Raw genomic sequence first — 72089 nt, 5'->3', positions numbered from 1 at the left:
GTACTGCTAGCAAGCCTCAAACAGTAAAACAAAAAATAGAAGTTTTTCTAATTTGCATCGATAGTCGTCAACAAGAAATAAATGGCGGCGAGAATTTGTAATAATGTAGTTTGTAGTAGCGCTAAGGTTAACGACTTTGTCTGTGACCATAAAGTTCGGAGTTCAAATCCAGGGGTCGTATTCCGAACGGCGACTTGAACTTAAGGAAAACTTGACTTGAAACAATCTAAGTTAAGTCCGAGTTAAGTCAAGTTTTGAGCTAAAGTTAAAAACTTTCAATCTCAAGTCAAGGTGTTATTCCGAACACAAAAAGATGAAGTTTTTCCCAGGACTTAACTTAAATTTTTTACTTAGTTTTAAAATGCAACTTGACTTGAAATTGGCAACTCAGCCAATGGCAGAGGACGTTGCTCAAAATTCTTCTCGTGGTTGCAGACGAATTTTAAGTGTCTAAGTCATAGCAAAAAGAAGTTGGAACTTGAACGCAAAGTGACTCAAAATTGCTGTGATTGTACTTTTGTTTACATAGTTGTTTTTAAAATGAGACGCGATAAAGCTCAGAAAAGGCAGCGTGATCTTTGGGTTGAAAATGAAACCTACACCCTTTTGGAAAATAATAAGTGACTGAAATAATAAATGATGAATAATAATATATATTCTATATATAATATATGATAGAATAAATGAAGTGATAATAAGTAACAATAAGTGCTGAAAAATAAAAATTTTGTAAAAGGGGAATTAATTTTGCATTAATTTTTGTGTGATAAAACTTGTGATGAATTCTATAGAAGGTCGATCGAACCTAAAAGTCGCCATTAATTTGTCAGCAGAAAAATAACTTAGAATATCTTTCCTTGTACGATAAAATGGAATAAGACGACGCTTTTTGGCTCGGCGATTTTCGGCTCGCAATTCATTATCACTCCCCGTAGATAAATCGTCAAAATTATCAGTTAAATTACCCATATCCTCTAAGAATTCATCAATGACGTCATTACAATAATCGGCCATTGTGTAAACAAACGCAACGCCACTGCCTATTCTCACCGCTACTTATAGAACTTAAGCCCGTAAGTCAGTTTCAAGGCACCTAAAAGGTACCTTGAGATTCGAGAGACTTAACTTAGTTTTAATGCTCGAATTTTGAGTTTTCAAGTCCAAGTTTCTTACTTGAATTGAAATTTTTTTGTTCGGAATTCAACTTCGGTTAATGTCTGAAAATTTTTTCAAGTCAAGTAGGAAAAACGCCTAAGTCAAGTCCAAGTCAAGTCTAAGTCGACGTTCGGAATACGACCCCAGAAGTGACTGTATATTGTTTTCTTGATGATTGGCTCTTGAAAATACATTTTAAACGCATTTGAAAGCTAGCAGACGACGGAAAGATTAGATTTTTGTTTACAATTTGTATCGATACTACCCAACAGCAATTAATCTATTTTATGCTGAATATTTTCTGTAGACTGCTGGCACAGTGGTGTAATACAAGGCTAGTAATACTCAGGCAGTGGGTTCAAACCTGACCGAAGAAATTTTTTCAGTGTTTTTATTGTTGGGAAAAGCTTACTTAAATGATTTTTGATGGGATTTTATAAATCGGTTGCATAAAAGACCTATATTTTTTGAATTCTAATGTTCCTTATTGTACTTTGAATTGGTAATTAATTTAATTAAAAAAGAATTAGTAATTGCGGTGGCAACCCTGATATCAATATTAAACAAATTTGCTATCCAGCCAAATATAGTGTTGCAGACGACGATAATTTTAGATTTCGTCTGCAATTTGTATCGATACTACCCAACAACAACAAATTCATTGTTGTTCTGCATCAATTTTATAGAGTATTGGCACATTGGTATAATACAATGCTACCGATGCAGAGGTACTGGGTTCAAACCTGAAAGAAGAATGTTTTTCAGCGATTTTATTGTTGGGAAAAGCTTGCTTAAATGATTTTTGTCGGGATTTTATAAATCGGTTGCATAACAGACCTATATTTTTTGAATTCTAATGTTTCTTATTGTAATTTGAATTAGTAATTTATTTAATTTAAAAAGAATTAGTCATTGCTGTGGCAACCCTGATATCAATAGTAAACAAATTTACTATCCAGCCTAATATAGTGTTACAGACAACGATAATTTTAGATTTTCGTCTGCATTTTGTATCGATACTAACCAACAACAGTAAATTCTTTTTAACTTACGCAAAAGTTACCAATTTGAATGGCATAGTGGTATAAGACGATGCACATGACAACAAGGATCCGTGTTCAATCCTAATTAACAACATGGCTTTTTTTATTGCACATTAATCTGGGAAAATGGTGATTTGACAGTCGTAATCGTTGATAATTTGAAGGTTTGACTTTTACTATTTTCTATTTTATTTTCTATTTGGAAAATTATATCGATTGTCGTTCATATAGTTTACTTTAACTATAGCATAAACTGAATAATATTGCAGGCAACTATAGCTCTGTGGTATCGTACAGTATTTGGGATTCAAAATATCGAAGTTCAAATCTCACTCCATCCACAGCTTTTATTTCGTATAGGGTATTAACATTTATTTTTCGTGTTCTTTGCGTTTGGACTATTTTGCAATTAGAAATCGTCTTAATTTTTTCGTTTAGCATGAAAAATAAAAAAATTTTATTTAAAATTCAATAAAAATATAGATAAAACTAGCTTTGTAACATACTGTTTAGCCTTAAGAAAAGCAGACGATGATCAGTTCAGATTTGTATTGTGCAATTTATATCGATATTCGGTAACAAAATAATGGTTCTTTGCATGGCACACATGTTTATCTTCTCAATAGCTCTGTGGATGAAGACAGCAATAGCCAGGCAAATGTTCAGAGTTCAAATCCAGCGATAGGTGTGCATCTATTCTTAATTTTTTGTATTTGACAATACGCCATCTATTGAGTATCGGAAAAACTACTTGGAAAGTATCGATACAACGATGTATCTAAAAATATCGACTATCTAACATTTATCTAAAAATATCGATATATCGTTAAAAAATTTAGATAGTCGCCAACACTACTCATCAGAAGTAAAACAAAATTACACGACACAGTTGAAAGAATTTATGTTTTCAAGAATTGAAATGAAAGCAGACGATGTTTACTTTTGCTATTGGCATTCTCATTTTTCACGTGGTTCGACTAGTTAGGTAGAATTTTGTAGAAAAATAAAAAAAATATTAAATTTAGAAAAAAAAAAGAATTTGTCTGTCATTTCGTTTTTTTTTCAACTTTAAAAATCGTTTTTGTTTTCGTTTCGTTGCAGAAAAACGTTTGCTAACGAATGATTTTCTTATTTCGTTTTGTTAACGCGGTAATACTAGTTCCTACTGGTTGGAATTCTTGCCTAACTATGCTGAAATCAAATATCGTTAAGGTTGTCATTAACGACACAGGTTGACATTAACAACTTGTCTAAATAACTTTTTTCTCCTTAACTACTAGACTTCCCATGTAGGGGGAAAGTTTAAAGAGATAAAAATACGTCATAAAAGGAAACATTTCCCTCTACCACAGCAGAAGCCAACCCACTTTCACTTATACGTTAGAATTAGCCGTCAGATGATGATTTAAAAAATTAACATACGCTTTTAATAATTTAATTAAGAAAAACTTGATATAGAAGGTTGTTTAAATTTCTTTTATTAAATCAGAATTAAATCGACTTACTTTTAAAAATTAAACTTAAGAAAAATTTGCATTGATAACAAAGTTAAGAATAAAAAACAAGTTTCCTCAAGAGGGCCTTATGGGACTAAAACCGGCCTGGTTTCAGCTGCTCTGGCAAATGCTTTTGCCGAATCAGCGGTCAGAAATTCTGTAGAAGAATTTGCTTGAGCAATTTCTGGGGTTGCCAAGGCTAATCTGGTTTCACCAAGTTGCCTTTATTTGTTTTGGGTGTGTTATTATTTATGTTTAACTTTCTTTCGTTTTATTTATTTAATACTTAGTTTCAATGTTTTTACTTTATAATTCCTTAACGTTTGTGTTTTTTTTGCTTTAAAAATCGAAAACTGCAGGGATCTAATAGTTTAATATCTTGTGTGCGTGTATCCTTTCTTTCCATTTGATTGGTCGACGAAAATAAATTTTTTTCAAAAGGATTCACTCCACCAACTGTAACAAATTTAGATCGCTTATCTACAAATATCTTCATATCGAAAAAATGGAAAAATAATTTCATTCATTGTTTTTTATCGCAATTAATATTAGATTCTGTATGTAGAGTCTCCCGGGCTGAACTGGTCGGTGAAGTTTAGTCGGACAGTGAGGTTGAGCTGGAAAGTGAGTCTTGCCTTATTGCGAAGCTTTGCTGTTTGACGTAGCTTCACCCCTACGAGGCTGATCCGGTAGGGGAGGCTGATCCGGTGACGGCCGTGGATATTGTGCTGGCCATGAATTTTGTGCTGGCCGTGAATACTGTACCGGCCGTGGATGTTATGTCGGCATCCGAGAAACGGTAGGGGTTTTGTTTTTATTTATTAATTATTTTGATTACTAAATTTTTTTGAACTAAATTTTTCATTCCATTCTTAGGAAAAATACAGGTTGTTCGCCAACTTATGGAGAGAGTTAGACTTCTAAGGTCTCTTTTGGTACATCCCAGAGGGGCTAGGACTAATGTAGAACCTTTCCCAAACGGGATTAAAAAGAAAACCATAAGATCAAAAGTTCTCCCCCACATAGACTTGATGGACAGGAGCACACTTGGACTTTAAGGAAACGTATAAGGAACGAGGGGGAAAAGATGGGACACATAAAGTGTCACAAGGTAAGGAATCTACTAATAATCGATCAACATACAGTACCCACGCCAGGTATTGGATCACCTCGGTCCAAAAAAGGCGTTTTAACCCGCTCGAGATAGGCCTAACGGTGTCTCGCGCGTGAATTTTTTTTACATACTAAGATTGCTCGTACGAGGTTAATTTTTTTTTATCAGAAAGATAAAGAACTAGTCTTTATCTTTCTGATTTTTAATTTGCAAAAAGTATAGTTGTTGTATGGGAAAAAGGATCATTTTGAAATATTGAATCACCCCCGACATGTGCTGCATTCGTTGTCCCTACCCGCGGCTATGCCGTCGGGAAACTTGATTGTAATTTGGGTCCCTTTTTCACCATTTGACCCTCTCCCATATCCGACGGCATAGCCGCGGGTAGGGACGACGAATGCAACACATGTCGGGGGTGATCCAATATTTCAAAATGATCCTTTTTCCCATATAACAACTATACTTTTTACAAATTAAAAATCAGAAAGATAAAGACTAATTCTTTATCTTTCCGATTAAAAAAAATTAACCTCGTACGAGCAATCTTAGTATTTTAAAAAAATTCACGCGCGAGACACCGTTAGGCCTATCTCGCGCGGGTTAAAACGCCGTTTTTGGACCGAGGTGATCCAATACCTGGCGTGGGTACTGTATGATTAAGATTCCAATAAATGCTGGTTGTTGGGGCAAAACTCATGCCGCTTTCCGAATGGTACGATTACGCAGCGCATTTCATAGATGTGTGCTTGACAAGTTCCCAATTAATATTTCGAAAGACCAAATTTAGGAACCTTATTAACCATTAGGAATTATCATTATGATTATTAGGAACCTTCAAAACGAATTTGTATAACTTAAAATATAAGTCTTAAAACTTCTAGCATTATGATTTTCCTGTCTTCTTTAAATACAGAAAAGGCAATTTTCAGAAATTAAAGCGATTTGGGTTTTTTAAAAATAGAAACTCACTGATGGATGAAAATACCCCAATGAATTACTTCCCAGTAGTAATTGCTAATGGTATTTATTATCAAGCATGTCAATTTATTGATATTTCGGTATTAGTTTGCTGTACCTCTAGCATAACTTTCGTTGTAGAACCATTGTGATGGGAGAAATGCTGGGTTGTGATAACGTGAACCTTTTGTTGTATTATGATATTATGCGTTAACATAATGTTTTGTGGATAAGGCAGCTTCGTCGAATTATTTTTGCTGGGAGAACTTTTAATCGTTGGATGATTGGCAGTTCAAGTTGTACAATACATGACGTGGGTATTATAGAATGTTCTAGTCATTTGCATGGAATGAACGCAGACTACAGTGGCACATACATTTACATGCCTACCCTACTCCTTTTTCCCTCTAGACGACTCTCTGATTTTTATGGGAAATAAATCCAGTTAACTGTCAAAGATTTCCTTGTCCTACGGCATGATTTAGCACACCCTATCTTGATACTGCCCGTTTTCATTTCCAACAAATATTTCACACGCCTAAATGATGTTTTTTTACCGTGATACCCGTATGCATAGCGCACAAGTAGTGTAAATGGAATCTTTTCGTGTTAGTCGTTTTGCGAGTTGACTGCTTTCGTGCGAAAGAAAGTGATGGGATAGTAAAAGTGGATCTTCAAAACTCAGAACACATTGTTCCAACCATTTTTTTTCTAAGTTGAATTCTTAACCGTTATGACAATATTTTTACATATTCCTTATCTTCTTTTTTCACGGATATAAAAATGGTGAATGTTCATCCTGGGAAATGTTCGGGAAGTTTTTTCCAGAATTTTCGTAGGGCCGCCTGGTCAGAGAGGAAGTTGTTCAATTTTCGTGTCAGTTTATGTGATTCTTCTAATTTGTACTTTGCGGACGTACTTCATGCAATTGCTTCTTGACTAACAATAAATGTAAAACCATCCATAAAAATTAAACCAACCAAAGTGTACTTCTTAAATCAAAACTGTCTATTCGACTGCCACACCAGTATCTCTATTAATTAAGCTCATTCAAGAAACAAAGTTATTTAATGGGGAGAAAGATCTTAAAGCACGACAACGCAAACACGCAAGCAAACAGGCACAATTATACCCGATTAAACCCAAAGGAGATACTTAGTTCTGCGTCTATCCATTCAGCTTTTATATTTTAATAGGCTTCAACGATTGGTATGGTTCATTGGGCACATCAAGCATATGTGTTGGCTGTAGGCCAGAACCCATCACTATCATAGTTATCATAGATCGTTTACTTTTCATTTTGCACCTTAACCATTAAAACTTAAAATACTTAAAATGTAGTCTGTAGGATGACGGATTTGAATATGTATGAGTTGATTCCTTTTCAGAAAAATTTCTTGTTAAAAAGTGAATTTTCCCGTGAAACCAGCAGCACCACTATGTAAAATTACATTAGGTTTATAAAAATTAGGAAATTTGTATTTCTTTTTTGTGTAGGGACCTCAATTTTGGGGATGTCTTCATTATTCGAATATAATATGATAGGCAATTATGATTTCTATACACCCTTCATTTCTCACCAATTTTCATTGAAAATTGCAATAGTAACACAGCCTTAAATGATAACTTGTAAAAAAAAGATGGTTTTGGGCAATAAAAATCACTTCCGTGGAAAAACGCGTCGACGGATGTTATTTAAAATTCAGCAATACATTATCTATAGCTCCATGCATCTCTTAACCCGAAAGAGTTTATTAGAATAAGAAAAAATAAATTTTGATCCTTCCTATTGCTTCAAAAGTTTGTAAAAGTTGCAACTTACAGAAAGAATGGATCTTTTGAAAGCTAGATAGCGTCTTCTACGAAGTTCACCCTTCTTACTACTATGACGTTCCCGTATAGCTATCTAGAAGCATAGGCTGAATCATCGGAATATTCCATGAACAGACTTTGGTGCAAATGTTTTTTTTTTCATTTCTATAATGAGATAAAACATGAGAAGAAACAAGGAATAATACTGATTACCACCAATCATGCATACCAGAGTGACCGCAATCAATTAAATATATTGATACGGAATATTGATCGATTGTTTTCGCGATCGAGATCGAGATCATCAGTCCTGACCAAAAGTTTTGATAGAGAACGCGATCGAAGGGTGTTTGATCGATAATCTTAGCAACTGACGCACCATCTATGAGTCGTTAAGAAAACTACACAAAATCTTTCTAAATGTGTATCGGCTGCTCAGACTTCACGTGTTTCGCATGACGTGCAGTTCTATCATATTTATTTTGACGAGACTGTGTAAGCTAATGAAAAAAGTAATAGTTTAAGTTTGTTAAACGTTTTAATTATATACCCTTTTCAACTTTTGGGTATTCAACTTCAATGTTTAAATAATTCAATTTTTTTAAATCTTTGTATGAAACGTGTCGGGATTTAGTTGAGAACTTGAGAACGCATTTAAATAAACACTGATTCTTCCTACGTTGTGTATTTTAGATTCAGAGTGATTTTAAAGACAAGAGCCGTGGTTACGACCACACTCAAGAACATGGAGATGTGCAACTGGCCCAGCAACTGATCCCACGCTCCAAAAAGGCCAAAAGGGGCAAAAACGTTGATGAAAAGGCCCAGGGCTCTTTTCTCTCGTACCAAATTAGGGGGTGGAAACAAAGGGGAGAAATTAACAACGTTGACTGATTGATAATTTTCGACATTATCCGACGGCCAGGAAACTATTTTCTTCTTCTCTTTCAAAAATCCTTTTTACCGCTACTTTAGCTTGGGCCGCACACTTTCTGGTTGGCCTAGGTGGTGGAACTGGATCGATGGAAGAGATAGGATCTCTTAGTTCCGTAGGCTCGGAGACCTGGATTGGGTGCAGTTTCGAAATTGGACGATTGGTTTTCCCTATGGCCGTTCGGATGTTGGCGGCACGAATCTATCCATCGCAACTCCGGATAAGATTCTCGACCACCGCAAGCTTCCATTCTTTTCTCGGTTTCTCGTCGTGTATTAGGACTACATCTCTCTCTTTGATAACGGTAGCTTGATCCTTCTTGGTGGCCTGATGATATTCCCTGAGAGCTGGAAGATAAGAATTTATGAATCGTTTCTCAAATTGTTTTAAGAGTGTTTGATGTCTGACGAGAGCCTTTTTCAATTCATTCGGTCTTTCAGCGTAAGACGAATCTAAAGTTTCCTCCGCCAGCTCTTCATTGTACGGTAAAGTGTTGAGACGTCTACCATACATCAAATGTGCTGGACAGAGGGACTCCTCATCTCCGACTTGGCTTGAGGACTCTTCGAGTGGGCGATCGTTTAGTATGAACTCGGCATCTGCAACTAGTGCTCGGAAAGCATTGAAAGTAGGTTTGCTGCGTTCAAGGATTTTAGCTAGAGATTCCTTTGTTATTCCCACAAGTCTCTCCCAGAAACCTCCGTACCAAGGAGCGCGTTTCGGGATGAAACGCCATTCGACCTGCTGATCGGATAGCTGTCGCAGAATTAGCGGATCGCGGAAGATCTTCTGGAAGGTTTTAGCTGCTTTCTCGAAGGTTTTCGCATTGTCGGACATAATAACCGCGGGGCGCGAGTGGTGGGACACAAAACAGCGGAATGCTTCGAGAAACGAAATTGTAGTTAAGTCCTCTACCACTTCGAGATGAATGGCACGGGAACTAGCACATGTGAAGAGTAAGATGTAAGCTATTACCCGTTGAATTTGTGCGCAGCTGTGAGAATAAAGAACTGTGGGACATACAATAATTTCCTTCAATCAAACGTTTATTCACTCAATTTTATTACCATTTCTGTAAATACAAATCTTTTTTGCGTTCGCATTAACAATAACTATGCTTTGCGTGTAAGTCTGATAATAGATTTCGATGATTGAAAGATCATGGAGCTAATTTTTTCTTTGGTTATTTCTCTACTCTTTTCCTATCTCCTAGTTGATAATTTTAATTCTTGTAATATGTTTCAAAAATATTTAGACCTGAAATTTTATTTAAACCCTGCACGGAAAAATTAGGCAGGATTGTTAGTGTGACTTGACTAGTAGCAGCCAGTAATCCATCGTAGTGTGCATGCAAGTAAGTACCAGATGATTCCCTTCATACTCTGGGTTTCCCACCCAAAAGCGTCCAAGATGATCTGACCCGTGGCGAATCTGAATCTAGCGGACGTATTCCCATGTAGAATACCCTCCCACGATTGCGTGATATACTAAACATACCCATGTTTACCGCGGCCCGCGGGGTATTCCATGAATATCACTGTATGTGGATTGGAAATCCTCACGTATCATGGTCCTTGGATATTCTTGCACTTGTCTCCTGACCTAGACCGCCTGGAAGTCTCAGCTCTCTGTTCCTTCTTACATGCCCATGCAACACATGGGACTTAACTGGTAGTCAAGCGGGTCAATGAATGAAAGCGTGAAATTAAGGTACTTTGCGCGTCAGATCGCATCACCAGCCTTACCTATAATTCCAAACCTTATTCGCCTTTAGCACCAAGGAATAATGGAAACCATTACCTTAGCCACTGACATGTCCCACCATACATGATGGGTCTCGCCATCCTTTATATACCTTAAGTTTCACTATCAAACCATCGTTGACAATGTCATCTTTTTCCAGCCTTTAATTTAATGGTTATGACTTTAAAATTACGTGAATGGAAAAATGAACTTTATTTTTCAACCTCGTTTTAATTACCCTGTCACATAAAAAAGCAATTTCCCGATAGGGATTCTATTAAAACTCTTTGCTATATAGTATGTACCCAACATTCATCCTTACCCTTCTAAAACGTCACGCCTACCCTTCTACAACGACCAACCGACACTTTTTCTGAGACTTTACCCCAGAGATGGCGCTGATGGCACGGCGATTTCAGGGTGTCGGCACTAATCTCTTGTTCGTTTTTTTGATTTTAGATGCTGTGCCGCTGAGATTTACGGAACGCCGTTTGACCCACTTTTTAATAGACAACTCTTTTTCGACAGTTGTCCGTTTATTTTGTAAATAAATAGATAACTTGCATAGCCATGTAGCGGTCAAAATCGTCACTTGAAGGAGGGATTTGAATAGATGGCGTCTTAGGAGAGCTATGTTGATCGATTGTTAGGTCGATTTCGATCACCATTGTACAGTTAATTTCGTCGCGCATTGGAAGTGTATGCGTGTGTGAATTTCGATGAGCGTTGCACACCTTGGACGCCTCGTTGGTAATCGTATTGATAATAAAGGTATGTAAGGCAATTAGTTATGGAATAATTTATCACTTTGTTCTTAGACTCGCCAGTTGAAGATACGTGTGCACAGTATTAGTGCTACTGCTGCACAGTATTAGTGCAGAACATAGCATTACAGGTAAAAGTCAGAAGTTTTCTTGTTTTTGTTTAACATGTTTCATTGTAATTTGATTTTGTATTGTTCATGCAGTATGGTGTCCTTCGGCTTTTCTATCAACCTTTGGTGCTTCTTTGTGACCGCGTAGATTGAACGATCCCGTGAAGTCCACGCCTGTTACGGTAAATGGAAATGAATAGATGGATCTGAACACTGGAAGTGGCGCGTGATTGGGTCTCGCGTAAGCGGCCCCCGTACACGGCAACACGTTACACAGTCTTGCAAACATGTTTTGACACTTTGTCTGATTTGCGGGATCCAAAAACGGTGACGTATAGAAGCAACGGTCAATCTTATTCCGCCGTGCAGTGTTAAAGTGTGATGCGCAGTTATGATAAGTGTTGAAAGGGGAGATCTCTTCGGCAGGAGTATTGGATGCTTTGTTTCTTCTCTTAATTGAGAATTCGTTAAACGGCCATTACAGCGTATTAATCCATCATCTCCGATGAAAAGATCTAGCTGTGAGACTAGAGCTGGGCGCCTTGTGTTTGGGTTTTCGAAATATTCTAATTCGGTGGAAAAGTGTTGCTTTTGGGCAGATAGAATCCACAAATGTTCTGCTTTCTTGAGTTCTTTTGCGGTAATGTGTCCCACTGTCCATCTCGCTCTAGATTTGTCACGTAGTTTTATGTTTTGAGCAAATTGCATAATGATGGCAGTTGTCCTTATTAGAGAAGACAAGAAAACTTATAGCGTGAGACCTCTAGAATTTTTTCGATCCCTCTTGTGATGGTAAGAGGTGGTTTGGAATTTATCACCGCATTGGTGATGACCGCAAGATTGTAGGTGGCAGCGGTTTCAGGGTTACATTGCCACATTGGCCACTCGTTCTTCTTTGGAAGCCATTGTGGCCCGTTGAGCCAAATTTCAGAAGACGAAAATTGTCGGAATTCTAATGTTTTTATTTGACTGTTTCGTGACAGCTTAAAAAAACTTGGTATACATGAAATGAAAATGCGTGAATCATTTAGCAAAAAACTGGTACGAAAAACAGGAAACGAGAAAAGGCAGCAACGTAACATTGATTAAAATCTATTTCAAAACTATTTCGTTGTAGTTTTGAAGGAAAGAACGTACAGGAGAACTCCGTTAAAAATGACGATCCCAACACCACATGCAACCATTAATGAATCAACAATGAACCGTTGAGTGAACCATCGGCAACTTGCGGTAGTCGATATATCCTGGTTACGGCACCAAGCCCTGGGCCTTTGTCAGCGGGGAATTGTCGTCGACTCCTTCGTTTCGGGCTTTCTTAGTCAACTGGATGTCGTTGGAACCCCAAGTTTGAAGTCTGAGGCCGGCATCGTTCAGCAGACTGTTTGCTTCGTTGTAGTAATGCATCGCTTCCGTTGGTTCGTCACACCCGGTGATCAGATTGTCGACATATATGTTTCTATTTATGTCATCCGCTACTGGAGATAAAATTGATAGGAGGTGTTTTTTAATTACGGACAACAGTATAAAAGGGGAACTACTGGCCCCAAACGGGATCACCCGAAAACGGTAACTCTCGAGATCGGATTTCGGGTCACATGGATCCTTTAACCAGAGGAATCGAACATAGTCGCGATCCTCTTCGTGCAGACCGATTTGGTGAAAGGCCTTTTCAATATCGGCAGTAAGGCCAATGGTTTGGATTCTAAAGCGGAGAAGTATCGCCAACATGTCGTTTTGTAACGGTGGTCCGATCTCCAAACAGTCGTTCAGACTTACAGTACCCGCAAAAAGTGTCCGAACGCGGGCCTTGTTTTGGACTTTTTTACATTGGGTCTTACGGCGGTGGGTACCTAGCGCGGACCGGGAAATCGGGCTATAATATGTCAGCAAAGCAATTAAATTTTACAGTTTTGCTGACAAAATAACAAGCTATAGGGTACTAATTTTTTAATTTTTTTCTAATAGGGGAAGGGGAATTTTTTTAAACAGGGAAGGTCATATCTTGTTACCCGACAAAACTAGTTTTATTTTTTTCCACCAGGGGCGCTGGTTTTACAAACGAAAAGGTTTTCACCTCATTAGCATCGTTTTCAAAAACGAAAACTAAAAGCAAACCAAAAGAAAACCAAAAGAAAAAACAGATGTTTTTCCTACTTTCAGGTATGAAATCATTTAGTTAGAGAATTGAAACCGGAAGGAGGTTGAAAAATGGCAGGGCGTCGTAGAGAATTAACTATTGATGAAAGGAAAAAAATAATAGAATTACGTGAAAGTGGGACGTCTTTTAGAGATATTGCGCGTATAATCGGTTGTGGTGTTAGTACAGCTTTTGACACAGTCAGCCGTTTTGCAGAAAGTAATTCATATTGTAATAGACCAGGACGGGGAAGATTTAGTGTAGTAAGCGAACGCGATAAAAGATATATTGCGTCCCTCTCTCGAAGAAATAGAAGAAAAACAGCAACACAACTTTCGCAAGAGTTTAATATCGGAAGAAAGAATCCAGTATCAAAATCAACCATCAGGAAAATACTGCAAAATTACGGTATGAATGGTAGAATTGGCTGCAAAAAGCCTTTACTTCGCAAATAAACGAACACTGCCCCTAATTTCTATAGCGTCTTATGGCACCATGCCCTATTTATAGATATTTATTTCGTATGTAAGGAATCATTATGTACATAATACAATTATTCCGTTACATAAAGAACTCTTTCGTTAATATTCTATGTTAATGGCTATAGTGTAATATCAATATTTAATTAAGGGGAATTTTTTTAAACAGGGAAGGTCATATCTTGTTACCCGACAAAACTAGTTTTATTTTTTTCCACCAGGGGCGCTGGTTTTACAAACGAAAAGGTTTTCACCTCATTAGCATCGTTTTCAAAAACGAAAACTAAAAGCAAACCAAAAGAAAACCAAAAGAAAAAACAGATGTTTTTCCTACTTTCAGGTATGAAATCATTTAGTTAGAGAATTGAAACCGGAAGGAGGTTGAAAAATGGCAGGGCGTCGTAGAGAATTAACTATTGATGAAAGGAAAAAAATAATAGAATTACGTGAAAGTGGGACGTCTTTTAGAGATATTGCGCGTATAATCGGTTGTGGTGTTAGTACAGCTTTTGACACAGTCAGCCGTTTTGCAGAAAGTAATTCATATTGTAATAGACCAGGACGGGGAAGATTTAGTGTAGTAAGCGAACGCGATAAAAGATATATTGCGTCCCTCTCTCGAAGAAATAGAAGAAAAACAGCAACACAACTTTCGCAAGAGTTTAATATCGGAAGAAAGAATCCAGTATCAAAATCAACCATCAGGAAAATACTGCAAAATTACGGTATGAATGGTAGAATTGGCTGCAAAAAGCCTTTACTTCGCAAAGTAAACATCGCAAAGCGTTTAATGTTTGCCCAAAAACACGTAATGTGGACCAAGGCTCAATGGTCTAAGGTAATAATATTGTTACAACAAACGAAAACGATTTCAATTCACATTATTGTTAGGTTTTATTCACGGATGAAAGTAAATTTTGCCTCTTCGGGAGCAACAGCCGAGTTTTCGTGCGACGGATGGCAGGAGAGAGATACGCCAAGAACTGTATTGTTTCCACTGTAAAACACGGCGGTGGATCCATCATGGTTTGGGGAGGAATATCCGTAAACGGCGTTTCTACTTTAAAGCGAATTGACGGAATTATGGATAAAAAGGTTTACCATAACATCCTCGTTCGTCAGGCCGTTCCAGCAGGGCTCTCTTTAATAGGGAAAGGTTTCATTCTGCAAGAAGATAATGATCCCAAACACGCCTCAAAATTATGCAGAGGATATTTAGAAAAAAAGGAAAACAAATGTAGCCATTAGCGCAATATTTTATCGACCAACTGAAACCCATAATTATTTCTTAAGGTATCCTTCATCGTATGATCTGGCCACCTCAAAGCCCAGATCTGAATCCGATAGAACAGATCTGGGAGCTATTGGACTCGATGATTCAATTAATCCCCAGAAGATCAGCAGCTAACTTATTCTCCGTCCTGCAGAATGCCTGGCATTCAATCCAAACTGACACAATATCTAAATATATTTATAGTATGCAGAGGAGATGTCAGGCTGTAATTGATGCCAAAGGAGGCCACACACGCTATTAATGGAGGGCACCATAATAAAGGATACTTAATGTTGCTGTCTAGCCCCTGTAATGTTACTCGCAGAATAAAAACATGAAAATTAACAGTGTGTTGCCACCAACGGTGTGTTTGTCCCTATGTTAAAGCCATATAGACTATAACTAAATTGTTAAGATTAAACTGACACGCCAACATGCATAAACATGTAGGAACCAATAACGAACACCTAGATAAGAATTTTTTTTACCAATGCCATTGTATTATTGCTCGAGTGGATATGCTTTGTCTCCCAACGGGGGGTTTATGTTGGTGGATGTGGGAATTTGCACAGCAACATTTGATAAGATCTGTTTTGAGCTTGATATTTGTTCTTCTCCAAGAGATTTGTGTTTCTTAGGGCATGGTTGCACTAAAGTGGGTTTTGGGGTTTCAGTAAAGTAAAAAACATCTCCTGTGATGTCCATTACAACAGATTTTCCGTCATCCGACAAAATAACTTTCCCCATGCTAGATTTTTTAATTGTAAAAAGAAATTGCATTTATTATTACTGGTTTACTATATACTATTTAAAATGAATACCTGAATCTGTTTGACAAAAGGAGAAACACTTTTCAAAAACTCGACAAGGATTTGTCTACAAAAAATAGCGACTGCTGTCACCACAGATAGTTAGCTGTCAAAAAACTACTGGGCGAATACATCGCCCCTGGTGGAAAAAAATAAAACTAGTTTTGTCGGGGAACGAGATATGACCTTCGCTGTTTAAAAAAATTCCCCTTAATTAAATATTGATATTACACTATAGCCATTAACATAGAATGATAACGAAAGAGTTCTTTATGTAACGGAATAATTGTATTATGTACATAATGATTCCTTACATACGAAATAAATATCTATAAATAGGGCATGATGCCATAAGACACTATAGAAATTAGGGGCAGTGTTCGTTTATTTGTTGACCAGCATGCTGGTCAACAAATCCTATTAGAAAAAAATTAAAAAATTAGTACCCTATAGCTTGTTATTTTGTCAGCAAAACTGTAAAATTTAATTGCTTTGCTGACATATTTGAGCCCGATTTCCCGGTCCGCGCTAGGTACCCGCCGCCGTAAGACTCAATGTAAAAAAGTCCAAAACAAGGCCCGCGTTCGGACACTTTTTGCGGGTACTGTACTTCGGTAGGAGTTTTGCAGGAACAATCATAAACAATCCTGATCGGAGTTGTGGTGGAATCTTTGAAGACTGCGAAGTGCGGGATGTAGTGACTCGGCTTCTTTAGTTCGTTGAACGGAACCTTTTCAATAAAGTTCTTTATGAGTTGGTCCTGTATGATACTATTGTAGAGCTTTAAACTGTTTATATCCTTTGAAGCCATACGGTTGATGGTTCCCCGTGTTCTCTTCTGGCAAGTCGGCAAGTTGGATGATAGCTGCGGGTGGCTATCGCGCCAAGGAAGTCTTGCTACGTATTTACCGTTACAGAATGCTACGGAATTCTTCTGGTAAGATTCAGTTGTTTGAGTTGACTCAGTGTCAGGTTGAATTCCGAGAGTTTCAAGCTGCCAGAAGTGTGTTACATCGAATTTTTCCTGTATAGAAACATGAAAACTTAGAATCGGTTTGCGTGTTACATCGGGCACGCCATCCAGTCTGCCAGAAACAAGAAATCCAATTTTAGAGTTTAGGGCACAGCTGATGGTCCTGGGCCTCGAATAACTTGGTTTCCCACGATGTGCTAGTAGAGATCCGCCCCGATGAGAATATCGACTTCGAAAAGGGGGCTCTCAGAAACGGGGTGGGCCAATCTCAACCCCTTCAGGTGTGGAAGAAATGGCAGCATAGCACGAAGTGGATCCGCCAAAGGATCGACAATGTGTTGAACCATAATGGCTTGAATCAGGATCGATGATCCGGAGCAATCCAGAAGGCAGAATTGAACTACATCGTAGTATTCTGCTGATAAATTGCCTGACGAAAATCCGGCCAAGATTAGATTTTCACGCCAAACGGGTCTAAGATTTAATAGCTTAGCTAGTTTGGATGTGATTAACGAACGTTGGGCTCCTTTATCGATGAGCACATTTCCTGGCTTCTTAATGTTTTTCGATTGGACCATGGTTCTTGCTGTCTCTAGAAATACAAAGGAATTTGAATGACCAGATGGATGGGTCGTAGAAACTGTTAGCGTTGAACTAGCTGGCAAAACAGAAGTAACCGCTGCAGTCATTTCTGTTTTTGGTCTTGAGAATGGTTTTCTTGTATCTGCTGATCCGCTGTTGCTAAAGTGAAGGCTTGTGTGATGGGCACGTTGGCAAGTATGACAACGTTTTTTGGAGGGACAATCATGGCTTGATGAATGCGATGAACTGAGGCAGTTAAAGCACAATTTCTTGACACAAGCTATTTGAAATCTCTCTTCTGTGGTGATTGCCTCTTTACAATGAGTTGGCCAGTGATCTCCCGTACAATACGCGCATCGTTTTTTTTAATGTTTTTTTTGTAAGCAGTTGATCCTGCAAACATCACATTGGTTTTCTTTGGCTTGATGAAAGTATGTTCCGCGCCATCTTCAAGTATCTCGATTTCCTGCCGAAGCGCTTTGCGCAGATCATCCAACTTCCATTCTGCAGCACCATGCTGTCTAGCTAGATTATGGCGTAAGGGAGACGATAGCTGGTCGAGCAAGATGCATACAAGTAAATCGCCATAAGTGTCGACACCTTTGCCAAGTGCATGCAATCCACGTATGTGTGATTCAAGATTGTCCAGAAATTTCCGTAAACTGCAACGGTCAGACTCTGGTTTGGACAAGGAAACTAGAGCTCTCATGTGAGCCATAATAATTTTCTGTGGCTGACCAAAGCGATCCTTTAACAATGCAATGGCCACTGGGTAATTTTAATTGTTTGGGGTGAGTCCCGCGAGCAGTGTTTTGGCCTCCCCGGTTAGACGGGAATTCAAAAAATTAAACTTCGAAGCGTCAGAATACTTGGCCTTTTGGTGTACTTCCACTTCAAAAACATCCCAAAACGCGTTCCATAGTAATACAGAACCGTTGAATTCAGGCAAATCGAATTTAGGGAGATGGCTATGGTCAACTGACGCCGAAACATTAATGGCGGGAACTGGGGGTCCGGGATTAGGAGCAGCGGCAACGATGACGGCAGCCGCTTGATTAGCATCTGACTCTTCCTTTTTCGGTTTGGACAAAATGAATTCGGCTGCATCTCTAGAGTCGTAAACTGACGAATTGTACCTGTCCGCGTTGGTAATTTCATCCTCCAAACCATTTGTGTCGACAATGTCCTCTATCTCGCTGTCTAGTGCTTCGATGGTCTTTATCTTGTTGTGTAGGTCCAAAAGTTTCTTTTCCAGTTCGTAAATTTTGTTGTCTCTCACCAAAGTAGCATCGTCAATGATTTGTTGGATCTTGGGCAATAGTCTGGTAACCGCTCCACGGTTTCCAGCACGTTTGCTCATAAGGGTTTGTTGCGACATAGTGAAGATAGGGCTTTCACGCCAATCTTTCAGGCACGAGGGCTGTTAAGGAATTGCGACAAATGATTATCACAGCCCAATCTGGATGACCCAAACAGTCCGAAGACCTTGGACCAATCCCTAGGACCTGGTTAACCATTCACTTTGTGCAATGTCTTCCTCGTCTTCCTCCTGAATGATCAGAATATCTTCTTCGACGCTGGCTTCTGTTGAAACGTTCTTTTGTACCAATAGAGTTCGGGCAATTCTCTCTGCTTCCTGAATAGCCCTTTTAAGTGTGTCCTGATCTCTTTCCTTATTGATTACCAATCTATCTCCTTGTCTCACCCGTTTTTCTTCACTACGTTGTAGTCTTCTTTGTTCATGCTCGGCTGCCTGTACAGCTCGGCTGATCTTGCTATTGCGACGTCGAGGCAGTTTAGAAATTTCGAGCCGAATGGCGGGTATTGAACAGATGGGGAACTGGGATGGTATCACGTGGTGCTGACCAGTGATACGCGCGACTAACGGAATCCGAGAATATCGGCAAAATTTCTACGCATCGGAAAGTGATTTATTAGCGAAAGCAGCGTGAGATGAACGCTTAAGACAAGCTTAGCTCAGACGGGAAAAGGACGGGGAATTACACGAGATGACTCAGATTCGAAGATTTGACTTTTCGAAGTCAATCCTGGTTACGGCACCAATGTGTCGGGATTTAGTTGAGAACTTGAGAACGCACTTCAATAAACACTGATTCTTCCTACGTTTTGTATTTTAGATTCAGAGTGATTTTAAAGACAAGAGCTGTGGTTACGACCACACTCAAGAACATGGAGATGTGCAACTGGCCCAGCAACTGATCCCACGCTCCAAAAAGGCCAAAAGGGGCAAAAACGTTGATGAAAAGGCCCAGGGCTCTTTTCTCTCGTACCAAATTAGGGGTTGGAAACAAAGGGGAGAAATTAACAACGTTGACTGATTGATAATTTTCGACAAAACATCTAAAAAATGCAATGTTAAAAAAGAAGCGAAATGATCGATTTCGCCGATCGATGGATCTATATAAAAAACACGATTGATTTAGATTCCTCGATAAAAAAAAATTGGTCGGATTGAGGTTGAGATCACAGATCAAAATTTCGTGATCGAACGGCAACTTTGATCCATATATACCAACGGGATGGAGCACTGATGCTTGTTTGTCAAACAGCAAGACGGCGGCTTCATCGTCGAACATTGGACGAGTTACTTTATCGCAAACAGTTATGTGCGCTTCCAGCACTAGGAGGGAACTTAATTGACCACAATGCACACACTTTTCCGTGCAATCACCTTCCTTGCATTCAATTCGGGAACTTTAATCTTCTATCAGAACAAAATATTTTTCTGGAGTTCATTAGTAAATGTTTTTGAAAAAAAATTGCCTTTAATACCTTTCCATCCACCACTGGACCATAGCCGATAAGATAAAATGTTTTCCCATTCTTGTTCGATTTCAACATTTTAAATCCACCAACAAGCTCGGCGAAGGACACAAGTATAAGAAGTTGATTAATTGCAATTCGCTTGTTTTAGTTCGGTTTTAACAAATAACGCTTCAATTTTTGTTTTAACGGTCTGTTTATCGTCTTTGTCCAAAGACTTTTCAGTTCTTGCGCAAAGTACAGAATTGTCTAATGCTTCATTTACATGAGTAAATTAGAAACAGGGATCAGGGGGCATTTTTTCCAAACACCAGAAATTTCTTTCAAATTTGCGTTTTTTTAATGTAAATATAAGTTTCAGATTCGCCAAGACATAAAGCAAAATTTGCTAAATCCAACCGTTTCTGTTTTTATCAAACAACTTTTGTCGTTCTTCTCGTCTTTCTGCTTCAAGTCTCGTTTTGTTTCTTTACGTGGATGCTTTTGAAGCCTTTTAAGCTTGTTTCTTTTTGTAAGTATCGGATATCTTTGTGTGCACTCGGAACAAAGTCCTTTTGCTAATTTTCAGCAATTCAGCTAGTTTTGCAACAGGGACTCTCAGGTCTGAACGTGAAACACAAAATGAAATCCACGTTGGGTTGTTACTTCATGAATGTCATTTACCTAAGTAGTATTCTAGTAAACCAATATCATGCATAATCTAAATTAGGGGAAGCTGGGAAGGGATTCGCCTTCAGAGTTTTCAGACTCTGCATCATCAAAACTAGGTGATGTTGGGCTTTGAGTTGCATTCGCATCAGCATAATCTAAATTTGGTGAAGCTGGCAGGGGATTTTCGTTTAGACCCTGCATTACCTAAACTAGGTGATATTGGGCAGTGAATTGCGTTCTTCCCAGCACCGTCATAACAAGGTGATGCTGAGAAGGCCCTTGTTATTTTATTGTTTCACCTAAACATGTGATCTGGAGAACAAAAAACGCATAAGACAAAAGAAAACTTATCTGCCTATCTATGGTTTGATGTCTTCCACATTGACCGTTGTGTTAAGTTTTGTTAAATTAAATGATTGTGAACAGATCACAGATGAAGAGGATGTGGAGATGTGAAGATCACTCTCAATAAATAATAAGAAACAAATGAAGTGACGAGTGGATAGCGGAAACCTAAGATTGGTCTGTTCCGTATCTACGTGGCTACTATGCCACATTGGATTCTTGATGGAAGGTCGAGAGGAGAACTGGTGGAACTACTATCAAGTTGCTGCTAATAACATTCGGGAGTTATGATTGCATGATGCACACTTTCATCCCAAGTCGAGATGAAGAACCTGTGCTTGATGGGATTGATGAGTTTATTCTTATAATTTTTTGTTCTTTGTTAAATTTTTTAAATTTAATTATCCGAATAATTTTTCTTTTAAATTTTACTCAATCATTCGGAAAAACAAAACAAATTAAATGAGGAATTTCGATAGAAAAACAAATAAAACGAAAAATGCGAATCAGTCAGAATGTGAAAATCCAGTGCAAACAGATGTCATGGAGGACATGGGTGTTCTAGGCGAAGCGGATCTTTTTTACGACGCCCAGCCAAAACTGGAAGCGCACGAACAGACAACAGAAACGGAAATGCTGCTAGAACGACATTTGGCAAACTGACATTCCTATCTAAGTTTCAGAAACACATTTGCATTACGAACTTAGTTTGATTGCAGAAAGCGGAGTAAAATTGGATAACAAAACAACGATGGAATTGCAAAGGAACAACAGGTCCTTGAGTCGGATACATGAGCAAGGCATAGCTGAGTTTTGGAACAAAAGTTGATGTCACAGGCGAACATGGTGATAGAACCAGTTATGAAGTTAGCTATTGAACAGGTGACCGGCAGAACGGAATCGGAGCCATAACAAGCCACATCTATACGGGAAAATATCTGTGCTGCTTAAAAATAAAAAAATTAACAATATTTTACTTTGCTCTAGTAATAAATGGGTGATCAAGTATAAAGTCTTTTCTTACCTTTCCATTTGTTTGTTGATATTTTTATTCATGTTTGCGATATTCCGCCAACTGTTGCGGAATAAGTTCGATTACTCTTTGGTCCACTATCTTCATTGACTTCAGGGTACACCAATAATAGTCCACACCGCGGTTCAATATATGTGACGCCTCATGCGTTTCAAAACTTTTGGTTGTTTGGCGCTTGTCTAAAAAAATATTATAATATTTAGTATTTTTGCTTTTTTCTTAAAAAAATTACCTAGACAATCACACAATAGAATTGTCATTTCTTTTAGTAGGGCGATCCTTGCCGTATTTCTGACGAAATGTTAAGTTGGCTCGAAAGTGAAGGTCGTTGGGGAATTCATTGCTATTACCCGTGGCGGTGAAAACTGGTATTTATTGACTTGGTTTCGAAAATTTTGCGCCATCAACAACAAGTTTAGGTACTTTTTGTTAAGTTTATTCTCGTTTATTAAGTCCCAGCCGTGGTGTCCTGTAGAAACGGTAATACATCTACTTGTGTTCAACGTCTTCCCTTAAAAAAAGCTCACAAACATTAGTTGGTTATGTAGAATTAGTTTTTCATTCAAGTTCTTGCGTTTGACACTTAGTTTTACTATTTCCAATTCGATTGTGATTCGTTGTTTTTCGGTCTTACACTGTCACTGTAAAGTTCGTGTCTTGTTTGCCCAGAAATTTTCTGGTGTAATAGAAAAAAAACACGAGCAAATTATTTTGTAATAAAATATTTATAAGTAAATAGATAAATTCAAATAATAAGTTATCTCACAACTCGAAATTGTGTAACCCATAAGATTATTTCCAGAAATCGGAAACTTATCGAATAACCACTTGGCTAAAATGCCACCGTGCAGTAATGTGGTGCATTTCAGTAGGAGTTTCCGCTCCTCTATAACGCTAATTTCTTTGCAGACAATTAGTATAAAGTTTTGGAATCCTTTGTTAACGTCGGGCTGTAATCATGCTTGAATAGGTTTGCGTTCCTAAACAAATCAATGGAAATAAACACAAAATGGAATCAAACTAAACCAAAACTCAGACAATATTTACGTCCACCATAGTATATAACATAGTATTAAATATGCAGAAATAATGGGTAATGGGAACGAAATGTAATTAATTACTACTTACCATTCTGAATTTGAGCACAAAAATAATCAAAAGAGAAAATGCGCTGCAGATGAACACAAAAAATACAGTCGGTTAGCAGACCAACAATGACTATAATAAATATTGTCGTGGGTGAAAAAGGGGAAATGGGTATCTCATCACAGAGAGGATTCACCAGCTCATGAAACGACGCTGTGACCGTGGGAATGAATCATTGCAAACAATCAGCGCTAGAAGTAGATACGGAGACATGCGCTCCGTAGGGGGCATAATTAGCATAGCAGTATAAATACGAGTCTTAAATTCAGTTAACAATGAGTTCCCTGGTTTCCCTAGAGGTCTTCAGACTCTTTTTCGACTTTGGGTAAATGGTTATCCCCTTTTTGTTTAAGTAAAAACATTGTTTACATTTAAGTCATCACTTTTTGTATTAATTCGTGCTTGATAAAATACAACACCCATGTGACAATTGGTGGAGACACAGCTCGTTACCCGTAAGTAACAAATTTGTGCTTCAGTGTGGCAATTGTTGAAGACGCAGCTCGTTACCTGAGAGTAAATGAACTCGTGCTGTTGTTATTGTTTGCCGATGCAGAAGAGAAAAAATCCATGGCTACCTAGTTGCCCAAGAGATCCCAGCCGACGATTACATCCGCTTCGAGAACTGTCAAGCGTTTCAGTAGAAACTTTGCCTACCCCAAATTCATCATTGGAGAGTGGAACTTTAGTTATTGGTGAAGACCAAAATTTTAAAGGTCCTATTTCATAGACCACTTGGTCGAAGAGGCTGACAGTCAGGGTGAATCAGTCGAGACTGCAAGAGATTCAGACTCGGATCCAGAAACCGAGGTCGTTTTGGGAGCTGAAAGTACAGTTGTTGCAGTCAGCGGACAACAATTTGTAGTGCCATCAGGGAATACTGCGCAGTCACGAAGATAATCTATGGCAGCTGACAGAAAATTTATTAGCCCGCCTATCTTTTGAGGTAGTCCGGATGAAGAGGTGCCCAAATGGATGGAGCGATATGAGACAAATTCTTCCCATAAAGTATGGAGTAACGCCGAAAAACGTAATAATTTCAATATGTACTTGGACGATACTGCAAGAAGTTGGTTCCTGTGTGGAAGAATCCCAAATGACTGGGAAGATACGACGGTACATCTGCTGCAGGAAAAAACTCTGCCAAACCTGCAGTAACCAGTCTTCGTTTGATGTTAAAAAAAATTTTCAACCGAATAACTACGGTCTTTTTCAAGGGACAAGACTAAGGAGAAGTCGAAAATTAATGTCGAAGGAGAAAACGAGCAAGGTTAACTAAAAGAGCCCTTCAAGCCAAAAGTACGTACTACTGATGTTAAACCATACTGCTTCCATCGCAAGAAACCCGGACACATCGCCCGGAACTGTTTCAAAAATCCAGAATTTCCAATTTTTAAAGCTCCGACACGGAATGCAGCGCCAACTAGGACGCCAACGGCGAATGCAGCAATAAATCTGGCGACCCAAGATCCTAATGTACAGGAAGAAAAACACCTGTTAAACTTCGATGGAACCAACTTGATTAAAGAACCTGTGTTTTGAGGTGAAGTGAATGCAATGGCAGTGATTGATACTGGGGCAGCAGTGACAGTGATCTGTCCCGAATTCCTGAAAAAAACACAATTCGTTCAGCAGCCAGGAAATGGTTACAGAATTATTCTCGCCAACGGTTCACGACTAATGCCACAAGGAGCAGCCGAAATCTTGGTGACGCAAAAAACAGATCTGTGAAAAAAAGTTATCGTTATGGCCATGTCAGGAATGGAAATTTTGATGGGAAATGATTTTCTCAAGCAATTTGGATCTATTCGGATTTATTATCAGGCGAAGAAACATCTTATAACTATCGGTGATTTGCCAAGATATCGTTGTAATGTCCAATGAACGTCAGGAAATTCCAGCGTATTCAATTAAACCGGTTCCAGCGAAAGTTTCTAGTGAAATGGAAGGTGCCTTTGTCTTTAAACCGTCGGATTCGCTGATGGCCACGACAACCCACAATGCACACTGACGTCTTTTAAATGATATTTATTCATCCTAACGGCACTACTAGGATTTCTTTTATTCTGTCCTGAAATCCTACAATGACGACTTAAAGACGATTTTAGCACGTGTTGATCACTGGTAAAAACTGCTCTAATACACGAATTTTTATGGTCACCAAAGCTCTCATTTTAGCGTTCACTGGGACGACTTTTTGCTCTACCCAAAAAAAAAACGCTAAAATCGTACGTGTTCATGTCCAACAAAACAGCTGAACTCTATCGTATGGCTATCGATCGCATACTGCAGATTCTTCAAGAGGTCAACCCTTGGGATCACTTTGACGTAGAAGTATTAATTTCCGACTTCGAATTAGCAATCATGGGTACGATGCAACAAGGTTTTCCAAACGCAAGAAGCCGTGGTTGTTGGTTTCACTATGCGCGGGTACCCTTTTAAGAATTTTCTACATAAAAAAAAAGTTTTCTCATCATTAATTCTTTATTAACGCTATTTATCGTAGAGCCTGCAAAGAAGGACTTCAAAGGGCCTATAGATCAGGTGGGGTCATAAGGAGTATCGTGAAGAACCGAATTGCCCTCGCATTGCTACCGTCGAATCGAGCCTACGAAGGATTCCAGGTAAAACATAGTGATATTACTAGGTGTAATCCATGGAAAAATGTAACATTTTTCTCATTGCAGACCATAAGACACCGTAGCGAAAATGCTCTTCTTGCCGAGAATCCGCAATCAAGAGCTGGAGTAGCACGGCTTTTCCAATATATGGGAGGATATTGGTTCACAAACCAACGCCCTGAACATTTTTGCGTCTCTGGCGACGATCATCGAACCATCAATGAAGTTGAATCCTTTAATGGCTGGTTCAACGCACGTTGCGGCCCGCATCATCAAAATTTCTGGTCTTTCATAAGTAAATTTTTTACACATGTTTGCAATTTGTTTTCTAATTTTACTATTAATGCGTTCTTTTCCTCATTCACTAGAACATCTTCAAGAATTTAATGAAAATACACAGAGGGACTTCATTTCCATTCGGGCAGCGCAGCAGATTCGTCGACCACAACGTTTGGTAAACAAGCGAGGTGACCGTAGCATCAAGACCTTAACGGAACAGCTAACATCCGGCGCAATTAAGATATGTGAGTTTCTCGATGTGGCGGGTGAATTCTTCGAACCCGATCAGGTAACTCTTTTCTCTGGCAATGGTTAAATTCAGCTAGACTACTTTGTTCTATTCTGGTATAACGGCCTTGTTCTTTTTTTTTAGCTTGATAGAACGGCTGATGGGCTGGCCCGTCTAGCGCCAGAAAATGACGATCTAGAGGGCCAGGCTGGTATAATTGCTGAAGAGCCAGCTCCAGTTCATCGTCAACCTGTTCGTAGACGCCGGCTGTCAGCTGAAAATGTCGATGAAGTTCCAGATATTCGGCGCCATGGGCGCCCACGTCGAATGCTCATTGAAAATTTAAATGAGGGTAAAGCGCCACTACGTCGACCCCGAGGCCGCCCACGCCAGTTGCAAATTCCGGGAGGAGCCCTTTGAGCTTGCTACTGCAGAGCTTCCGGCTTTAAGACCTCGAGGTCGACCACGTCGCATTCCGGTTGCGGCTGCCGCTGCCCTTGGTGTTGTCGAGCCCGTAATTGCTGCCCCTGCTGTTGTTGAGCCTGTAATTGCGGCCCCTCCTGTTGTTGCTGCTGACCATCACGATCCTCAGCCAGCGCACATTTGTGACATTTGCACCATCAATCCAAAGAAAAAAATTTTTATTCCTTGTGGGCACACGGTCTGCCACCAATTTGCCGAGCAACTTGAGAGATTAGCCCGCAATCCCTGCTTTTATTGCCGTACTCCAGTCGCTAAAATTTTCAATTATTTTCCCTGAATTACTTTTATTTATTCATCAGTATAATTTGTTTTCTTATCTCATCTGACCTATAAAATTAAATTCGAATAACAACAAATTCAACTATCCGTAATCCATTCTCTGTTCAATCACTTTTGCTAAAAATGCCTGGATGTATTAATGATTGTCTTAAGATCCTTTAAAAGGATATTTTAAAGCTGAAGTGTGCGATCTATTCTCGAGTCGGTAATCTCTACAAATGATGCCGCTTTGTTTAAGTATGGCAGAAAAGATGGTTTTGAAAAAGAAAAATTTTTTTGGTAAATTTAAAATTTCGGGGTTTTAAAGCGGGGCTTCAAGTAGATGTTACTATAAAATGATTAAACAAGGGGTCTTTGGTCGGGAAAATATTTCGTTTGCAAAAATTACGGGGACTTGTGTCTGGGGTTTAAAGTTAGGAATTGTTGGCAGATTTGGAAAACAGGGTGTTGAGTCGGGATAATATTTAATGGCGAAAAACACAGGGACATTGTGTCGGGGGACAGGGACTTAAAGTCGGTAATATATGAAGACATTTCAAGGCACAGGGTCTTAATTTGGGGTTACATTAAATAAAAAAAACACAGGGACCTTGCGTCGGGGGCTAGGGGTTTTGCATTGTCCATTAATAAACGAATACAAATTTTTTTTTTATGATGGGGGTCTTTCGTCGCAACGTGGGGGTCTGAAGTCGACCCCCTTGGGGTCTTATGTCGAAGGGGTCTAAAGTTTCGCTCCCATTGGAGTCCCGCATCATAGACAGAGCTTCTTCTTCTTAACCAATCACTACGTATTGAAAATAGAAATCCTAGATTATGATTTGATGTGGTGTACGTAATTGTTACAAAGTTGAACCCCAATACTACACTGTAAATTGTGGCAACGTGGCTTTTAAAGAAATAAATCAAAATAAGACGTCTTTTGAGGGACGGGATTTATTTTTAAAAATTAACGTGGCTTAAGCGCGTCCTCATACCATTCTTTAGCGGTCCAGTACTGCACGTCCTAGTAAGACAGATTGAGGATGAGATACTGCATAAAATTTTTATGTGGGAAGTCTGTCTACGGGTCACGCCCTCGTGTAGAAGGACGAGATGTTACAGGATATTCCTGTAACAAATTGGTCTCCTAAATCAGTATGGCTGAAAAAAGTGTAACATTGGGGACTTTAGGAGAGTTCCAAGAAACGGAGAACACAGAAAAATCTGGTGAGGCTTCAGGAACAAATGGTGTGATTGAGAAAATGGATCAAAAATTCGAAAAATTATTGGATAATTTGAAAAGCAGAATTGGAAAATACCTGCACGGAGATCAAAGATTAAGGTATTGAAGATTCTCAAGAATTCCATCAGTTGTTTCGTATTTAGTGAAGATGATTTGGGTCACTGTACGTTGGTGTCGCATGACATTTACACTGGAGTTAACCCTCCAATTTACCAGCTTCCTTGTAAGAGAGCCTGGAAGGAACAAGCCGTGATCCAAGAGCAGGTGGAAGGAATGTAACGCCAGGGAATAATTGAATGCTTTGACAGCCCTTGGTCTTCGCCTGTGGTTCTAGTTAAGAAGAAAGATGGAACTTGGCGTTTTTGTGTTGACTATCTCAAAGTTAATGCAGGGACCGTAAAGGATTCTTACCCGCTACCTCCTGACCCCGATACATTGAGCCGCCTGGAGAGGGCTAAAATTTTCTCCAGCATGGATCTCCAATCCGAATATAAACGGGTGTCAGTCACCAGCAAGGATAGACCGAAGACAGCTTTCGTAACTGCGGAGGGAGTATATCAGTTCCGTGCTCTTCCATTTGGATTATCTAATGTCCCTGATACGTTTCAGCAGGTAATGTATATTATTTTAGCAGAACATCGATAAACAACGTTCCTGGTGTACCTAGATGACGCCATCGTCTACTCGGCAACGTTCGAACAACATTTAGAACGACTCCAATCAGTGCTGGATTGCCTTGCAAAAGCCAACCTGAACACTTTGACCATTTTAAGTTAAATTCTTCATTTGCTGAGGATACATTAAAAGTGATAGGTCACGTCTTTACCAAGGAAGGTGTTGGCACGGATCCTGAAAAACTAGTTGCGATGAAAAATTTTCCATCTCCAGCAGTAGGCCATTCAAAAGCAAACAAAATCCAACGAGTTCAAAGCTACCTGGGATTGTGCTCCTATTACCGACGTCACATCCAGAATTCCGCAACTATCATACGTCCGCTCAAATCGCTAATAAAGAAAGAAATTCCATTCATTTTGGGGAACGGATCAAGGTAATAGCTTCAACGCTCTAAAAGTAGCACTTACATCAACTCCAGTGCTAGCTCATCCAGACTACGATTTGCAGATGAAAATTCTACCGGACGCCTGCGGTTTCGGCATAGGAGGTGTACTAGCCCAGCGCATCGATGGAGTCGAAAGACCAGTAGCATACGCAAGCCGATTACTATCTAAATCAGAAACAAATTATTCTTTCACGGAGATAGAATGTCTTGCATTACTGTGGTGGCTTACCAAGTTTCGATGTTTTGGGTGGGGTTGCCAAGTGAAATTGATCACCGATCATCAAGCTTTGTGTTGGTTAATGAGGAAGCGGAACCTCGCCGGACGTTTAGCACGTTGGAGTCTCTCGCTTCTGGAGTATATAACGATATATCTATCGTGTATGGTAGTGGTAAAACTCACGGCAACGGCAACTGCCTCTCACGAAACCCACTTCAGCAGATAGAAGAAATGGAAGATGATCGATGTTTCATTGTTGCAGCCATTGGACCAAACGCATCAGACATCTTTTCTCCCAAAAAAGATGTCTCAGTTGTCATTGTCTCATTGTCAGCAAACCGTGAGTGAGAAGAAATAATCTCGATGTTCGAGGATGGAAAAGAAAGAGTGAAAAACTTCGTGCTGTACAACGGAAAACTCTACAAAGAAACTTTTGAAGATGGAAAGAATTACAGGTGATTATGTGTGCCTGTGGATTTTTATGAAAGTATTTTGTCAAGCTTATAACGATTACATTTCCCCGGTCATTTAGGCATCAAGCGTCAAGCTTAGGCAATCTTAGGCAAGCTTAGGCATCAAGCGTCAAGCATCAAGCGTCAAGCATCAAGCTCTTCACAAAATTAACAGTCAATTCTTTTGGCCAAAAATGAATTTTGACATAACTCGCTACGTTCAGACACAGACTACGAAGTAAAGACTGAAATCGGTCCCATAAGCCTGAGAGGAACCGTTGGGGCGATGCTTGAGCTTGCCGCTAGGGCGCAGCTCATATGCGATGGAGAATTTTTTCAGCAATTTTTCCATTTCAGTACTGATTACGGGCTTCACACACACGGGATTTCGGGGTTATCTACTTGGCGTAATTTCTTGAATCTAGCACCGTAATTTTCCTTTGCCCTTCCTGATGACCCATGAATAATTTTATAATTTTCGAAGAACTCTACGGTTAGTTTTAAAAATGTCCCATTTTTACTCGTTTCTTGGATCTTTAAAATCAATCGTGAAACACTGTTTGTTGTCAAAACACAAAACTGAAGGCGCCGCGTTTAAAATGTATAGCACAAAGAGGCTCTAATTGAGATTGAATTGGTGTAGCCGACTAATATTGATATTTAGACATTATAATATTAGTTTGTTGTTATTATGCAATATTCTTATGATGTATAGGCAAGAAGTAAATAAAAATAAAATTAATCTGGTTAAAATATCAGTATTTTAGCATTTTTTTATTTGAATTCAATTGGAATTCTATCACAATATCATCACATCACACACCACAATATCAATCACATGATTGCAGTATGGTAAATATTACATGGTTACAGTTTAAAGAAACTGTAATTCATTTTCTAGCAAATTTTCTTAATTTTTTCATCTTCATCCTTGCGTGTGTTTCACCGCGTTTCTTTTCGACAATATCAACAAACTTTTTCTTGTCAAAGCTTCGAAATCTTAAAGTGAGATATTGGAAAATGACGTCCGACATTAGACTCTTTCGATGCATCACGCATCCAATCAATGGCAGTTTGGCCCCAGATTTTAACAGTAGTATTGCTTCATATGTGTCTTTCATACAAATACGATCATGCTTAGCTAATTAAAAAAATTCTCCTCTACAACGCAAATAAGCTGGGAAATTTTGTATGAGAAGAAAATCAGATTACCGCGCTTTTTGATTTCGGTCAGTTGAGAAACTGTGAAATTCAGTGGTAGTTCTTCTGGACTGATGTTTACGGTTGCGAGACAACTTTGACAAAACGAAGAGTTCGCCCATCTACCCTTCTGCCTGAATGAGTGTACCATATACCCACAAATATAGTAGATGATGTCGCAATCAAGAACATCTATTTTCGAGGAAGCAGGAGTCTGTGTGGTAGTAGAGGCGTCATCATTTTCGGTAGAGAGGTCTTCATTTCCCGCACTGTCTACGAGAGCCATTTCACGCATGATACCCTGTAATAGGATATCACGGAAATAGTCTCGTTTTTCTTTCATCAGCTTCTTATTATTGCTGAATCGTTTCTTAATGCATGAGCTGTATGATGTCAAGACAACATTTCTTTCCTCGCTGTCCCAGTTGGCCCCACGCAACACCTTCTTGGTTGTGTAATATAGTGTCAGCAGCCGAAATAATTCGAGGAATGATGCCGCAGTTGGTTTATCACCACAGCGACCGCTCATTCGGATAATCCAAAAAAAGCGCTACGGAGATAATTTAATATTAGAAAATAAATGATGATACATAGAACTAAAAAATATAGTTACCTCGATGCAGTCTTGGTTCAGTTTTCCTGTTAGAACGTATCTGTGGTTCTCACGAAGAAGAAGCTCGACCACGTCTATAGTACTCATTATTGTCACTCTCAAACCATTTAGAGTAATATTGGAGAGAAATGGCTCATACACCACTTTACATGTTCTGATTCAGTCTGAGACGAAGAATCGGCATCATATACTGTGGCAGCCAAAGAACCCCATTCCAAATCTATGTTAACGACGGGCGGCCTCTTAATCAAGCTGAGTTGTTCCTCTGATTCACTATGAAAATCGTCCTGGGAATCTCCACACAATAGAACTTCGTCTTCCAACTCGTTATTTGGTAAAATACTTACACCCAGGGCGCTAAAGTATCGTTCACATGATTAGGTACACCACTTTCTCCCCATAAATGCCATGTTAATACCAGCGTTTCCAAAAATAAAAATAAAATACTTCAAAACATCCTTCAATTAATTTTTTATGCCAAACGACGCGTTTTTCTTTACTTTATTAGAATATAGTGCATGTTTTTGAATTATTTGAGCTGCGTTTTTCTTCTACACTTGAATGTTTAGTATGGAAACCTTTTTCACCTTTGCAGCAACCTTTTGCGACAGTTGTTGCATGCTCAAATACTTATGGTTCAATTTGGTATGCATTTGAATTGTCTTGTGGCGTTTAAACTGTAGCTTTAATGCTTTGTCAACCAATTTGCAGAATTTACAAAGCTTCAATTCACCACCGGATTGGATTAGGAGACTACATCTGCGAGTCAAAATAAGAAATTGGAAATATAACAAATAGTAATATGACAATTATTACATATGGTAATATAACAACTTAGCATGTGACTTCGTTGGTATTTTCTGGGCCCACAGCTTTAGTAGCACTTCCTTTTTTGGTGTTCGAAAAAATCTAGTTCTCTTTTCAGTGATTTTAGCACCACCACCCACACCTGCAAGCTGCTCCATATTTTTTCTCGATCCATTTGGCCCATTTCTGCATACAATTACAAACAGGCATACTGGCATATCCTTCACAATCAATGTAAAGAATTTGACTATGAACATTGATTAATATATTAAACCCAATTTGTTAATACTTTTCTATTCCACTGTAAAACAAACACAAACACTGCAGACAAGCACGGAAAAACTTAAAGTGAGAAGCCAGACCAGGAAAACACAAAGTAATGTCAGCCAAACCAACAAACAATTCGGTGCGTCTTTCACTTTCGTGTCTTAAAGATCCATGCAGTGTTGCACGATAGCTTCATAAGAGTCATGGAATCGAGGGGAAATGGGGTTAAATATAACATTATTAAAACTAACCGCTGATTTCTTCGAATATTATAAAATAATGCATGGGCAATCGGCAAAGGTCTTACATTATTATGAAATAAAATTTAGAATACGGCACCCGGTAAAAAACCCGCAAATCCCGTGTGTGTGAAGCACGTAATCAGTACTGAAATGGGGAAAAAGCTGAAAAACTCTCCATTGTGTATGACCTGCGCCCTAGCGGCAAGCTCAAGCATCACCTGTCGAAGGGTATAGGGGATTTCCGTCTTTACTTCGTAGTCTGTCGTTCAGAGTAGCATGAGCTGTCAAGGAAGAAAAGGGCTCCCAGATAGACCTCCGGGATTTCTGCAGTGCATTAAATTAGAAAGGCCTTATGAGAAAGGGGGTATGGACCTGCGTTGTCCATTTCCTCTATCTCACAAGGGTACCAAATGATAATTGTTGCAGGGGATTACCTGACTAAATGGGTTGAGCTGAAAGCTATGCCAACTGGCAAAGCAGATGATGACACTGAATTCTTCGTTAACCAAATTTTTCTACGTCATTGAGCTCCAGAACAAATAATCACTGACCGAGGAAAATGTTTCGTTGCTGAGTTCACTCAAGCAGTGGTCAAGAAGTTAGACACCAACCACAAAACGACATCCAGTTATCATCCTCAAGAAAATGGGGCTGTAGAAAGAATGAATCATACGTTAGCAGCAATGCTTTCCATGTATGTTAGTACTAACAAGCGTGATGAGATCCTAAAGTACGTGTGCTTCGCGTACAACACAGCCAGATAAGAAACCACAGGATATTCTCGATCTTTCTCCTCTATTGACGTGAGCCGAAATTACGAATCGACTTGGAGCTTGGCACATATCCAAATCCATTGTTGACAGAAGACGGCGTAATCACAGCAGATTACGCAGAACCCCTATTGACCGAATTAATAACAGCTAGAGAAATGGTGAAAACTAGAATGGAAGAGGTTAATAACAAACAAAAAGAGAGATACGACTCACATCATCAGGGTTTATCCTTCCAATCAGGAAATTTAGCGGTAGTGTACAAACCATTCAGAAACTCTTTCATCGATGGTTGGGTACTTTCAAGGTGTTGAGGAAAACCACGCCCGTGAATTATTAGGTGAAATCGGCAACAGGACGAGGGAAAACGGATATTGTACACGTCATTCGTATGAAGCCATTCTTTGAACCTTCAAATGAATGGCAGCTTCCACAAGGAATAGCTCCAAAAAATTCGGAGGAGGCCGCTGATAAAGAACAAAAGGAAGATCAAGAAATTGAATCACAAGATATACCTATAGTTACCAGCCATCAAGCGGTAGAAGACGACGAAGAGACAGTTACTGAACACCCGAGAGCAGATAACGTCACAGTAGCTCCTGCTCCTGTTTGCAGTCTTAAATCCACCAGTGGTTACGGCACTGATCCGGAGAGAAAACACAATTTTTAAAGAACATGTAGATGTCGCTTGCAGTGAATCAGCATGGATAATCCTGACTGACATCGATTTAGGGCCAGCTGGAGTTGCAATAGCTTACTTGCAACACAAAATTCTCCAGACAAGTAAAAGCAGTAAGGGTCCCGACCTTAAAAATAGCAGCCAAAAGAATTTTCAACAAATCACGAAGTTTCTCGAAGGAACTGGAGAGCGTGACCGAGCAATTCACGACCTTGAAAGAAGCCTTAAACATCAACCCAAGAAACTGACGTAGTCACATCGACGGAGGTGGATCAGTTCTTAAATGGATTTTTTTGTGTTTCAACACAGCAAGACCTAGAAGAATTAAACAGTCAATTCTAACATTTATGCTGAATCAAAAGGAAATGATACACATTATGAACCAGCAAGCTACCGTTCTGAACAAATCATTGTGGGAATCCAGAGCCAATGTTCAGTTGATTAGAGAGCTCCGAGGCAAGTCGCGTCCCTGCAAGGTATTACAGCACAACTATTAGAGTCGAATAGAAAGCTAGAAAAACTTGATTCAGATCATTTCGAGTATTTCTTCCAGCTGGATGACACATTTTAGGCGTTGAATCAAATCCTGCAATGGCTACACCAACTTGCCGATAGCCTCAACACAGGATTCAGTCTATTGCAAGTGGGCATTTAGCCCTTCAAATCGTTTCCCCAGCACGATTGAGCACAGTGATTTAAAGTGTCAGCAGACAATTACCTAGGTGAAGGTAAATTTCTAGCGATGAGCTTTGGGTTGCTTATCACGAATCCACAGTCACGGTGGTGGCACTGGAACTAACAATTTAAGGATCTTCATTCAGGTTCCTATCTTCGATCACGCTTAATAGTATAAACTGTTGATGGCTAGATGATTGTATTGGCTGGATGCTTGGATTGGAACGGCTAGACCAATAGCCTTTAGCCGGGTAGAATAACATGGAATGGAAGCAACAGCGTCCTGTAGACTAGAGCTTGAACAAATGGCAATACATTAAAATATCGTGTAGATCCGCCCGAGAGTGTATAAAGAGAATCCAAGTCAAACCAGTCGGAGCAGTCACTGTAATCCCTTTCTGCAAGTCGTATACAAATACATAGTTTATTCTCATCACCTTGTTAAATGGTGGAGATTCAAACGGTAAGTAATAACAAACTTCTATCTCAAAAACATTCCAGGCTTGTCTAATTGGTCAGGAAGATGCACGTCGCGTTTAGAGACCTTTGCGAGAAACTCAGAAAAGTAGATATTATCCTACACACACGACACCCGCCCCAACCAACAGTTCACAGCCCACCGACGACAAACATGGCTGCCGGACTTCTCAAGTTCAAGGCACCCCTGTCTTCTTGGGCAAAGGAGGAGAAGACGCTGCCGACTGGATGGATCGATACGATGTGCTAGTGGACTACAACCGGTGGACCGACGCAGACAAACGAGTAAACTTTGGCATTTACCTCAAAGTACCAGCAAGACAGTGGTTCCAATGCCTGACACCACCCAACGGGTGGGGAGACACTGCGGCAGTAGCAGCGATCCAACAACAGGCCGGAACACCGGCGATAAGCGGAATGCGTTCCATCTTCATAAAAGAATTCCTACAAGACAGCTATGCCAGGTATCAAGAAAGGAGACTACGGAAACGCAAGCAAGGCATAAACGAACCCGCCGCCAAATATTACTACGAGTTTATAAACTTATGCCGATGGATGGACCCAAACATGTCCGAAGAACTGCACCACCTCTACAAGGACTAAAACCTACATTGGTGGAGAAAATCTGAGTCCTACAACCCAAAACTTGCACCGATTTTCTAGCAGCGGTAAGGAGACACACCGAAGCAGCTGAACTAGCATGCAACAAAGGATGGGCCGTCCACATGCTAGCAGGAGAAAGAGAAAAGAAGAGGAAACAAGAGTCGCAGCAGCAAACAGACAATAACAAACAAGCAGAGACAACGAGAAACCCTCACTCAAACAGCTGCTAGAAGTAGTGCAACAACTACAAGGAGAAATAGTCGCGATGAAGAAACGTGGAGGAAGGAAGAGAAACCGAGCACACAACGGGACAACACAAAGCCAGAACGGACAAGCAACGCCCCCACAAAGGACAGCAAACGGACGGCTGATCGGTTTCTACTGCAAAGGCGAGGGTCACATTACGAGATACTACCTGAAAAAGAAAGAAGACGACGGCAGACGTAACAACACGACCGTCGGAATGATCAGCACGTGATACGAAGAAGATGACAAGGAGATACCCCTGCAAAAAATCGACGCGGGACAACTGCTGACAGAAGAAGTGACAATTGGAACAAACGACACGACAAAAAAGACCGAAGCGGTAATCGATACAGGAGCAGCAGTATCGATCATATCCCCCAAACTAATAGCAGAAATGGCCCAAGAACTCAAGAACTGTGGGGCGGCCCATAAATCGTAATGGTAAACACACAGCGGACATCCCCCCCCCCTAGGAAGAGTGGAGCTGACAATAACCATCGGGACGACCACAATTCAGGCGAAGGTGCTAGTACTGGAGATGCGAGGGATCAACCTACTCCTAGGCAACGACGTGTTGAAACGTTTTATAAAAATGGAGATCGAATACGGTACGGGAAAACCAAAGATGTGATTCGGTGAACAACCAGTATGAATGGCAATCGAAGACCAAACACCAACAACGGCCACAAAGATAGTAGCAAAAGGTACTAAAATCACCGTCGCCGAGAACTTCATCTTAAAACTCATTCAAAAAAGAGCATTTGCAGAAATCTACGAGTCCTTACAAAAGGGAAAACCACATAGTAAACTGCTCCACGGTATTGATACACTAAAACCAATTTGGGATGCAAAGGAGTAACTCATCCGAGTGACTGGAAGAGTAGGCCTGGCGCTAAAAGAACTGCTCATCGATCCGCCCTTCCTTCTTCCATCAAACGAGAGGATTGTCGACAAGATGATTCACTATCATCATGTTAAACGGAAGCATGCTGGTGTACAAAACACTCTGACATTCTTACGAAATCGTTTTTGGATCATTCGTGCACGCCAACGGATTAAAAGTGTCATAAAAAAGTGTGGTAAGTGCCAACGGGTTCAATCGCGTCCCTTTAATGAAGAAACCGCTGCAATGCCATTGGATCGAACCAAGAAAGCGCAGCCATTTGAAGTGATCGGGATCGACTACTTCGGCCCAATGTATGTGCTAGAAAAAGTGATTCTTATTGAAAAAGACAGTAATGGGAACGATACGAGAAGACTCATGTTGGTGAAAAGAAAGTGCATGCGTGTTTGTTTACTTGTGCAGTCACAAGGGCTGTGCACTTGGAGCTGGTAACTGATCTGACAACACAAACTTTTATGTACGAGTTAAGACGAATGATGTCACGAAGAGAAGATTTCAAAATTATCTACATTGACAACGCGTCAACGTTTACTTGTGCCGCAAAATTAGTGACGGAAGATCCTACCCTAGCCAACTGGCTCTCATGCAAGGGTATAGAATGGAAGTTTTCACCTAGCCTAGCTCCATGGTGGGGTGGGTTTTAAGAGAGGATGGTCAGCTCCGTTAAAGAACCGCTAAGAAAGGTGCTGGGGAAAATGAAGGTTAGTTTCGACCAACTTCACACCATACTAGTGGAAATTGAAGCTATCGTGAATTCACGGTCCTCACTTATGTTTCTGGCGACGCACATTCCTACGAAGTTTTATCTCCACAAAAGTTACTGACCGGAAGACAACCTGTAGCTACACCAGAGTCACCCGACTCAACGAAGATGAGCCGTGACGACCTCATCGAGCTGGACATACAGAGGAGCGAACACGCCTAGACATGGTGGAGGCTGTGGCAAGAGTCATACCTGGCTGATCTTAAGTTATTTCACTGTCGCAAGGGAAAGAGCACCAGAATTCAGCGTGTTGGCGAAATCGTCCTGCTGAAAGAACCTAACATCAAACGTGTTTCGTGGCCGACGGCCATTGTTACAGGAGTGATCCCTGGAACCGACGGCAAGGTGCGAGCGGTTGTTTTACGACTACGTTCGGGTAAGGAAACCACCAGGAGCATCCAGACTGTCTACCCATTAGAAGTCCAGGCCGATATCGACAAGCCCGTCGACGATACCGGAATCGGCACAGTGGAGAAGACTACGTCTACGAGAAAGAAGAATCCGCTCCGTAAGAAGAATTTAGAATCGCGTGAGGACGCTGGCGATTCTGGCGGGGAGGATGTTGCGGATTGTCAAAGTCCGTCTGAAGTTGGGTCTCTAAATTTGGAAGGTTCGTTAGACAGCCTATTATTTTTGACTTGTAAATGCTATAATTGTAAACTTTGTGTAGGCTGCAAGGGGCGCTGCCAAGCAGAGCCTTCTTGGTGGCCGATATCGGCAGTAGCCGTTGTTAGAATTTTTCCCCTTGTAGAAGCAGACGCCATTATTTGTGTCAAAAGTCAGTTTTAATAAAATCAGTGATAGAACGTGCCTTTGTGAGTTAAACTCACAAAGGTTTTTAAATCGCAGGTATTAGCGCAATTATTAAGATTAATACTTTTCAAAGAGTTCGAGGACACGCTACGAGACAACACTGACTGTTTCGGGAGAGAAGGCGAGCGACTAGGACGTTGCAACATCGCAGAAAATGAAATCCAGCTAACACCCAACGCCAGACCTATTTACACCCTCTCTCGTTTTTACGTGGTTCCTGTTTATCGAGACAATATTGTTATGACTGAGACATGAACTTTGTTTTCAGCACATCTCTAACTCTTTCAGCAAGTGAATTATTTTCTCTAGTCGTCCAGACATTCGTGCATCCAGCAGAAACAACAAGTAAGCTCTTAAATCATTGACTCATGAAGTTTTGTGAGGGGATGGGAAGTTGATTTACTGACAGCAGAAATTGATTTTTTTGTTTGCATTACGTTGTCCAAGTTGAACAAATTGGCTAGCAATATTTGCCATTTTTGCGGTTTTGCTGATTTTTTTTTTTTGCATTCACTGGATGAAAGGATTTGACATTTTTTGCAGAGAAACATTTCGTGGTACACTATTTGGTATAAACTGATGATTTAGACGAAACTCCTTCCGAAATGCAAAGCTATCTCAGTTGATCTCGGGACGTGACCTTTGATGAGAACCAAAGTGGTTCAATTTCGTTCGTCTCTCGTTCGTTAGCCATTACTGTTTTTATCAATGTTTCTGTTTTCCTCTTTGCATAATTTTCTGACTCAATATGACTGTGATGTAACGAGAAAAGCAGAAATAGTTTTTACCTTGAGCTCGAGAGCATGTGCGAAAATCCCAAGACGTGGCAGGGCTTAACTGTCAGCCTATGCCGAGTCGTGTCGTATGGCGCTGGTGAACAATGTACTTGTTAATCTCTAGCCATTCTGGCTTGTCTTTTAGTTTTGTTTTTCATTTTTTGATAAGCTCCTTAGAGATTTGCCTCTAGACAGATGGATGATGTTCGATGTTCTTCCCCCTCCCCCACCTCAAACTTATCCTCTTCCCTCCTTATGGCGTGACATGCCAGTTAATTACTTCGGCTGAAACGGGATATGAGTTGACTATCGATTTCAGTGCAAGGCCACCATCGTACGATAGAAACCCCGCAATTTTTGAAGAACGGAAGACCAGCACCCATTATCTAGGCAGCAGCAAAAAACAAAAACAAAATGGCCGACGAATTGAACTGGGATGCAATGAAGCGAATTGTGTTATCCGCGTGCAGCTGGTGCTGGTCTTCCTGTTCACCTGGTATTCGCAGGCGAGCGTCGTTGCGTGATTGATAATAGCACATGCGGGTGCAACGGCCAGAAGCATTGGAGCGAGCAATATCGAAGCTAAGTTGCCGAACTGCGCCAATGTTCTTAGAACAGGAAGCGATGCATAAAAGCCGCTAGATGCCACGCGACATCATCAAACAATCTGATTTCGATCGATCCTGTAAATGTCGTCTTCGATTCATTTACTTTGTGAAGATGATTGTGTCATCGCCGGGTGTCGTGTACAACAAGCCAAATGCGAAAAGAAGGTGACCTACTACCACCTATTTAGACCCAACGCCCTGCGTCGTGGAAGGAACAAGCCATCCACAGAGAACTGACACTGGACATGCTGAAGAAAGGCGTGATAGAAGAAGCCACCGGGCCATTGAGCGCGAAGACCCTATTGATACAAAAAAAGGATGGAAGCTGGAAATTTGGCCTTGATTTCCGCCCATTGAACAGTGTTACAATATTTAGTGTATACCCCATGCCCATCATAAATGGAGCGTTGACCAGGCTACATGGAGCCAAGATATTCTCAGTAATGGACTTAGAAATTGGGTACTGGCAAATACCCATGAAGAAAAAAGACCAAGAAAAGACAGCCTTCACCGCCGCAGATGGATCCTACCGTTTCCTCGTCATGCCGTTCGGTCTCTGCCCAGCCCAAAGCTCGTTCCAGCGGACCATGGACACGGTACTAGGAGGGCTGCGTTGGACCTCGTGCCTCGTATACCTTAAACACATCATGGTATACGGAGGAGACACAAAAGAACACATAGACTTGCCCCTCTAAGCATCTGCCGATCGATAGTGACTTTATTCGAACCTCCTTCCTTCATGACATAGTCATAGACTAACCTAAAATTAGAATTGAAGATGATATTTTTAGTACAGAGGAAGTGTACAAAGCGTACTCCCTCAAACAAATCAATCGATTAGTAATTAAACATAAAGAAAAGATAAATGCTAAAAAAGTATACATTCGATTCACAATACTCTCTTCTTCTTTATTTTCTTTTAGCATGTTTTCATTTATTGAAAACCCCATTTCTACGGGAGCATTACTTTGGAAGAAAGTGAGGGCATCTTGAAGTAATCTGTAGAGCTCATCATAACCATAATAAAAATTCGCAGGGCAATAAAATGGAAGAATAAAGGGCATCCAGTCTGAACTTCTTTTTCTCAGTATTGCGAGCTGAATCTGGATGAAAAGCTTCGAAATCCATTTTCAACTTGGAAGCAACTAATATAAAAAGTCTGTCAAATTGAGATTGCACCCAACCATTACGTCAACCTCAACGAACCGTGTTGACATAGTGTATTTAGCTCCTTAAAAGAAAACAAAAATCAGGCCCTCTAGCGGCAACGCAGAGCGTCACCCCTCTCCCTATCGGCCTATCCTCAGACCAGTTTAAATTCTTGGTACAGTATCCTGCACAAAAATCCGAACACTGATTTAATTTTTTAAAGCCACCTATTGGCGAAGTAAAGGGTTTTTGTTTGTTTTTCTTTAAGAGGGAGGGTAGACGGGGTGATGGACACATAGGGCAGGGTTGGGTAAGTCTAGAAATTTTGTTTTAGTGCCTTAAGGTATTACGCTTTAAGGCAAGTAACAGGTCGGGACATTTTTGCAACCCCCAGGGTGATGTGTTTTTTAAAAACGACAATTGGAAATGTTGGATTTTGGCTGTGTTATATTCCTTACCCAAAATAAGTAAGAGAGCTGCCTGTGCACAATTATATCGATACCGATGGCATATGCGTAGAGCATCTGATTGCGACGCCGTAGATCGGTGTTCGATTCCCGATAAGAAATTGCGAAATATTTCGTATTTTTATAATATAATATATTATAATAAAAAGTGAATTATTGTTTTTTAAGTTATTTAATAAACAAAAAAACCACATATTGCTCGATGAAAACTTGTTTTATATATGAACGAGAATTTCTCGTAAGCAAACCACAATAATTCATCACCTCATCTGGAATCGAATATCGATCTCCAGCATCACATTCAGAAACGCTACACCTACGCCATAGACAACGACGTAAATATTCACAGGCAGCTGGAACATAAGCTAAATTGTTTCGGTAAGCAACATTACCAAGCCCAAGCCCTAAATTTCCAACTTTCGTAAAAAAAACACACCACCCTGGGGGTTGCAAAAATGTCCTGACCTGTAACTTGCCTTAAAGCGTAATACCTTAAGGTATTTTTTTAGGTCTAGACTTACCCAACCCTGCCCTGTCGTGTCCATCATCCCGTCTACCCTCCCCCTTTACAAAAAAAACAAATAATAACAGTGTCGTGACTCGTTCAGTGGTTTCTATTTCGCCAGCTCGACATAGCTGTTCGCGTGGTCGATCTCGAGGCCGGTCGCGTGTTCGATCTCGAATCAGATCGTATGATCGATCTCATAGCCGATCACGTGAGCATTCTAGCTCGGTTTCTTCACGAAGTTCCAGATCTCCACGGCGTAATCGACGGTCGCGTTCCAGATCTTCTACACGCAGTTACCGTTCACCTGCCAGTACTGCACGACGAAGTGATCGTTTACGTTCACGGTCCCCGCTTCGTAGGCGATACAGATTCCCCAGTAGTGATCGCATTAGGGCTCCTCGTCGGTCTCTTGCTTCAGATACGGCTACTGTGCTTTCCCGTGAAAAAGTCCGTTCTCTTCGCTCGTGGATGTTAAACGGGCTGTCTCCTTCTGAAGCTAAGGCTCTTCGCGAAATTTGCAATCCGTCGTACGAAGGTTCGTTCACGCTTCAATGCCCTATTTTAGACGAATCTATGGGTCGTACATTGAAGAGGTTGAAAGGTTCCTCTGGTTCTGTGATCGACTTCGTCGAGAAAACATGGCTTTCGACCCACTACAAAATAATGGGCATTGCTCGCCCCTTAATTCAGCTTTGGAGCTCATTGCCGCCGAGCGATCCTCATCTAAAACATATCGAGTCGGCCCTTCGTTTGTGGGGAGTAGCCTTTCGTGACGTCACTATGAACCGGTGGAAAAATATTCTCCGCCAGATGGCTCCTGATTTCCTCAATCTCTTGTCTGATCCGACAATCTTTTCGAACCGTGAAAGGTCACGTTTATTTGGTGTCCATTTTCTCAACGCTATGGCCAAGAAAACTGATGAGGAGAATAAAATAACCAAAATCGGGCGCAATGCCGGCCATTCTCAATCGTCTAAACGTCCCTTCAATAAATTCGCTCGCAGTGGCGGGGCAACTACTCAGAAATCATCTGCTGGGCCTTCATCCGGAAATCATCGCGGAACTGGAAGCAATTCTCAACGCGCATCTGAGTCAGTATATTCCGTTTTTTCCGCTATTATTAGTTACCCTTATCAACCAGTAGGTGGCCGCTTGTCTCAGTTTGCCCACGTGTGGCGCTCTATTTCTTCGGACCCTTTTATCTTGAATATGGTTTCTATGGGAGTCTCACTAGATTTTTTGTCGCTTCCATCTCAATCCAATCGCCCCACAAATTGGAGTATTTCCTCGGAGATGGAGCGTGCCTGTGACGTAGAAATTTCGGAATTAATTGTTAAACGGGCTGTTTTTCCTACTCCCGAGTCGTCCGGCAAATTCTTCAGCAGCATATTTCTGGTTCCAAAAAAACCGGGGGGCTATCGCCCAATCATTAATCTTAAGAACTTAAATTCACACATTCGTTTTGAACATTTTAAAATGGAGGGTATGGATTCGGTACGGTGCCTTATCCGTCCCGGGGATTGGATGGTTCTACTCGACCTAAAAGACGCCTACCTGTCGGTACCGGTTTGCTTGGAACATCAACCCCTTTTGTCTTTCCGTTGGCGGGATATTTGCTATCAGTTTACTGGCCTCGCTCTATCTTTCTCCTGCTCCTCGACTTTTCATTAAATTGCTAAAGCCAGTTATCGGAGCCCTTCGTAGAAAGGGAATTCATTTGGTTATTTACCTTGACGATATTGTCTTTATGAACGAAAGCCGTGAAGGTGTTATGGCAGATGTGTCGACTGCTATCGACTTGGTTTTTAGTTTTGGTTTCCTTATCAATTGGGAAAAGTCTGTGCTTTTAACTTCTCAGTCTTTAGAGTTTTTGGGTTTGTTGATTGATTCCATCGCGCTCTCTCTCGCGTTGCCTCCTGACAAGGTCCTCTCTATGTTGGAAATGTGCCGTCGGTCCCTATTGAAAGGTGTCGTCTCTCTTCACGATTTATCTTCGTTGATTGGTAGTTTTTCATGGGCCATTCCAACTATACCCTTTGCCCAGGCACACTTACACTTACCATTCAAAATTCTTTAATTATGACCTGTCTCGCTACGTGTCGCTTTCGTCTTCTGCGCGCGATGACATTCGTTGGTGGGTTAAAAATCTCTCTTCTTCCAATGGCTTGTGTTTTCTTAAAAAAGATCCGGATCTCGTCATTTATTCGGATGCATCTCTTCACGGTTGGGGTTTCGTGTGTGACGGGGTCTGTTCAAGGGGGTCCCTGGGCAGGATCGGATCGATTACCTCATATAAATGAGCTCGAATTGTTGACGGCTTTTTATGCACTTAAATCACTGACTGCGCAGTCCGCTAATCTTGAGATAAATCTCATCCTCGATAACTCCACAGCCGTTAGTTACATGAATAAGCGCGGAGGCACACGCTCACGCGCCTTATGCGATATTTCCTCCTCAATAGTGAGCTGGTGCGAATCTCACAATTTATCCCTTACCGCTACGCATTTACCTGGCATTCTAAATTCCGTTGCAGACGAACAGTCCAGGACATCACTCGACGCAAGCGATTGGATGCTCTGCCGGTCGACCTTCCGAAAGTTGTCAGCAGTATGGAAGACGGAAGTCGATTCATTTGCGAACAAATGGAATGCCCAATTGCCGACCTTCGTGTTATGGATGGTCCAACCAGATGCATTTGCTCTGAACGCCTTCTCGCTCAATACGCTTTTCCCCCGTTCGCCCTCATAGTGTAAGGAATGCATCAGCTCACTCTTTCTTGGAAAAATATCCTCCCTCTCATTCCTGGAAACAAGTCATTTTCCTTTCCATCCTTTCATTACGCTCACCTTGCGTTGCTGATCGCGTTGACTTTGTTTGTCGTATAAAACCCCATCAATTGTAATTCTTCGTTAGTCAACGCTGGGCTGTTCACCCAGTCTAGTTTTGATTCACCCCTTTGCGAGTCAAGTGTCAGGTCGTTTATTCGACCTGCTACTGGCCTGCTCGTTCCCCGTTTAAACTTGTCTTATTTGTGTCTTTGTTGTGCTTGACGCTGGCTATACGGCTACGGCCTGTATGTATGCCTCCAATCGTTTGAGACATTCATCGACTTGTTTGAATCATGTTAACATTTTACGGGAATATACCATCGAACGAAGTCCGCAGCTTCCCTTAATCGAGTAAAAGCTATTTACTTAAAGATGAAGTAAGTAGGGGTTTTACATATTGGTGGCAGCGATGGGATCATCATCACCATCGATCCCAACCACGAAGTTCTATCGACCGGAATTCATTGCTGGGCCTTCATTTACCTTACGTTCAAGAGATCGAGCCACTGAAAGAACAACCAAGAGCTGACATTCTACTCGCTATCACTTTTTATTTTTATTTACAGTTACGTTCGCTGGAACGCTCTGGAACACTCCGTTTATCGATGTTTCCCATCAGCTTTCATTTCTCACTGTTCCAATTTCAGTCATTGTCTTGTTTTGCTAGATTGCGGGACGCAATCTCCCATTTCCCCAAGGCATGTAAGGAATGCATCAGCTCACTCTTTCTTGGAAAAATATCCTCCCTCTCATTCCTGGAAACAAGTCATTTTACTTTCCATCCTTTCATTACGCTCACCTTGCGTTGGTGATCGCGTTGACTTTGTTTGTCGTATAAAACCCCATCAATTGTAATTCTTCGTTAGTCAACGCTGGGCTGTTCACCCAGTCTAGTGTTGATTCACCCCTTTGCGAGTCAAGTGTCAGGTCGTTTATTCGACCTGCTACTGGCTTGCTCGTTCCCCGTTTAAACTTGTCTTATTTGTGTCTTTGTTGTGCTTGACGCTGGCTATACGGCTACGGCCTGTATGTATGCCTCCAATCGTTTGAGACATTCATCGACTTGTTTGAATCATGTTAACATTTTACGGGAATATACCATCGAACGAAGTCCGCAGCTTCCCTTAATCGAGTAAAAGCTATTTACTTAAAGATGAAGTAAGTAGGGGTTTTACAATAGCCAGGTGTCTGACGAAAATGAGGAAGGAGGAAGCGGAACTGGTGCTGGTATGCCCACTATGGTTCAGCCAACCTTGGTTCCCCCTCCTGTTGAATCTGTCTTGCGACATTCCCCGAATCTTCCGCTTCCGGCCGGATCTCCTCGTCTCTTGCCTGAATGCTCCTCATCCGCTGACAATCAACAATTCATTGATACTATCCGCCTGGAAGTTGTCTGGGGACGGCTCATTGGGGAAGGCCTTTCGGAGGACGTGGTCCACTTATTGCTGGCAAGTAACAGCCCATATAGCATATTTCTGCCGTCGGATGTCCGAATCATGGCCGAACATCCGTTAGATATCTATGTACTCAATGGGTGGTTCCAGGGATGTCCGTCGGCTAGTCACCTTGGAAGTGCAATGGATGTGCGAAAATTATATTCTACGGACCTCCTTCCAACAGCCAAGAAGATTTTCAATTTTTATTTAAGGATCGGCCTCGAGCCAATCGGGTCGCTTTTTTGCAAATCGGGTTTCTCATTTCGGGCCATCGAGGCGTGGCTCAGGGTGGAGAACTCTTCTCCCCGAATTCAATTGGGATTTGCAATCAATTGGTTTGCAATCAATCGATTCATCAATGCAAAAAACATTATCGATTGACTGTTCGACCCGATCTATCCTATAACAACCCCGAAAATACCTCGTTCTACCCGCTTGCCCCGATTTTTACTCTGAAACCGAAAGAACTGCATTTTTTTTATTGCTTAAACGGGTAACCTCAAATTTTTCCCCGCACCGCCCCGGTTAAAAAAGTGGCACCTCAATTCAACCCCGAATGCACCTTATCGGTGCGGGGCGGTTAACTTGATTAGAACTAATTGGGGCCGATCACTAAGTTTCATTATTAATTGTCAAAATTTCTTTGTTTCCAAAAGGAGAAAACTTAACCGTGTTCAAATTTTACCCTTGAACATATTTTTATTTTAAGTCCAGCATTTAATACGAAAAATTGAAAAAATAAAGGAGTAATTATCTATTTGCCGGATGGTTTATTTTTAAATTTATTACAAAAAATGAATAAAATATATGTAAGTCGTGAGTTTGTTTGCACAGGCTTTCCATTTAGCTTACGGGAACCAAGCCATTGGAAATTAACTTACAGAAAATAAATATTATTCGGCATCTAATAATATTCAAAGCAAGTATACTTGTGATTTTAATTTCAAATAATAAAAAACTTTTCTTTAAACTTAATAAATCATGCTGAAGTTTAAAATTCAAAAAGTATTTACCCTTAATTGTTCCATTTCAATTTATACACTTCTGGTTTAACCTAAGTTCGACATCATCTTGACTTGTTAAAAATCCTGTATGTGATTTTTATCGAAAAAGCTCAAGTGTTTTACAACAATTCGATTGTATTGTTCGAAAATTATGAATAACATATATATAGATTGGCACAGTGGAATAATATTCGATTATGGTGCGAGAGACCCGAGTTCGAATACTGATATAGTTTAATGTTTTTTCTAGATTAGAGTTCCAATACATGTCATATTTATAGCCAAATGAAAGCCCGTTCGGATATCCTTCGAATGTCCGACGGCGCTGTTGAGGGAGGTCAAAACCAAAAAACATTACATCCATAGGACATCCAAATCGGATATCGGGCTGTCCGGAGGATATCAAAAATATGTACTCAACATCCGAACCCGACATCTGTCGGACATCCGACGGACTGCCTTGTGTTATGTGGGAGAGACTCCACGTCAGCTGCTTATCAGTCAGCATGGAGGTCCTGGTGTCATTGGAACCATAGAAGGAATTCAAATCCCTTGCCTGGTTCTGTAAATTTGATTCTGCAATATCTGGCTGAACTTCATAGTGAAGGCAAGTCCTATTCCACGATCAATCTCCATCGCTCCATGTTATCTGGTACGTGTGATTCTGTTGAGGGGGTACCAATCGGTCAACATCGATTAGTTACGAGGCTCATGAAAGGTTGTTTTCATTCTCGACCGCCGAATCCCCGCTATTCTAGCATGTGGGACCCTGCTATCGTTTTGGATTTTATGTCCTGATCTGGAAACAATTCAGATTTAAATTTCGTCACCTTGTCAAAACAACTAGTGACATCCATAGCCTTGGCGACCCTGTTCCAGTTTTCGGAGATTGCTTCCATTGCCAGAGACTCGGTTGTTTTCTCTAACGATGGCGTTTCTTTTTCTCTTTCTCGTCTACGTAAGACGCAGAAGTCTGGAGGTTTTCAATCTTTCAGCTTGCGCCACCAATACGCTCATTTGCCCAGTTGATTGTTTGGGCCAATATGTCTTCCGTTCTGATTTTTTAAGAAATGCTAATAATCAATCAAAATTGTTCATTGGTCTTCGTAAACCTCATAGGCAGGTTTCAGGTTCAACGGTTGGCCGTTGGGTCAAGGATTATCTTTCCTTAGCTGGAGTGAATTCTCTTGTTTTTTCCGCTCATTCTACGTGGGGGGCAGCATCTTCCAAGGCGGCATCTACGGGTGTTCCCATAGACTCCATTTTGGCGACGGCGAGTTGGTCCAGCCAGTCCACATTTGCACGATTTTATCATCGTTCTCTGGACACTCCCACCGTGACTGGGGCCGTCTTTAATTCCTTGGAGCGCCCCGTGCTTTAAAGTCACCGTTGAGGTAGACGTAATGGTTGGGTGCAATTGTCGATTGCACACAATAAATGGAGGAGACCTCAACGGTCTCCTAATCCCACCCTCATCCAGCCCTCGCTAAAATGTTCTTTCTGTCTGTTTTACAGTTTCCGTGGTCGCCGTGGTGGTTTTCGTGGCGATCGTTGATTCATCTCTTCGGCGCTTCCTCTAACATTTTGATTTCACCTTATTACGCGGCCCCCAAGTTTGGAGCTAAGCAGACCATCTATTGATTAATTATTTCTATTTTTAATCTCTAGTTCCTCTAGTTCCCGGTTGGTCCAAGACTTAAGGTCTGAGGATAGGCCGATAGGGAGAGGAGTAACGCTCTGCGTTGCCGCTAGAGGGACGGATTTTTGTTTTCTTTTAAGGAGCTAAATACACTGTGTCAACACGGTCCGTTGAGGTCTCCTCCATTTATTGTGTGCAATCAAGATTGCTCTTCGGAAGCGCTTTGCGCTTTCTCGAGCAATCGACAATTCAAATTGATCACTCTCTGAATGAGTGAGACGATTTGCTGCAACAAAGAGTTTGCGCAAAAGCTCATTCCTCTTCAGTGCAATCTTGGGCTTTACCAGAAGAACCTCAGGGTCATAACAAGATATTCCCCTAACGATTGAATAACGAAGCAGGGAAAGTTCAATGAGCTTTGAGCACATTTTATTGAGAAATTTTTCTGCCAGAAAGAAAAAAAAAAGATAAAAGAGAAACAGGTAAATGAAGTGAACACCAAAAGCTTTTGAACTGGAATGTGGTAAGAATCTAACCACATTTCTTTCTGAAGACTTTAATGTCTAAATCAGACACACTAACTTTCTTTTTATTTTGCAACTTGACAAGTTTTGAAAGTTCAGTTATAGCTCCACTTCCTATTTTTATTTTTCCGCAAGGGAGGAAAACATTTTCGTCTTCGAAATCAGCAATGACAAGTTCATGGGTCCGTCCAGCAAACTGATCAAAAAATTTTGGTTTCAAAAAACGTCGCAAATGTTGTGTTAAAAGTTGCAATTGATCTTCAAATAATAATGGAGCCATTGGGGTTTGGCGATTGAAATTTGCGAAGGAATGGTTCCATTTCCTGCTCAACAGAAATAAAAAAATGCAGTTTGGCTTTGTAGAAAGGGTCGTTGAAGAAAGCCACTAGTGTTTTCCAGCTGTGCAGGATTTTCTTCTTAATTTGGTAGGCTTCCTTCAAATACTTTTCCAAATGTGGAGCAATTGCAAGTAGAGTTTTAGCTAGTATACGTTCTCCAGCCAGCGAGTAGGACAAAATTTCCTCATCAAACAAGTTGACTTAGTGATTTCTTTAAACTCTGCTTTCCTCAAAGTGCTTTCTTTAAACCGCCAGAAGCTGCACGTGAGAGGCTGTTGAACTTTCCGATCAACTACATCATGACCACTTCTTCGGGCAGGCCACATGATCCCAGTTCAAAACGACCCGGATTCTCAAGCCTCCTCCCCAAGCTTAAAAAAAAACTCCAATTGGCGTTCGGGCCATCCATTGAAACTTGAATTATTTTGTTAAATGGCATTCCAGAAAAACCATATTTAAAATGTTCTAATAAATCTTGTGCTTTGCTTCGCTCGAAGAAGACTACATTGAAGTAAAACGTGGTTATAAGCCTATTTTTAGAGTCGAAAAAACGGACATGGAGATCCATCTGACCTTGCTTAACAACTCTATTAAGCGATTCATCGAAGTAACCTGTGAAGCAACGACTGCCCTTGATTTGAGCATGCATCTGGTCTTTAGAAATTTGACCTAATCCATAGTTCAAAACATACGTCATTTTTGTGCTGCTCTGGGAGTAGTCGGCTAATTTGCTATCAGGAAACATTAATCTGAATTTTTCTAAATCGCCTTTAGCAGAGTTAAGCGAACGATGCTAATTAACATTCCTGAGACATTGTCGTACCTCGGCTGACGTAACGGCATCAGATACGACAAAGAGTGAGTCGGTATTGGCAGGCCTAACTGTGGAACGAAGGGAAATATCCGGAATGACCTCATCGGAACCCACTCCTGACTGACTACAAGTTGCTGTCGTTCCATCTGCTATTAAAAGTAAAACAAAATAAATTTTAGATAACTCCATTACTCTACTTAAATAACTGTCGTAATACATAAGTGAAATTTTTCAAAAGCTTAATATCAATATAGAGAAAACTATACCTGGCAGAGTCTCTGTGGCTATACTGGTACTAGTCTAAATTGGAAGAGAGTTGAAACTGAATTCTGATTGCGTTTCAGGGCCAAGTTTTTTACATGGTATTTAAATTTTGCATGGCTGGTCAGGGCCCCTTTTCTCCTGCCCTCAAAAATATCTTCTGATTACACCATCGGCACTTACAATATTGGTTTTTGCCTTCCATTTTCTCCATCCACTCACTTACATCTGGATGAAGCTCTGCCCCACATAACACAAGGCAGTTCGTCGGATGTCCGACAGACGTCGGGGTCGGATGTTGACTACATCTTTTTTATATCCTCCGGACAGCCCGATATCCGATTTGGATGTCCTATAGATGTAATTTTTTTTTGGTTTTGACCGCCCTCAACAGCACCGTCGGACATTCTAAGGATATCCGAACGGGCTTTCATTTGGCTATAAATATGACATAAATATGTATTGGACCTCTAATCTTGAAAAAACATTAGGCTATATCAGGATTCGAACTCGGGTCTCCTGCATCACAGTCGAATATTATTCCACTGTTTTAATCTATAGATGTATTATATATCATTCATTTTATCCATTAACATCCAAAAAACCCTTAAAAAATTCTTGTGCTTTAACCAAAACAAATATTGAATTCTAATGTATATATTTCTTTAATTTTAATACTCCATTGAATTTATTTTTTATTCTTTTTATCCTTTATTTTTTTTAAATTTTATTCCACACTTTCTTCTGGGAGCTGCGGTAAAATGAGAGAAATTCGAATAGGTATGAATAGGGTTTGCGACTGTCAGTTTATTTGTTTTAAATAAAAACATAAACCAAAACGACTAGAAGTCTAGAATTCTTCAAAATCACATTTGAATTCAGGTTTGATTGCTGTATATGATCTGTGGAATGCACATAAATCAGCCATTAATACTATTACGCCATCTGTTCCTTTAGCCAACTTATAGTTAACAGTGTTCGGATCGGTTTTGACAGGAATAGGCAGAGAGATCTCCATAGAGCCCTGAGGTTTTCTATCTATGTGTTGTCTTTTGTTCTCTAGTTCCAATTTAAGGGCTATGATCTTGGGGTGTTCGACTGTCATAGTTTTTTTTTAAATGGAAGATGCAAATAAACCTTCAATGTCGAACATAACTTGAGGCCAGGTGTACGTAATGGTAGCAAACGTCGTTGCGTGCCCAGTGCCATCAAGAGTGAAGCGGATATCAGTGACACCACTAGGAAGCGTAACACAGATAGAGACTATCTCGGCTAATGAGTGATCCTTATAAACTGCCATCAGGACCGGCTGGTTCTGGTGAATTATCCTGCTATCCAAATCTTCTATTTCCTCGTTTAAGTCAGACTCTTGATCGTCACGGAGGCGTTTGCGAAAAACGACAAGAGAGCTGGTACTACTAGAGTTGGCCGAGTCCTCCAAACAACTCAGGGCAGACGATGAGCTTTTTTCTGAATTTTTTACTTTAAAAAATATCTGAAAATGTAATAATTGCTAAACAAATAGAGAATAATAAAATGTGGTATACATTCGAGGCCATGCAATTGCTTAAGCTGCCTGAAGTTGTTGTAAAAGACCGGCATGGTAAGCTTGGCAAATTCTGGGTGAAACGAGAATGCAGCTTTTGCAGTGGTTGCTGGATCAGTTTTTCCGTCTGCGAACATTTGACTAAGAATAGTGTGGGCTTTACACGGAGGATTGTGTTTCCACTGCGGCATTTTTTGCTCATTTTAAGCTTGAAATTAGCTATTAAAGAAATAAACACTGAGTGTGTCAAAAGACGTGACTTTCTTAAGCAAAAATTATTGTCTGCTTTGTTTTGACAAGGTTGAACGATTTCTATTATTGGAAAATTTGCAAAATGTTTTAAAACGGTTAAATTAATTAATAATAGTTGTCGAAAAATTGTTTTATGCAACATGTAATTGCCTTGACGAGTTTTGCCTTAAATTAAGCGTTCATATGGAATAACTTTTAATAAAAGTAACTTATGCGGAACATTTCAAAAGTTTAAAAGATTTAAAAAGTCGAGATTTTCGGGATCTTTAAGATGCTAATTTGTCTTCAATATTGTTTAAATAATGGAAATTTCTTTTTTAAGCTGTTGTAGACATGAATCTGCGGCTATGTGCAGTGAAAAAACTAATAAACCTGCCTTGCGGTGAAAAAATTAGTGGATTGAATGTAAAAAAATTTGAGCTTTTCTTCAAATATTTGAAATTCAAGAATTTGATCTCGACTTTTTAAATGCACCGGACCTCCGGCGCATCCTGGTGGACATATATTCGGGAAATCGGATGGATTTTGCCGTTGGGAAAGAATCCATCCACATTTTCCCGACAACTGGTGTTCGCCAGGGTGACGCTCTTAGTTCCTCTATTTTTAACCTGGCTTCCGAGCCCCTCGTCAGGTCCGGAAAGTCCAATATTAACACCGGATTTTTATTATTTGGCTCGCTCGTAAAAACCACGGCATATGATGACGACATTGCCGTGGTTACAAATTCTCCCTCCGAGCTCCAAAATATTTTAAACGTTTTTACCCTAACCGCAAACAACTTGTTGCTGCAATTTAATGCCGGGAAGTGTGCTTGCCTAGTCTTCGACAAAGGCAATCCGTCTGACGCCCAGTGCCGCATTGGTGATCAATTAATTCGGTGCTTGGATCAAGACGACCAAGAAACATATCTTGGTACACTGGTCGGCGGAAAATTGCGGTTCCGACCACCAACTGAACTTATCCCTAACCACGACAAGATTGCCGCCTCCCACCTCGCACCATGGAAAAAACTTGAAATCTTCCGTAGCCACCTTCTTCGCTCCCTTTCCCATCACATCGCTTCGGGTCGGGACCTGAAAGACTACCTTACCCAACTGGACACTGAGTGTAGGAAGTTTCTAAGCCTTATTTGCAACCTTCCAAATCACGCAACGGTCCCGTTTTTCTACGCGGACCGGCGGGTTGGGGGCCTAGGAACATGCCGCCTCACTGATGATGCCGATATCTGGACCATCGCCAGGGCTGCTCAGCTCCTCACTTGTAGAGACCCTACAGTGAGGAACATATGCTGAGAGCAGCTCCATGACACCATCCGGCGAGGGTTCAGAAACGAGCATCCAGGAGTGTTGCCAGTTGGGGAATATCTTTCGGGATCCGTGGATGGGGGGCTCTACAGACTGAGGTACGCGGAGGCAGGGTCCAATCTTTGGACTCTTGCCCGCCAAGCTGCCAAACGACTGGGAGTGCGGATTGATGTATCCGGCGACGAAAATCTAAGAATTGTCGCTGATGACGTCTCCGTAAGCCCAGTCAAGGCAGTCCGCGGACTTCGGAAAGTAGCTCGGCAGCGCTATACCAGGGACCTAATTTCCGACAAGAGCCACCAGGGAGTAGGTGCCACTGGCCTCTCCCTGGTGGACAAGTCAAAAGACATGGCTCGACTGGTATCCTGCCGTACGCCCCTCTCCTTCCGAGACTGGAGATATCTTCATAGGGCCCGGCTCGACATCCTGCCTCTTCGGGGGCACTCGTGGTTTTGCTCACAGGAGCAGGATACGAGTTGCCGCCGATACGGAAAGGAAAACGAGACCGGGTTTCATGTGCTTAACCACTGTGAAGAAGGTTTCCAGCTCGCCACCAAGAGGCACAACACCATCCAAGATCTCTTGGAGTCGCTGCTAGTCAAGCAAGGACACGACGTCACGATCAACAATGCCATCCCCGGGCAAAGGTTAAGACCGGATGTTGAATTTCAACTATCCGGTTCCAGGGTGATGGTTTACGTCGTGGTCTGCTATGACCAACCAGGTAGTACGGAGAAAGCCTACCAGCGGAAATATCATAAATATTCTTCGCATGGGCAGGATTCTCCCCCTGGTTGTCGGGTCTCTTGGATCATGGTACCACAGGAACGACGAAATCCGTTCGATTCTTGGAATCAACGGAAGATCCTGGGGTGCCTTCCGATTCAAGGCCCGATTGGCAGCGATCCAGGGATCAATGGATATGGTGTGTGCCCATTTCCATCATGGTGCACCAAACCCCGAAACTGAGGATAACCCCCCTCTTCCCGTAGTTACTCCATACCCAGTAGATTAGTAGACCCTTCCCCATTTATTTTATTTATGTAATTTTAGTAATATTTTTAAATGCACCCACCCCATACATGTTTATTCCCCTTCCGGAAACCCCTCCATAAACTAACCCCTGTGCCAATCTATAGATTTATTATATGTCATTTTCGAACAATACAATCGAATTGTTGTAAAACACTTGAGCTTTTTCGATAGCAAATCACATACCGGATTTTTAAGAAGTCAAGATGATGTCGAACTTAGTTTAAACCAGAAGTGTATAAATTTAAATTAAACAATTTATGCTAAATATTTTTTTGATTTTAAACTTCAGCATGATTTATTAAGTTTAAAGTAGTTTTTTATTATTTGAAATTAAAATCCTATCATAAGTATACTTGCTTTGAATATTATTAGATGCCGAATAATATTTATTTTCTGTAAGTTAATTTCCAATGGCTTGGTTCCCGTAAGCTAAACGGAAAGCCTGTGCAAACAAACTCACGACTTACATATATTTTATTTATTTTTTGTAATAAATTTAAAAATAATCCATCCGGCAAATAGATAATTACTCCTTTATTTTTTCAATTTGTCGTATTAAATGCTGGACTTAAAATAAAAATACGTTCAAGGGGAAAAATTTGAACACGGTTAAGTTTTCCCCTTTTGGAAACAAAGAAATTTTGACAATTAATAATGAAACTTAGTGATCGGCCACAATTACTTCTAATCGAGTTAACCGCCCCGCACCGATAAAGTGCATTCGAGGTTGAATTGAGGTGCCACTTTTTCAACCGGGATGGTGCGGGGAAAAATTTTAGGTAAACCCGTTGCCCCGAAGCAATAAAAAAAATGCCGTTCTTTCGGTTTCAGAGTAAAAATCGGGGCAAGCGGGTAGAACGAGCTATTATCGGGGTTGTTATCGGATAAATCGGGTAAAACAGTCAATCGATAATGTTTTTTGCATTGATGAATTGATTGATTGCAATCCAATTGATTGCAAACCCCAATTGAATTCGGGGAAAAGAATTTTCCACCCTGAGCCACGCCTCGATGGCCCGAAATGAGAAACCTGATTTGCAAAAAAGCGCCCCGATTGGCTCGAGGCCGATCCTTAAATGAAACAATCGAAAATCTTCTTGGCTGTTGGAAGGAGGTCCGTAGAATATAATTTTCGCACATCCATTGCACTTCCGAGGTGACTAGCCGACGGACATCCTTGGAACTACCCATTGAGTACATAGATATCTAACGGATTTTCAGCCATGATTCGGACATCCGACGGCAGAAATCTGCTATATGGGGCACTTTGCCAATCCACATAGAAAAACGTACACTTGTCACTTTCTGATCTGTTTGTGTTTTTTTGTCGTTTCTGAGGAGACATCTCTTTTGATCAAACTAGCTTACTTTAAATGTAGGGGAGACCGGGGCGAAATGGAACATTTTTTTTAAGTCTGCCGTATTTCTTATGATTTCGGATAAAATAGATACATTTAAATTTGTTTGTTTGTTCTGTATTGTTTAGCTACATCTTGGCTACCCACTGATTTTTTTTAATTGTTAATATTGCAAAATAAACGAGACATGAAAGAAAATATCACTAAGCTTTTTTTCAATCTACCTGCACTCGACCGAAAAAATACGGGGTTAAATGGAACAGACCCCGGGGTAAAATGGAACGCCATTTTTCTTAGCAACAGATCAATAACATCTGTTGAAAAAAGTATAGGAAAATAGGCAATTCATTTCTCTTCAAGAATAATATAATGTTTGTGAAAAACAAGTAAATTATTCTTGAGTAATTATTGTTTGAAAGTGGGACTATTTTTTCTTCATTTTTTTATTGTATTCCGGTTTTCTTTACACAAACCCCACCTATTTCCGTTAGTCATTTGTTTTCACCATTTTCCCGCCACTTCAATTCAAGAAAGAAGGAGGGCAAAGATTTCAATGTGTCAAAATTTATGGCGTCTGCTTCTTGTTGCTGAATTTCTGCATTTGCAGTAACATTCTTTCAGCTGTTCTGAAGCTCTGAAATACTATTTCTGTTTTCACATCATTATATAGGTGAATCTATTGGTGCCAAACATTTACAAGTTCAAGCATTTGCAGTAGCATTATTTCTGCTGTTCTGAAGCTCTGAAATACTATTTGTGTTTTCACATCATAATATAGGTTAATATAATGGTGCCAAATATTTACAAGTTCACCTCTAAGTCTTTCAATTGTAGATGAGAAACTTTAAAAGAAAAACGGAGAAGGTTCCCCAGTCAAAAATCATTGATGCTGTCAACAAATTGAAAAAAAATGAAGGAAAGGGCATTCGACAGACTGCAAAATTGTAAAATATTTCTGTCACTACGCTCTTCAATCATTATCATAAAACGAAACATCTTGGAATGCTTCCTTCAACATTTGTTCTCCCTATCTATCACAAGAGAGTTGTGAATGATGAACAAGAAGAAGAACTAGTCTGTTATCTAAAACACTCAGCGCAATCATGGACTAAGTCCAATTGAAATTCGTCGTCTTTTTTTCACCTTTGCTCGAGCAAACAATTTGAAGTACCCAGAGAGCTGGGCGAAAAACGAATGTGCTGGACCGGACTGGTAAACAGGCTTTATGAAGAGATATCAGAGATTATCGTTTAGGCAGCCAGAAGCAACTAGCCAAGCCCGGGCTGCTGGATGCAACTATGTCGTTTTTCATCGATTTCAACAACACTTTCAGCAAATAATGACTGACAAAAGATTTCCTGCACACCGAATGTTCAATGGCGATGAAACAAGTACTCCATCAGTTATTTCACCTAAAAAAGTTGTAGCTGAACGGGGAATAAAACAAGTAAGTTTTTTTAACTTTTTGAATTATTTCACTTATCTTTTATTGCTTAAGTAACATTTTGTTTCTCTTCATAAGGTAATGCAAACTACTTCTGTTGAAAGAGGACAGAACGTTACAATGCTTGCATTTTGCAATGCTGCAGGTGGCTACATACCACCAATTTTCTTATGGTAAAATCTATTGCACCGTGGAGTCCACGGCGCTCTAGTGTCAAAAAGGGCTATTGCGCCGTGGATACCAGTTAGCGCTAGTGTAGTCCCGAGTCGTTATGGTGAGTTGAAATTTTCATTTCTGATAAACGTTTTATTCTCTGAAAAATGATTCTATGTAAAGATTTAATTACAATTTTAAATAGAAAAATGATTGTTTGATTGAGGTCTCGTGGTGGAGGCCATGGCTTCATGAAGGTTCCACATACTACACAGGATGACAGGATAACGAAAATGTGGTTCCAATGAACCACTGCAGCACAAATTCAAGTAAATATACCATTGATAAACATGGGTCTATCCCTGTAATGCAACACTCTTACTTCAATTTCACAGATCTTGTGAAGACTGAAGAGGTGGTAGCTTTTAGTCACTCCAGCACGCTGTCAAGTCAGTACTCCTTATGATAATGTTGCAACAAGCCGTCTACTGTCCCCAAAAACAAGTAAGTATTTATCTAATAAATAATAGTAAATATCTAATTCAACATAGTTATGCTAAACAGATGCTGCTAGTTATTTTTCTCCAACGTGGATGGTAACGACAGAATGCCAGGCAACATACACATACCAAAATGAAAGCATTCCATCCACAGTGAACCATGCTTCAGTGTAAGTGCACGACTAGGTTTCTAATTGGGTATAGAAATGTATTAATCGATTTTTTCTTTTTTACAGTTATCACAAAACCAATGATCATCAAAATTTTTGGGGCAATCCTTGATGCATGTTGTGTGGTACCATCCTTCACAATCCTGTGTGTCACATCCGATGAGAACCAACCCCTTTCCCTCCCACCCTGTTCGGCGACAAGTGCAAAATACTTGTTCTTCTTCTACAATCTCCTTCGACCTCTTGGGCCGGATTGGATCTGATGGGAACGGCGTTAGTGTTCCCGAAGCCATACAGTCTATCAGGTGTGCACGTAACTTCTTTGGGTCGTAAAGTCTGGTTGCGGGGTCTTCTCCATTTACCAAACTGGTGGCAAAAGCAATGGAGAAGACTCCGCAATCAAATCCGTTACTTTGGCGCTGACAAGATTTAATAATGTATGTCATTTTCTCATCAGGCGTGCAAAGGAGACTCGACATGCAGCTCAGGATGTGGTCATTTTTCCATGGCTTGCTCGGCATACTGTCGTACACCAGGACATGGTTAGGTTGTGTAAAACCTTTTGCGACACACACCCAATGGTTGGACCCGTTGTGGATTATCTGCAGCCATCGGTCGCCCTGCGCGGGAGGAAACTCTAGTGCCGCTCCCATTGTGGAGCAATACAACCCTCCGATCGTTGGATGAAGTTTTTTCAGGATTACTTGGGCCATGTTGATGTCGCCCGTATTTAGGTAGTTGTTCTTTCTTATTACCTGGGCTTTATCCAAGAAGAGATGTGGCTCTTTGATACGGTTTCTACGTGTTTTGCCAGTACTATCAGCTGTTAGAAGCTATCAATAGGTAACGAGAAAATTAGTAACATGAATTTTAAAAACTTTCCTATTTAAATTTGTTACCTCGACAGACAGATCATCAATTGTAGCTGCATCCACTATGCACATTTCGTCGTCAGACAAATCATTGTTGGGTGAACCAGAAGCGGAAGATACTACTTCGCAACTTTCGTCGGCAGGCGGATTATCAGCGGGTGAAGAAGGGATGAGAACACCCATATTGCATGTGTCTTGCTCTCTTGCAATGGCCTCGGCTTCCTCGTTGAGGATTGAAGCTTCTTCTTCCAATTGATTGTCCAAGTCGTTGCTTTCCAGCCTCTTTTTTTTGGCCTGCTTGTGGTAGGAGTTGAAGTAGCCCTTGTTTTCCTTTGGCCTGTCCCGTTTTCTTGGCGCAACCGGCAGGTGAAGGGCTGCCCAAGACGAGATCTACAAGTATTTTAATACAAAATCATGTAAATAAATCACATTTAACAATAAAGTGTTACCTTTGCATTTGTTTCAGATAAATCAGTACTCGCATCAGTAGTGGGAGGTTCATCATGAAGATCAGCACTACCTTCTTTCTTTGTATCCTCTTGACTGGACTGGACCAACTGGATTGGTTTATCGGCCTTGATCAGGGCATGTATGTCGTGAAACAGTCTCATCTTCTCCTGAAAATCGGGTATGGTCATGGAACTAATTGTTTCGGCCAATTTGCGGAAGAGATTGGTAGCGAGGTTGTACTGGTCCCTCTCAGTTCGTGGTAATCTGGCTTTTTTCTTCTTGTAGATTCCGGTAGGTGACGACACATTGGCGGAAACTACTGCCTCATTCTAATACCATCAGAACGTTATTATTAATATAAACAATATTTGGTTCATTGACTTCTATAGTTACCTCCAAGCACTCATTCCTCCAGTGTTCTGCATAAGATCCGGACGGAATTTCGAGATTGTCCTTGAAATGGAAATATATGATGTGGCGACACGGGAGTCCAAATGCTGAATAAAAGTGACAGCTGCAACTGGACAAGTCTTTTTTCAATTTGTAATTAGTATTCCTTGACATTATGGTGTACGTCAAATAATCCTAGAGAAGTAAAACGTGTTTCATTTTATAGTACCTTCATGATTAATTAAATGTAATCTGACTTACATTGTCTAGGATGAAATGATAGTTTTTCCTCATTATCTTGATTTCGTTTTCCAACAGATTCCACGCGAAAGGAGAAATGGATTCAGCGAATTTTCGGATGAGTTCAGGCTTCGACGGTGTTGAAAATCGAACCTCACGTATCTTTTGTTTCAGCTCCCTGTCACTTAAACGAAGTAAAGTCACGTTAACCAGGGTCTGGATAACTTCAGATAATCTCTTTGTCTTCTGCAGCACATCCTTGATGGTATGATGAAATCTAGGAATTTTAAAATAATATTATTTTAACCTTATTGATGCAAGTAACTGATATTTTTACCGTTCAATACGATTCGTCGTGTTATTTCCAAAGGTTGGTAAATTTCTTCGTCCCAAATTGGTCCACTTATCCTCGATATTAAACCAATTATCGGCAAAATATTCACCAAGGCTTCCCAATCCTTCATCAAGTAAGTAAGAAAAATATTTTTAACGTGTAAACAAATATGTGAAAGTAAACTATCTCTTTACCAGGTCCAATTAGGTACGCTTTAGCTTTATCGCATGCATCCGGCGTTTCTGCGTACATTGCAGCACGGAAATTTTGGCGTATCTCATGGTGCTTTTCTCTTTCAATTTCTCCGTTCTTCGTTCTTGTAAGATGGAAGTCCACGGCCTTCAACCCATGGAACTGGCAAAGAAGATGGACAGCTTTCGTGAATGTTTTTCCCAGGGCGGCGATCTCTGCGCAATCTTTGTCAGTAAATGTTACTTTAGTGATGGCCACTTCGTTGTTCTGTGGTAATGAAAGATTTAGTATTATTTTTTATTTTATTGTAACAAAACTTACATCTGAAAATATTTTCAGGCATTCCGTAGTCGCCTCAGTAGTCTCATCCCGGCTAAAGAACATGGCCACCGGCTGACTAACGCCGTTGTTGTCTTCGATCATTAGATGGTACAGCGCAAACCCACTTTTGTTAGTGTTGTAAGTTCCATCTAACTCCAGCACTGCTCCATATTTGTTGTATAGTCTGCGCTGCTTGCCTAGCTGGACAAATATAGCTGCCACTTCTTCGTCGGAATCATGAAGAACTTTAATGACGTTATTCTCGTCATTTTTCAGATTTGAAAGAATCTCTACGACATCTTTCCAGTCGTCATCCGACTTCCCTGTAAGATTCGACAACTACGTTAATTGATCCATCAAATAACATTTTTTAAACAATAGGCTTACCAGTCAATGTCTGCTTAAGGTTGATGATGTCTTTGCTAATAAGATGTGATCCAAATTTATCGAGCAGCAGTTTTCGAACTTTGGTCGGTTGACCACCAGCGACCAGCGCACTTTTTGCGAAATCGAAAGCCTCTGTAGTCATGTGCCTGCATGAACGTGTTGGGTTAGTTTAAGAAGTGAATATGCGATAACATTTAACTTACTTCTTTCTGGCGTATGTGTGCAGGTGTGCCTCAGAAACAGGGTGAGTATGGTGAAAGAGCTCCAGCTTTGTGATCTTAAACTTCTTCACTGACTCATCCGGATTGTACGAAAATCGAATTTGCACAGGACAATAATTGGGCATCACATGTTGATTGAGTCTTCGGCCCTTTTTGGCACGAGAGTTGTGTGTTCCAAAATGAGGACATATGTACTGCACGCTTTTAAACTCTACTTCTTCGTCTATTATCACTTTATTCCTAGGATCTTTGTTGTAAGATTTAACCGACTTCGTATCCCCGCGCCGCAAATACACAATTCCTTCCTGAAAAAGCCGCTCGATAAATATAACGATATCAGCATGGCTATCAAAGGTCGTGGCTTCGGTAAGAGAATCAAGGATCGACATTCTTGGGCAAGAAAGAAAACTCTACTGAAGATCTTGCCAGTTTTTTTGTTTTTTTCCATTTTTTGCTCCTCATTTCATTGGTTCTCCTCACTTCAATAGGGCATGCGACAGATCTTCCTTTCCAATCCTCTGGAGACACGGTAACAGCGTAACCGCAAACAAGCATAAGAGAGTCATCCGACTTCCTCACTTCTTGGATGGAAGCCGCCGTCAAAGGGGCAAAATGAGTAACCGTCGCGCAATGGACCTTTTTTCCGTTCATTGTTTTTTATTATATTTGTTTTCCAAATTATGAACATAGACCGCTCCCATTCCTTGCTCCATTCCCTGGACATTTGTATTTCAATAAAACTATCTCGACTGTTAAATTACTCGTGCTTTTTTATTACTACAAAATGTAACCATCATTGGGACATTTAGATGTTCAGTTGTCATACAGCCCTATGGATGGAGGGCCTCCCCGGATTCAACGGGGTAATAGCATGTTTTGACCCAGAGAGTAGAGACGCGTGGATCCACGGCGCAATAGCACTATTTGACACTAGAGCGCCGTGGACTCCACGGTGCAATAGCACTATTTGACACTAGAGCGCCGTGGACTCAACGGTGCAATAGGCGCGACCTTTTCTTATTTCCACTTAAAAAAGAAAATCGAAACAGTTTAAGCGGTTGCATTGAAGGTAGCTTGGGTTTGTTTAACGGCAGTGGTTGGATGGACGGTGAGAATTTTCTTAAGTCGATGCAGCACTTTCAAAAGCATGTGAAAAGTTGGGAATATGATCCAGTTTTGCTCATGGTTGACAACCATTCAAGTCATTTGGATAACGCTGTAGTGAAGTACTGCAATGAAAACTACATAACATTGTTAACATTCCCTCCTCACTGCTCTCACGTACTTCAACCAGAAGACGTTGGAATATATGGCCCATTCAAAAATTACTTTGCTGCTGAACAACAAGAATGGTTGAGAACCCATCCAGGTCAACGCATCACTATTCATCACATTGCTGAACTCTCTAGAAAGCCTTTCTTTGAGAGCTTTTAGTCCTATCAACATTGTTCGATCATTCGAAAAGACGGGCATATATCCATTTAAGGAGTTTCTTCCCGATGATGTACGATTTATACCTTCGATCGTCACAGAGTTACCACCTGGTAGCACAATTCATTATTTTTTATATTACTTTTTTGGTAATTTTTTTCATTATCTCATATAGCTGCATTGAACACGAATAGCCAACCTTCAAGCAGTCAGCAAATGCCATGTTCATTGGAATTGAATAACTCAATTGATAGTAAGTTCATGTTGTTATAAGATATCATATCCTATCTATATACAGAATTACCAACAGATCATGTGATGGAGAAAATTGACCACAGCGGATCTACCCTTAAAAGAACACCTTTTCGGTCTCAATTTTGTCCGGTGGAGAATGATAAAGATAAATCGTCGGAGAATTCGACAAATTCAAAAAGAGCAGTCACAAAGAGACTAACATTTCTTGACATCATGCCACTTCTACAAGTTACTCAAAGTGGCCCAAGAAATAGTACAAGAAGTCGTAAAGGTTATTCTAGAGAAGCAACAAGTCCACTTGAGATGTCATTATTGGAAGAACAGCACTTGCGAAAACTTGAAAAAGAAAAAGATAGGCTGGCTAGAGTTGCTGCTAAAGCTGATCGAGTTAAATCTCAAACAACCAAGCAATCAAACAAAGAAAACATTCCAAACTCCACTTTACCCGAAGTTTGTTCCACGAAGGTCACCAATTGAAGAAAAATGTCAAACAAACAAAACAATATTGTCGCAAGACCTAGACTTCGTGAACGTTTGAACATAAAGCAGGGGAAACCAACTAACATAACCATGTAATCAATTAAAGTTATGTTACCTTGTCTAGTGTTTATTTATCATACAATGATTTATTTATTGTTTCAATACAATAATTTAAAATCAATTCATAATCACATAGACTCTCCATTTTTCAAAACAATTTGTTGCAACTGAAGTGGAATGTTTGAAATAAGAGAATTGGCGTAATTTTCGTTTTCAGTTAAACTAAGAAAACAGTTTTCAACTTCTTTGTAAAGATCCTTCTCAGAATGTACAAGAATTTGTTTAGCTTCGAATTCTTTTAAAATATCTGTAAAAACAGCATTCATGGGCATCAGGTCTCCACTTGGCCAGCTATCAAAAATTGACATTTTAATATTATCGCCAAGCCATTTCTTGACTTTAAAACTATGATGAACAGGATATCTTAAACAATAAATATTGAAAAATTACTAAAACATATTATAAAGTTGTAGCCTAGCTTTAATACTTATTGTGAATGACTGATATGGGATCCACCTTTGAATATGATGCAATTACTTCTTCGAGAAAAGCAACATACTGCTGAGAGTCAATTCTTATATTAACTTTACGAATGATATTGAATGAGACATCATCATTTGGTTGTGAGATGCAGACAACTACAGAAACAATGTTTACTATGTTTGTTCTTTCCGTACCGAAATATGACGAAATTTTACTTTTGCTATCAAACCTAGGATAATGTATATTAGTGTCAAAAATGTATAACATTTTAAGTAAATAACATTAAGTATACTTCTAGCGGTGCTCATTAATGTACAGCTTTGATAACCAAAATGGTATTTCATTTTAGCTGAATTTCAAAGCAAATTTTACTCTTTCCTCTCTCTGGGAGGAAGAGATAGGCCACTGAGCCATCCTTCAGAATTTGTTCAAATTTACAATTGATTGCACGAATTAATTTACAAACACAATGAAAACGAATTTGACTTCCACTTAAAGAGAACTTTGACAATGTATTTTTTAATCACTTTCCTCAAAGGTTAGGTCTAAATAGAAACGTATTTAGCCCCTCCCTAAGCTCCTCCTACTGACGCTAAAACGTGTTCCATTTAACCCCCAAAAATTTGTTCACTTTATCTCCATAAAAGTTGTTACTTAAAAAGAAACATTTTCTTGGTGTACAAGTGAACAATAATTTTTTTTAAACGCCATTAAAAAGAAAAAAGGAAATCTTCCAAATGGCTATCTTACTTTAATTGTAATTGAAAAACCCTGCTTCAAAACTAAAAAAATTTAACAGTATTCCTAATCATACAAACCAGTGGTTTTATTTTTTCCATAATAACTTAATTATTTCAACTACTCCAATTAAATTTACCCCCATGATAAAAAATACCATTTCTCATATACCCTAAAGAATTTTTATTTTTTAAACGAGTTTTTCATTATAAAAGCCTACTGTTCAACTTAACCCCCTGTTCCATTTCACCGCGGTCTCCCCTACCACCACACTGTACCACATGAATCACTTGCGTCACGGTACTGTAGTCTGCTTTGAATTGGTTGCTATAGAGATAGTGAACAGCATGGTGCGAACGGCGTTTTGCCGTTGCCATATGGCCAAAAAAATTCGGAAAAAGTATTGAAAGCAAGAAAAATTATGCTTTTCAAAGACTTGGATGAAATATCTTTAAAAATTCAGACCAAGATGTTTAAAGATATTAAACAATTCCAGACCATACAGTACCCACCAAATGATTAAGAACACCCCTTTCAATTTCCATGTATTCTTATGGCACTACGTATATCAGTAAAACTCAAATAACTATTTAACGGCTAGAAATAGAATTTTATTTTATTTTTTAGTGACCAGAAGAACAATAGATCTTCAAATCACTCACAGGAGTAGCCCCCGTGCCCCTGCACACTCGTTCATCGATTAAGAATACGAGCTTTTCCTCCCATAAGTGATGTGTTAAAACCGCATTTTTCAGCAATAAAAATCAAATATTTTGAACTGCACGAAATTATTTTTTTGCATTAAAAAATGCGGCGTTCTTTATTTAAGAGCATGTTTTATTTATTTTATTAAAAATGTTTTAATTTGGAACCCTTTCCTATCCCTTGTATTTTACTCCCTATACACTTCGAGAGAGAAAATCTAAACTTTGTTTTCATTCACAAGAGGCACTAGTGTGCTGTGTAGTGACAAAAAATGCAAAATCAATGACGGGATTTTGATAGAAAAATACCAATCAATCAACAAGAAATCAATAGATTTTAAATTCGTTAATTGCGTTTTTCTATTAGAATCCCGACATTGATTGCTGTGTGTTTTCTTTGGTCATCTAACAGCACACTAGTGCACCTAGGAAATGAAAGTGAAGGTAAGATTTTCGTTCTCGAAGTGCATGCCTTCAAAGTTCATTGTTATCTCATTGATCAAATTACAATGGAGGGAGAACAGAATAATCAGGAGAACCCAGTAGCACCGCAGATTGAACTTGTATTGGCTGGACAACGTGATAGAGAACGTGAACCTCCTATCTTTTATGGAGTGGCTGGAGTGGATGTTGTTCATTGGATTTCGTAATTTCAGAGATTGGCTGGATATAATCTTTGGGATCCCGCTAGAAGATTTCCACACATGGGGATGTGCTTGGAAGATGTACCGATAGAATGGTTTATGAGTCTTGTCCCTCAACCTCAATTTTACAATGAGTTGTGAGCTGCATTGCTGACGGCTTTTTACGATAGAAACTACGAATACGATTTAGAATCCAAATTGCGAAAGTCGTTTCCAAGAGGTTGACGAACCCGTTATGACTTACTGTTACAATGTGGTTTATTTGTGTTCAAAATTAGACCCTGATAGCCGAAACAAACTAAAGTGTGTCACCTTTTATGGGGATTTAAACCGTCTTTATTTTAAAAAATTTATCCATTAGTTGAACATGGGATTACTAATACACAAACACTTTTTCAGTTAGTCCAACGGCATTCGCAGGCTATCCAGTCATCTGGCTAACAACAGTGATTGGTCAAGTAAAATTCATCCACCAACTCCTTGCATGTATGTCACCCAAGAAAAATTGCAAAAAGCAATCACGGGGGTCGAACGCAAAGTAAAACAGGTGGAAAACAAGATGGATGTCAAGTTTAAAAATGTCCAAAGTAAAATTGATGGATGCGCTACTTCAGTAATTCAAGCCACTAGCGACAGGTTTAAGAATAATGCCAAAGAAAACACCAGACGAGAAAACAGCTTTAATAATCAGTCACAGTTTAAACGTAAACATGAAGGGAAACCAATTTCCAAACGTTGTAATCTACCGGGTCACCTTGCTCGTAATTGTGTAACTAAACAAAATTTCTCAAAAGAACGAAGATGCTTTAAATGTGGGGATCCCAGACATTTGCCAATGCTTGTCCCAAGAATCCAGCAACGTCTTCTAATTCAAACCCGTCCAACAAATTCTCAAACTAAATTCGGTGGTTAAAAGGGGTAACACCATCGAAACCTTATTTGCTATTCGCCAATTGGATAGAACTATATTAGTGTTTAAGGATATGATTTGTTGCAAATGTCTGGTTGAAGTTATTATTGATACGGGACCCGGATACAGTTGTTTCTTCTACTTCTAGTAAACTTCTGAATGTACCATTACAACGATGGATAGGACCTGATATCCTGTTAGCTGATGGACAACGTACTCAACCGCTGGGAAGAAGAGGTGACATAGATAATGTCACTGTTTTTGTTTCGGCTATTGTTTTTCAAATTAATGGATACGATTTATTACTTGGAAATAACACGCTGTGTCAACATAAATTCATCAAAATTAATAATGAAGAGGAGCAGGTTTCTTTTAACCTTGGAAATATTGACTGTACTGATAACCACCAGAAAAGTACTCCCAACTATGTTTTCGGCAAGGATGCCCACACGATTCCTGCATATTCTTTAGTGGCCATCACTGTTCAACGAACAAAAGATATCGAAAGCAGTGGTACCTCCTCGAACGTCCGACTTTTGATGATCTTGGGTCTTAAAATTTAGTTCAGGATCGAATTGACATTGTTCACCATAAACCTGTTCATCAAGTACCATATCCTAGTGCCTGGAAACAACATGATCACATTGAACCGCAAGTAAAAAGGATTGAAGACACTGGTATTTTTAAACGACCCCAAAGTCTGTTTGCAGCCCCAGTTGTTTTGGTTCGTAAGCCTGATGGAACAAGACGATTTTGCATTGATTGTCACCGATTGGATGCTATCACCATCAAAGATATATATCCAATCCCTCGAATTTAAGATACCCTGCGTAGATTGGAAGTTTCAAAATATTTTCCTTTAATGGACTTACAAAGCGAATATTGGCAAGTCCAAAAAAAGCCCGAAGACCGTAAAAATACGAGCCTTCATTACAGCGGATGGACTTTACCACTTCAAAGTCATGCCTTTTGGCTTAACTAACATCCCAGCACGTTCCAGCGAATGAGGGATGTTTTATTAGCCGCTCAACAGTGGTTTTGTGTATCTAGGTGACATTGTAGTATTTTCAGAATTCATTCAGCAACATCTTACGTGGCTTGATGATGTTCTTCGACGTATATCAAAAGCTAACTTGAAGCTGAAACCATCTAAATGTACCTTCGCTGTATATCGGCTCAAGATTCTCGGTTATGTGGTGTGTGGAGTGGCCCTTACACCAGATCCATCAAAAGTTGACGCTGTGTAAAGGATCTACTCAGTTTCATTGGGTTATGTTCCTATTACCGATTATTTATTAAAGATTTTGTGGTTATTTCAAATCCTTTGACGAATCTCTCTAGAAAAGGACAGTCCTTTGTATGGACATCTGAACAAGAAAAGAGTTTTCAAACTTTAAAAACAGCATTAACGTCACCTGTTATACACCGAGATACACTGTGACGCCAAAGATTATGGGGTTCGGACAGTTCTGGTACAACGTTGAAGATGAAAAAAACGAGTACTTGCTTCTGCTAGTCAACTCTTGAGTTCGGCTCAACGGAATTGTTTTATAACTGAAAAGGAATGCTTGGCCTTGGTTTGGTCTATTCAAAAATTCAGAATTTATGTAACATGGGGAACTAAAATTCACATAATAACAGACCATCATGCTTTATGTTGGCTAATTCGCAAAGAATATCTTACAGGTCGACTAGCCCGCCTGAGTTTACAACTCCAAGACTTGGACATTGAGATTATTCATCGTAGTGGCCGACTCCATTCAGATGCTGACACTCTCTCTAGATATCCTACTACTCCACCTAAGCCAGAAACAGACATACCTATGTTTAATTTTCTTTCCTTACCTGCCAATATTAATATGAAATCTTTACAGATGGAGTCTAGCTGGTATAAAGCCCTCATTTTTTTACTACAAGAAGTAAATTTACACAAACGGGTTCATCATAAGATTTACCACTTTGTACTCCCCGATGGTGTCCGCGTGTGCGAAGCACACGAACCCAAACAAGTTTCCAAAGCTACCTAGAGTCAGTTTTATGTGCGCAGCACGTGAACATAGCACCTTGTCGACCTTTTTACTGAGGTTGACGTTTCCCCTTCTTAAAGATGAGTCCCAGCGAGCTGCCCAGTTATCTATCCGCCCAAAAGGCTAGTCGAGAGGGTTCTAGTGGAAGCTTGGGGCCGAGTCATTCTACCATTTCCAGAATTAGTGGTGTTGTGTGTAATTTGGTGTAAAAAGATCGTATACTATTTTTCAGTGGTAGGACGAGAGGTTCATTGAAGTCAGAGACTAACGTTCAGCCCTATCCTTAAGGAGGACTTTTCTATAAGCGTTGTCTTGAACCCTCTGAGTGTATCCCCTAATCATGAACTTGTGTAGTAGTGTTTCCACCTCACGGATGAAGTCGGAATGCTTGCTACAGTTCCGTTTTATATTGAGGAGTTGAGCGTATGGGATCGAGCTTTTGAGATATTCTGAATGTGCTGAGGTCAGATGTACGAATTGGGTTCCTTCTGTCGGCTTCCTGCAGAGACGATTCGACAGTGAACCATCCTACTCAATCTCAATGAGAAAGTCAGGAGCCTCTAGGGTTTTATCTCCTTAGACGAATGAGAGTTTGATGTTGTCATCAACTACACCGTCAAAAATGCTTAAGCTGCCTGTAGTACTTCTTATTTTGGAAATGGAAGACATTGTTTTCTAAGAGCGTCTGTAATATGTATCCAAAAATCTAAAAATCTAAATATCTTGTGTGGTGGGGGAGGGAGCATGTTGTTGTCGTCGCAAAATTTCTTCACTATGTGTAAGTGTTCTGTTACTCATGTTCACGTGCAATGGAACGTGATAACAGAGATGAGGGATGGAAGGTGAAATTATAAAGATGAAAATATGACTTAAGGAGAAAAAACGAACGGCTTTATTCTCCGTTGGAAAAAAAGGGGGGAACAATCTGACAAAACGGTGACAGGGCTTAGTAGAGAAAACTGGGGGGGTACTTGATAGATACTTGATCTGGAGAGGTAGACGAGATTTCCTCGTCTACGACTATTACAAAAAATAACTGAACTGAAAAGGCGCAAGGGCCACTTCCAACTTACAACCTGCAATCCACCTACAATCCTGCCCGTGAGGGCAGCACTGTAAGTGACTTGTTCCTTATAACAGCTTCTTGATTCATCTACTGCTTCTACCCAGTCGATGGATGAATAGAGCACGGTACGATAACGGATACGACATCGGCTGAAAACATCTTTGCCCCTGGCGAGAGTCTTGCCAAGTCTCTCAGGAACGCTGCTGTGTGTGGCTGCTATGACCAGTCTTGCTGCGTATGCCCCTGTGTCCTCACGCTTATCCTAATGGATTTTTGGAAGAAAATATGTGGCAGGTAACGATACCTGTTGGTTCCTAATTCTACTACCCTCCGCTTTTGCGATGCAGTTGTGTTTTTCAAGTGCGTTTGTTTCTAGAGTTTTGTGTTGATGTATGCGGTGGAGTCTGTAAAAGTGTTCGTCTGGGTGGGGGATTGCTGTTTGCTGGGGCGTCCACTGGTGGGGTCGGGGCCGCCTGTCTACTGGTACTTGCCTTGGGGGAGCGGACTCTATTGTTTAATTGTGTCGACG

At 40.2% G+C, this 72089-nt stretch overlaps 3 protein-coding genes, 1 long non-coding RNA gene and 2 pseudogenes across 4 annotated transcripts; 3 read left to right on the top strand and 3 right to left on the bottom strand.

Annotated features, from left to right (window-relative positions):
• Positions 1 to 8712: 8712 nt before the first annotated feature.
• On the bottom strand, positions 8713 to 9348 carry LOC123469835. The gene has a single exon (XM_045169181.1). It carries the CDS (start codon positions 9346 to 9348, stop codon positions 8713 to 8715), a length of 636 nt encoding a protein of 211 aa, XP_045025116.1.
• Positions 9349 to 35880: 26532 nt separating this feature from the next.
• LOC123469834 lies at positions 35881 to 37200 on the top strand (annotated as a pseudogene).
• Positions 37201 to 43217: 6017 nt separating this feature from the next.
• LOC116916444 lies at positions 43218 to 49717 on the top strand. Its single transcript, XM_032921690.2, has 3 exons — positions 43218 to 43840; positions 49533 to 49567; positions 49686 to 49717. Exons 1-3 carry the CDS (start codon positions 43218 to 43220, stop codon positions 49715 to 49717), a joined length of 690 nt encoding a protein of 229 aa, XP_032777581.2.
• Positions 49718 to 58704: 8987 nt separating this feature from the next.
• On the top strand, positions 58705 to 59266 carry LOC123469803. The gene is made up of 3 exons (XR_006643170.1): positions 58705 to 58806; positions 58891 to 59014; positions 59081 to 59266. It is a non-coding gene; the product is annotated as an uncharacterized LOC123469803 (long non-coding RNA).
• A 239-nt stretch (positions 59267 to 59505) lies between these two features.
• On the bottom strand, positions 59506 to 60838 carry LOC116936773 (annotated as a pseudogene).
• Positions 60839 to 61001: 163 nt separating this feature from the next.
• LOC123469833 lies at positions 61002 to 63151 on the bottom strand. Its single transcript, XM_045169180.1, has 6 exons — positions 62745 to 63151; positions 62531 to 62687; positions 61836 to 62100; positions 61645 to 61765; positions 61329 to 61584; positions 61002 to 61262 (listed from the first exon to the last, which is right to left on the bottom strand). Exons 1-6 carry the CDS (start codon positions 63149 to 63151, stop codon positions 61002 to 61004), a joined length of 1467 nt encoding a protein of 488 aa, XP_045025115.1.
• Between the last annotated feature and the right edge of the window lie 8938 nt (positions 63152 to 72089).

The sequence above is a fragment of the Daphnia magna genome, linkage group LG2 (genome assembly GCF_020631705.1).
Source record: "Daphnia magna isolate NIES linkage group LG2, ASM2063170v1.1, whole genome shotgun sequence".
In the NCBI taxonomy this organism is placed as follows: Eukaryota; Metazoa; Arthropoda; class Branchiopoda; order Diplostraca; family Daphniidae; genus Daphnia; species Daphnia magna.
Note: the sequence above shows the minus strand (reverse complement) of the source record. Positions and strands in the feature narration are given on the sequence as shown.

What these genes read in the sequence shown, in the direction of transcription:
- LOC123469835 (XM_045169181.1), bottom strand. Translation starts at nt 9,348, where the DNA reads ATGTCCGACAATGCGAAAACCTTCGAGAAAGCAGCTAAAACCTTCCAG.
- LOC116916444 (XM_032921690.2), top strand. Translation starts at nt 43,218, where the DNA reads ATGTTAAACGGGCTGTCTCCTTCTGAAGCTAAGGCTCTTCGCGAAATT. An exon ending in AATTCTCAACGCGCATCTGA is followed by an intron (nt 43,841 to 49,532) that starts GTCAGTATATTC and finishes TCTGTTTTACAG; the next exon opens with TTTCCGTGGTCGCCGTGGTG. An exon ending in TGGTGGTTTTCGTGGCGATC is followed by an intron (nt 49,568 to 49,685) that starts GTTGATTCATCT and finishes TTTAATCTCTAG; the next exon opens with TTCCTCTAGTTCCCGGTTGG.
- LOC123469833 (XM_045169180.1), bottom strand. Translation starts at nt 63,151, where the DNA reads ATGTCGATCCTTGATTCTCTTACCGAAGCCACGACCTTTGATAGCCAT. An exon ending in CACACATACGCCAGAAAGAA is followed by an intron (nt 62,688 to 62,744) that starts GTAAGTTAAATG and finishes ACGTTCATGCAG; the next exon opens with GCACATGACTACAGAGGCTT. An exon ending in ATCATTTCATCCTAGACAAT is followed by an intron (nt 61,263 to 61,328) that starts GTAAGTCAGATT and finishes TTACTTCTCTAG; the next exon opens with GATTATTTGACGTACACCAT.